This window comes from Terrapene carolina, unplaced genomic scaffold (genome assembly GCF_002925995.2).
Source record: "Terrapene carolina triunguis isolate 2854851 unplaced genomic scaffold, T_m_triunguis-2.0 Scaffold138, whole genome shotgun sequence".
In the NCBI taxonomy this organism is placed as follows: domain Eukaryota; kingdom Metazoa; phylum Chordata; order Testudines; family Emydidae; genus Terrapene; species Terrapene triunguis.
In genome coordinates, this window is record NW_020664489.1 from 3,566,393 (window position 1) to 3,638,481 (window position 72,089).

At 39.6% G+C, this 72,089-nt stretch overlaps 1 protein-coding gene across 1 annotated transcript; it reads left to right on the forward strand.

Annotated features, from left to right (window-relative positions):
• The first annotated feature begins 12,533 nt into the window (after positions 1-12,533).
• CUL5 (cullin 5) lies at positions 12,534-53,384 on the forward strand. The gene is made up of 19 exons (XM_026653402.2): positions 12,534-12,560; positions 13,091-13,200; positions 18,007-18,106; positions 19,804-19,980; positions 22,819-22,960; positions 23,466-23,611; positions 25,327-25,407; positions 27,065-27,158; positions 30,631-30,761; positions 35,374-35,481; positions 36,301-36,365; positions 41,433-41,565; positions 42,080-42,211; positions 44,946-45,069; positions 45,293-45,468; positions 45,614-45,775; positions 46,556-46,674; positions 47,823-47,946; positions 51,878-53,384. The coding sequence occupies exons 1-19, from the start codon at positions 12,534-12,536 to the stop codon at positions 52,070-52,072; spliced, it is 2,346 nt and encodes a 781-aa protein (XP_026509187.1). The 3' UTR covers positions 52,073-53,384.
• Positions 53,385-72,089: the final 18,705 nt, after the last annotated feature.

Here is a 72,089-nt window from a genome sequence, read left to right on the forward strand (position 1 = left end):
GAGGTCACAGAAAGTCACGGAATCCGTGACCTCTGTAACAAACACAGCCTTAAGGATGAGATCTGAGGTCAGATATAGAATGATCACTTCAGTGAAAAGCTTTCACCCATAGCTGATACGGTGTTTTTGTTTATCAGTTTTTTGTATGAGTTCATCCAAGAGCATAGTGATTGTCTCGTTTCACTCGTGTAGTTGTTGTTGGGGCATTTAGTGCACTGGATGAGGTACACCACATTCTGTGATAGGTATGTGTAGGACAGATATGCAGATACGTCATATGGTTCTGCTTTGAGTTGCTGGATCCTGGTTTGTGGGGAGCTTGCTTCTGTTGATGAGGTTGGGGAGTTGTTTGAAGGCCAGAAGAGGAGATTCAGGAATGTGGTCCTCATCGAGTGTGAGTTGTAGTTGTTTGATGATGCCCCATATGGGTTCCATTGTGGGGTTGTAAGTGACAATTAACATATCAAATCCTGGTAGATTTAACACAGGTTTACTTATTAGCCATGTTTCTTGCACACATATTACATTAGGCTTTTTTCCCCAATTCAAAGATGGCTTTCTTAACTGCATTATTAAATTATGCACGTTCCAGCTAAGGATTGTTAAGACCATGTTATTTAAGATGTATTATTGCTTTAATTTAAAATCATGTGAATGCGGTCTATTGAGAGGTTGTCTATCTTTAGATATTTTTCTGCTGATTTTGCTATGATTTTAATCATTTCAGGGTTTTTTTTCCTGTCTGCAAGGTTCAGTTAATTATTTCTATAATGAATGCTATAAACTGCTCTTTACTTACAAGCAGGACATCATCTCCCATTCCTTTCATATTCTCCTCCCTGACCAGAGATGTGTTCTGCTGCCCATCAATTCCTTGAGTATTTTTCTTCCTATTTTCTGCAGTGAATACCTTTTGGTAGCCTCTGCTTATGACACGCACAAAAAATTAAAACAACAAGGAGCCTGGTGGCACCTTAAAGACTAACAGATTTATTTGGGCATAAGCTTTTGTGGGTAAAAACCTCACTTCTTCAGATGCATAGAGTGAAAGTTACAGATGCAGGCATTATATACTGACACATGGAGAGCAGGGAGTTACTTCGCAAGTGGAGAACCAGTGTCGACAGGGCCAATTCAATCAGGGTGGATGTAGTCCACTCCCAATAATAGATGAGGAGGTGGCCCTGTCAACACTGGTTCTCCACTTGCGAAGTAACTCCCTGCTCTCCATGTGTCAGTATATAATGCCTGCATCTGTAACTTTCACTCTATGCATCTGAAGAAGTGAGGTTTTTACCCATGAAAGCTTATGCCCAAATAAATCTGTTAGTCTTTAAGGTGCCACCGGACTCCTTAGTCTATATCTACAAAAACAACAACACGGCTACCCCCGATACAAAAAATTAAAATAATTCTAAATGTATTTCTCTAGCTTGTTCTGCTACTGCACATCCTTTATATTCTGCACTGTGCTTTCCCCCCATGATTGCTGCATTTAGGTTCTGTCCCCTTTACACCGTTCTCATAGGAATGATTTCCTCCACATTTATTACACCTTATTGTTCCCTTACAAATGGCTGCCACATGTCCAAAACTTTGACAATTATAGCAACTTACGGGGGGAGAAGGTGTTAATATATGGTCCCTTTGGGAAGGCAAGGTGAGCATCTCTCACATAAATTATTCTTAGGCCCTTACACAAAAAATAATCTCTCAGTGCTAACAGTCTTGCCCTGTCTCTAATGTTTTTGGGGGGCTGGAAAGTGGGGAAGATTACTGAGGAGATTGTGATACTGCCACTCTGGCACGTGAACTTTTTTTTTACCCTCCTCAGTCTTATGTATGGTATGGAGACTATGCTGGGCTTGTTGGTCTATCATTTCCTTCTGGTGATGAACAGAGATCAAATGTCTCTGCTAACTTAGGTCCATCACTGCTTTTGATCCTGTCATCGACCACAGTTGATTGTGTCAACTGTAGAACCTGGCAGAGATAGCCAGGGTAGCACTTGAGTGGCTTGGTTCTTTTCTTTTTGAGAAGAACCAGAGGATAGTATTGTGTGATGGATCATCTGTCTGGAGATCTCTCTCATAGGTGAACTTGTAGGGTTTTATTTTGTCATCTTTCCTTGTTTTGTGTCAAACTGCTGAGGTGATTTCAGTTTAGGCTGCATTTCCATGAGCATGCTGGATGCTCAGCTCTTTCATCATCTCATTGGACCTGCATAGTAATGTTGTTAGCCATTCCTCATACTATGATCTGAAATCAAATAAAATTTGTCTGCAGATACTTGCATGTTAGATGGAAGTAATGCTATTTAAGTGAGGAAACAACGAGAATTAACTTCTCCAGTCACGTCTATACCTAAAATTTAGGTCAACTTAGGTCAGGGGTGTAAAAAATTCACACCTGTGAGAGACGTTAAGCTGACCAAAGTCCCGGTATAGACACTGATAGGCCAAAGGAAGAATTCTTCCATTGACCAAGCTACTGCCTCATGTGGCAGTGAATTAACTAAGGTTATGGAAAAAACGTTTCCATCTGCACTACAGCGGCACAGCTGTGCCATTGTAGAGTCTGTAGTGTACACACACCCTCCCTCTTTGAAAAGGTGTATTCCTCTGTGAATGACTCCCAAATCCCAGAATTCCAGTTGGTTCTGGTAGGAATCCCACAATGCAGTGCAAGAAAAAACCCAGAATGCATAGGCTAGTGGTGGAACATTGCACCATGGGAAAATCTGCTCAGAATGCTGTGCGGTTATTTTGAAAAAGCACAGAGCTGTTTGGACACTAGTTAACATGGGAAGCAGTCTAAGCGGGCATCAACAAAGTGTCGTAAGTGCATATTTTGGTATAGTTATATTGGAAAAACATATACTGATAAAACTTTCCTGTGTAGACAAGACCAGACTTTTTGGGTTGGTGAACTCTTCTTCTCAGGTAGCCCAGCACTTGTCTTGGCTGCTGGTCAGAGCTTTCCCAAGCAGTATTTAGAATAAAATTGACATGATTATTAGTTTCACAGCTGTATATTCTGGATAGTAACAGTAAAAATAGCTAGCCTTGACATTTTCACTTTGCTAATGCTTGTGAAATCTGGGATCTGCAGCAAAGGCATTGGAACTGTCAGTCTGCTGATTCAGTAGCCCGTACTAGATGGATTCAGATTTGGAAGATTATTTAAGCAACTCTGAAGGCTAGAAACTTTATATAAATATAAGCTTACATCTGTCAGAAATTGTTGGCTTAGTGACCTAATCACCAAGGAACATACTGTGCTCACCACTGGCAAGTGGCTTTTCCAAGGCTTATTCTGAGGGAGGCTGGGAACAGCCTCAAGGTTTCAGTCTTCCATTACAAGGGGCAGGAAAGAGGGAGCAGAGGGGAGTGTCTGCTTCTGTACCCATACGCTCTCCGCAGCAAGGAATTGTGTTATATTGATAGTGTCTTTCCTCAGAGCCAGCAATGAAAATTACAAAGGTCTCATCGGTTTTACTAGTGCTCAGAACCATAGGCCTAATGCTGCATTCCTCAGGCAAAACCCTTAATTCTCTCCAATTGTAGTTCTGTCTGCCTGTGGCGTACAGAATTGGGCTCTTAAATGGCAATGAAACTCAACACATTTTTGTAAACATCATTCTTTTGCTCTGGAAATTCATGACTAGTGAAGATATGGAAGACAAAGGGGAAGAGGATCAAAAATAAGCTGGTGAAGAGGAAGAGTGAGGAGGACTCCCTGGCTTTTTGCAGTAGGCAGGAAACGGTAGTGGGGGAGGGTAAGGTTTTTTCCCCCCTCCTTCTCAGTATCATTGTGGTGTGTGTATGGGAGGACACGAAATGTATCCGATACCTGAAGGTAAAGGGCCATGCCTGCCAGATGTATTCTGCAGCAGAATGAATCTAAGCCTTCAGCAAGGTCCTGGCATTCTGTACCGCTTGGGTGATTGGAAGTTCTGCAGTAGCTTTCTGTAAATTAAAAAAAAGTATTGAAGAATATATATGTGACAACAAATGATACAATCAATGTAATAGCCACCCTTTATATTTAAATAAATTTCTTTATCATTTGCATTGTTCACACTTTCTTTTGCAGACTTCATATTAACACTTAGCTGCATTGTCGAAATAATCTGGCTATTTCTCCTGAACATTAGATACACTTTTTTTTTTAAAAAAGTGGTTGTTACATTATTATTCACCACCTCAGTGAATGAATATGGGGTAGTTCATAACTCTCAGAGCTACTGTTTCAGGCTGTGTGTAGATTCAGGCAGACAATACTGCAGTCTTCAGGTCACACTTCATGATTTTTTTTCACAACACTGAGAACTGGAAATACTTATTTTAAATGAAAGCCTGGAGTGCCATTTTGCCATTTCTGGAGTGCCATTCTGCAGCAAGGAGTAAATTCCATTTCATCACAGAATACGGGGAGCCTTGGTTAAGGTCTATGAGACTCAAGTACTCAAAAGCAGGGTCCAGAGCCATTGCTTTGGTGGGAAGCCCAGTGCTTCTCCTTGTCTCTTGCCCTACTTTCTAGCAGTTGGGAATGGAAGACAATGCTAGGTTTCTCTGTAAGGTGCTGTACTGTGCTTCCAGGTAGAAGGAGTCTCTTTCCTATTGGATTGCAACTACTGCTGTTTCTCTGTAGTGTGGACGCACTTTACGTGGATCTGTGCTTGACAACCACTTGAAAAGTTCAGCCAGTACTTATTTGCTTACTTAGCCTAGGCAATATATTCCTTATGTTTAAAACAACTATGTACACAATACAGCTTACCTCGGTATAAATTGTGTTGCTTGGGTGTGAATATCCCCGCCCCGAGCGATGTAAATTATACCAATCTAAGCGCTGGTGTGGTCAGCACTTCTCCCACTGACATAGCTACTGCCACTCACAGGGGCTGGAGTAATTAAGTCCCTGGGAGAGAGCTCTCCCATAGACTTGGAGCGTCTGCACTAGCAGTGCTACAGCAGCACACCTGCATCGGTGGAGCTGCGCCGCTGTAGCCATGTCTCTAGAAAGTAGGGCTCTCATTTTTGCTATAGGTTTGGTGTTGATTTAATCTCCTTTCCTATGAACCAGCATGGCAGTTAAGATCTATTTTGGCCCTTATGCTAACTTTCCTCAGATGTGACAGCTGAGGATTGGTGATAGGGAGGCTGCGGAGGACCATTGTATCTGGAATTGCCTCACCTTGTTGTGCCAGGCTTTGAGGACATGGTTCGAGGTTGATTTTATTCATTCAGGTTTTTTCTGGAGGGGGAGTGTAGGGAGATGCTTTGGGCAGAGAGCCCTTTTTGTTGATGTGTTAATTCTAATTGTATGTTACATTTAAAACTGCATTTAATTTTATATATGCTTAAAACTTACAAGATAATCATTGTAAATCAGATAAATAAGTGTAACATGTTCAGGTCCTAGCTATATTTCACCACACTTACCAAAAGAGGCTATTCTTATTCATACAGCCAGGTGCAAAGCATGAGATTTTAAAGTTCAGCTGCATTTGTTTCTTATTTTCAAACAAGTCTGAACAGTTGTTTTCTCCTGCTTTAAAAAACAAACAAGTGTATTCCTATTCCTCTCTTAATCCTAATGGCTGAACAGGGTTTTCTCCACTTACGAAAACACCCACCTTTGGACTAATACCATACTTGTGAAGTTTCAGCCCAGAACTAAATCTTTTAGAACATAAGAAAGGCCGTACCAGGTCAGACCAAAGGTCCATCTAGCCCAGTATCCTGTCTACCGACAGTGGCCAATGCCAGGTGCCCCAGAGGGAGTGAACCTAACAGGCAATGATCAAGTGATCTCTCTCCTGCCATCCATCTCCACCCTCTGACAGACAGAGGCTAGGGACACCATTCCTTACCCGTCCTGGCTAATAGCCATTAATGGACTTAACCACCATGAATTTATCCAGTTCTCTTTTAAACTCTGTTATAGTCCTAGCCTTCACAACCTCCTCAGGTAAGGAGTTCCACAAGTTGACTGTGCGCTGCGTGAAGAAGAACTTCCTTTTATTTGTTTTAAACCTGCTGCCTATTTTCAGGAAGTTCTAAGTGCAAACACAAGTTTATGATGGCAAATCCTACTCTATTAAACAATTGGTCTGTCAAGTCTGTTATCTTGCTGCGAGAGCAGTTGATCGGGACCAGAAATGCTAACAGAAGTTGAAATCTTGCCGTAGGAACAAGAAAATATTTAAACAGGCTACCTGTGATTGCCCAACAGACTTAAGAAAACTGAACCGAAGTAGGAAGAACCATGCAGTTCATGATTTTCAAAGATACTATGTGGAATTCAAGAATTGAGTTGTCCCTACTTCAGACTAGGGTGGGGCATTTGATCAGTCCAAAAATAATTGGTCAGTTGATCTGACAATAATTTGACCCATGTTTGACCGATGTCAAAAACTATGAAATATTTTAAAGTTCTAATTTATTAGAACAGTAACAAAAAGGTCTCCAATGGTCTTAGTCTTAGATATACTTATGCCTAATTACAAAAAGAAGTTACCGTATATACTCGTTCATAAGCCAGTTTGTTTATAACCGACACCTCCCCCTCCCCCCCAAGATGGATAAGTAAAAATGGAAAATTTTTATGACCCGTTCATAAGCCGACTCTATAATTCAGGCTCCCGGGCCATTAGGCTAAGCCGCTGGTGGGCTGAGATGGTTTGTTTACCTCGGGTGTCCGCAGGCACGGAGGTAAACCGAAGTAAACAGTGTCCCGGCGCGCCAGCTGCTTACCCTGACGGGCCCGGACAGCAACTGGTGGGGAAATTTTTTTGGGGGGAGAAGCTGGGGGTCAGGGGAGTAACCTCGGTGACCACCCCCCACATGACCCACCCCTAGCCTGGGACCCCCACATTCTCCCCATCCCATCCCTTCCCACCTTATCTGGGGAGGGCCAGGGGAGGATTTATCTGGCCTGGCTGGAGCTGCTCCGGCAGGCCAGGCCGGGCGGCGCGGCCGCAGTGTGCTCTGGCGGGCCGGGCCCAGCGGCTGCAGCCTGCCAGCCCCAGAGCTGCAGCTGCTTCAGAGGCTGGGGGGAGAGCAGTGTGGCCAGAAGCAGAGAGACTCTGCCCCGCCTCTTCCCTTCTGACTGTGCTGCCTCTCCTTGCTCCCTCTGTTGTGGGGAGGGGCTGTGTCCCACCTCTTCCTCTCTATACCCGTTCATAAGCTGACCCCCTTCTCTGGTGCTTCCCTTTTTTACTAAAAAAAATTCGGCTTATGAACGAGTATATATGGTACTTAACTAGTTATTCTAACTCAGAAAAATATGAAACACAATGAATTTCTAAAAAATGAAAGAAAAAACGGAACAGTTACAAAACAAAAGAAATTAAACAGAAATGGAATAATACATAACAATAAAAGAAAAGTAATTTTAAAATGCACTTATGCTAGGTAGGCAACAGACCAACTCGGTATGCATCTTACTTTTCATTATCTTTTTCTTTATCGGTTTCAGCTGCTTCATCTATATCTTTGTTGTCATCAAATTCATCCGTACCTCCTCCTTCCTTTTCATCTGATCAATATTGAGTCAACGCTTCATCTGCCATTTTCTTCTCTAATTTTAAATTGTGATACACAGTCACCAGCTTCTCAGCACTAGAGGTCTTCAGTCGATTTCTGGATTTTGAATGTATGATTTCCCCAAGTTGAAAAACGTTCTTCCATACATGAAGTAGTACATATAGTGTTAAAAGAATTACTGCCACTGTAGCTAGAGTACAAAATGGACCCCACCCTTTCAATCATGATGAAGTAGCAAACTGTCTTGATTGAGCTGCTGGGATTGTACTCCATATTGTTCTACGACTGAACGAGCTGCTTCTTCTTTTATAATTTGCTACTTCCATCAGAATTTTGTTCGCTTGGAGATCTTTTAAAATTTGCAACAGTCACTACAAGATCACAAACTGAATCAAATTCATCATCAGAAAGGTCTTGGTCCTGGGACCGTGGCTCAAGAAGGTAGGCAGCATTACGCGGAGGGATTTTTTTCAATCCTATTACTTTGGGTATTATCTTTTTCTCTTCTGCTTTGTAAGTGGACTGTTCGGTATTCTCACAAATGTTTCTTAACCTTTAGGAGCTTATTCTCGGCATCAGACAATGTAGAACGATCATTTTTCTATATTCTGAATGGATTGAGTTTTGCATCCAAAAGATCTCATCAAGAATGTCAGTGCGGATTACTCAGGAGCAATACCCAGCCACCCCTTTTGGAACAGCAGCTGATTGCTAGAAGACTGTTAGTATCTGAAGATTTTTGAGACATTTAATAGAAGATGCCCCTTAAGTATGACAAGGCTTACTTAGTGTAGATAAATTGAGTGCTGTAGTAAATACACCTCTACCCTGATATAACACTGTCCTCGGGAGCCAAAAAAATCTTACTGTGTTATAGGTGAAACCGCGTTATATTGAACTTGCTTTGATCCGCCGGAGTGCGCAGCCCGCCCCCTGGGAGCACTGTTTTACCGCGTTATATCCAAATTCGTGTTCTATCGGGTCGCGTTATATCAGGGTAGAGGTGTAATGCTAAAAAATGACTGCTGGAATTTTGGCTTTTAAAAAACAAAAAACTTGTCTGTTTTTTCTCTCCTGACATGATGAGAAAGTTGTCAGATATTGAACATCGCTAACAGAAAGCTGCATTACACGGGCTGCATGTCTGTAACATAAAAGATGTGGATACTCATTTATCAATAAAGCCCAAGCAGCTTTCATATTAGTGTCATCATAACCTTCCATGGACCCAATTTGTTGTTTTTAAACTGGTCAGCAATATATTGGGCTGTGTGTTGATGCTTAGGTGTGCATTGGGATGGGTAAAATGCTGATTGTGAAGTTTATTATGAAGTTGAAAACACCCTCATTGCGATTAGTGCTCCAGCCATCATGGATGTGAGGACCTTGACCAGTAAAAATGCCAACTCTTTTTGGTCCACTTTGGCATTCAGAAGACATTCTGCAAACCATACTTTGTAAATTGGATACTGCTTGTGGAAAAAATTCTAGCATATAAGGATTTTAAACTATATGAAATGGCGGGTGTGTTGCTGGCATAAATACCTCTAGCATACATATGGTCAAGTTTGTGTTTCTGGCCATGGGACATTCCATGCAAAAAAAATCTCTTGATCCCAATTTGATGGACATCTGAAGGCTTTCCAGGAGTAAGGAGTTTTCAATGCTGAAGCAGATGGAGTAGTAAAATTCTTATTAGAAGAAATGGAATTAGCTTCACTTCCGTTGTCATTCATATCACTATCTTCAGCAAAAGACTCCGTGCTTCATGATGCTGCTGCCAAAGATGAAGTTAGAGGAGGATGCAAAGAAGAAAGCAAATTTTGTTCCAGACTGGTTTTCCCTTTCTTTCTGTTTGAGTGCAATAATCTAGTTTTGACAATAGGTCGACAAACATCACAAGAATTCAACAAGTGTTTCTCCATTCTATCTACGTGTCACGCTTTCAGAAGAACAGAACTTGCACTTAGCTTGAACAGTTTTTCCATACAAATGATTTTGGCTTTCCTTGACTGTATAATTTATTATGTCACTGTTAATGTCTCACTACTTCTGGAATACTCTCTAGATTATGAAGTATCTCTCATATTTCAATCATCAGTAGCCACTCAGTTTGTTTTCTAACTTCTGGTATTGCAGAAAATTCCAGCCCATCAAAATGTTTTTGGGCATGCTGCCCCCCTCCCCAGGACCTTTGCAGACTCCCAGATCACATGGAGGGTGAGGTGGAGAGGCGGCGACTCCTTTCTGCAGCAAATACAATGGATTCTTAAGCAGGCTCAGGAGGAGGAACAGAGCAGAAAAGGAGGAGCCTTTATACTCAGTGCAAAGCACAGAAGAAAAATAAGGCATACACAGAATCACAAAAATATTGCTAAAATTCTCGCAGTTGTCACAGCATTGATGGCCTAGTACAAATATTGTATGTATATCTTTGTTTGTATGCTAGAAGATTGCAGCCAATCAAGATGCTCAACTTTCAATTGATTCTCCTTTTTCTCCAAAAGGTGACATTAGTATATGAGAGAGACAAGGTGGGTGAGGTAATATCTTTTATTGGACCACCCACTTTGTCTCGCTAACGTCCTGGGACCAGCACGGCTACAACAACACTGCATACATTCATATATAGTAAAGTGAATGATCAAGATATTTAAGTAGACTTGCTAACAGATGGCACGACCATGCTGTCAAAAAGTAGGCTGCTGCCTATATCAGGCCATTCTTGCTGGAATACTTGACAATATTTGACCATGATCAAATAGGCAGTCAGTTGATATTATTTGACTGGTCAATTGGGCCAGCTTACAAAGCCTACATCAGACTTTCCAAAGAGTTAAAATGTTATTAGTGGAATTTTGTAGGTTATATTTAAATAAGTTGTAAATTATTGTATCTAATTGTTATGATTATAGACTAAGAAATAGGTTGATAGCACAGGTCATTGTTTAAGTGGGTATATTAGGACATCAGAGAGTTCAACCAAGACCCCATGTCTTCAGCAATTCCCAGGCCACAGAATTTGCTACAGAATCCAAGTTTGTATTCTTAAAAGAATGTTTTCTATCCCATAGAATTTTTTTTTCTGGAAAAAGTGGGGGGGGGGTGCTCAGGCAAGATTACAACATGTACAGTAAATATCCTTTATTGTTTTTATATCCTTATCATTTATCTTTCCCTTCCCCCTCCCCCCCCCGGGTCTGTATTTTTTGCTAGGGTTCAGTGCATCTAGGACCTGAGTGTGGTGTAAGAGGTCAGGGTTTAAATTACTTAGATGCTTTTGAAAATCCAGATCCTCCAGCATAATGTGGCCATTTGGACTGCACTGCTTGCAGATTCTGGCTGCCATGCTGATGTGCCTGCCCCTGGAGAATCACCCTGATGGAAAGAGGCTCCTTTGGTATAGAGATTCCTCCACTTCCTTGTTCTCTCCCCCTTTCTCTGCTGCCAGTGCAGTGTGTGTAGTCTTAAAGTATTAACCAAACAAATACCATAAGAAGCTTGCTGCCTGGACACCTTAGTTTAAGAGTGAGCTTGTAGAAGCCTAAAGGACAATAGTTGGTTAAATATGAGGGTAGGAAACCATCCTATGGGAACAAAATGGTCCTTTTTTCAAATGACATTGGGTGTCCTTGCTGCACCGCAATCTGAGGAGGAACATTCATTACAATATCTGCAAAGATTAAATGTTTTATGAAAGGATGAATGTGCTTGGACATGCAGTATGGTAAATAGTCAATCTTAATGTTTGCTAAAGAATTTTTGAGCTGGAAGCTCAAAAGAACTGTCATTTCCACTAAATGTTTTAATCTTGGGAATAGTCTGATTCTGAGGTTCTCAAACTTCATTGCACCGCAGCCCCCTTCTGACCAGAAAAAATTACTATGTGACCCCAGGAAGGGGGACTGAAGCCTGAGCCTTGCCCCGGGTGGGGGGGCAAAGCCCAGGCCCAAGGACTTTAGCACTGGGCGGGGGGACTGTAACCTGAGCTCTGCCACTCAGGGCTAGGGCTGAAGCCGAAGCCTGAGCCCCACCGCCCAGGGCTGAAGCCCTTGGGCTTCGGCACCGGATGGTGGGGCTTGGGCTTTGCCCTGGGCGGTGAGGCTCGGGCTTCAACCCCGGGCCCCAGCAAGTCTAACACCAGCCCTGGTGACCCCATTAAAACACGGTCGTGACCCACTTTGGTGTCCCAACCCACAGTTTGAGAACCGCTGGTCTGGCTCTTAGAGAAAACGCCATTCTGCATTTTAGCCTTGGCATATGTACTTCATGATAAACAAAGAGATGGCTTTGCAAATAGTGTCATGTGCAGCTTATCAGGAAATCTAGATTTCTCTGGCTACTTGAGTCTACAAGGAACATAGGGGTGACTGCCAATCTATGAAAATACAATGTATACGAATTTTTGACAGTGAAAGTGATGTAAGCTCTTTAGGGCTGGGGCTGTCTCTGTGTTTATATAGGGCCCAGCACAATGGAGTTCCAATTCTGACGGGGCTTCTGAACACTACTACAATAACATTAGATTTAACTAAATTTTGTCTAGAGTTAACTACAACTACTTTACATGGGCTCCCTAAAATGTGCCTTACAAGAACTTTAGACTTTTTAAAAAAGTTAGAAAATTGGGGAATTTCAGAGTTAAAGTTGCATTTCATGAAGAAGTGCTTCCCTGTATTAATTCACTGGGGAAGCAAGGGTTCGTATGCACATGGATGGACTGAGTGCATATTTCCTCTAAAGAGTGTTGGAATTAAAAATGAACATTAGGAAACATTATGGGCGTTTAGAGTTCAGGTTGTACTTCTTAAATAAGACAATCGATGTATAGCTTTTTCTAAAAATCACTTATTAAATTTTATAAAACAAACAGCCATATCTCAAGTGACATATAGAACAAAGTTTATAGTTTAGAATCATTAACATAAATATGAAACATTCACAACTGGCCATTCTAATATACTAGAATGCATGACCATCATGTACTCCAAATACAATACAGAATTTGTAGGTGTACATGGCATTTTACAAAAAAAGTCAGTCGCTGTCTTGAAAAATTTAGTTGAACTTGAATATTGTAGATATAACAATTCAAATGGAAGGAAATGTGAGACATCTGTGACGAGATCATATTTATTGAACTATAATCCATTGAGGCCTGTACTTCTTAGAAGTAATTTTAAATCACAAAATTAAGATTCTTTTAGGTATTAAACATACATATTAAGTGTAAATTATTATTTGTAAAAATCTTAAATAGGAAGCCTACAGATCTGGAAAACTTTATAACTGTTCTTTTATATCTATTCTGTGAAGTAGGTCATACCTCACAACTCTTAGAATTAACTAACTGTTTGTTAATTTTACTCAAAATTGAGTGTTAATTTGACTATTTAGCTTCTGTTTATAGTAATCCTTAACTTGAAGTAAAAGGAAGTATTAGAAAATGTGGAAGCTCTCAAACTGTCCTAATTGACTTAGAGGTTCATTTTTACTTGATCTGCATTTAAATTATGCTTTTTGTTTCTTCTTTAAAGAATAAAGGTTCACTTCAGTTTGAAGACAAATGGGATTTCATGCGCCCCATTGTTCTGAAGCTGTTACGCCAGGAATCTGTCACAAAACAGCAGTGGTTTGATCTGTTTTCGTAAGTGATTTTTTTTTTTTAACTTCTAGTTCTTTGGTAACAGGATGGAAATAAAATTATAATATTGCTTATAACGTAGAAGTCAGATGTAGGAGGGCCATGTAGAAATGGATGCATTTACAAGATAAAAGAGAACAAAAAATACTGGTTAATTCCGTTTCATTAAATAGTAACACTGCTTCTCTTGAGTACAGTTTTGTAGAGTTGGTGTTTTACTGAGACACAGGCCTCCACAAATAGAACACAAAAAACAGCACAGCTTTCTTATTGTTTTTACAATTTTGTTCTACTTCAGCTGAAGACGATAGGCTTCTTTTGTACCCTCCCGCAAACCTTTCACTCTAATTGGAAATGGGGACTAGATATTTTGTAGTGCTTTGACAGTAAAGTCTGCATATGTGACCAATCACTTCATACAGTATTACTCTGACAATAAATGCATATGACTTACAAGTGGTTTAGCTTTAAGCTGATTGTGGCGTGTCCTTCAAAAATGAAATAATAATGCAATTTTACTGATATAATTGGAGTAATTGTATACTTTTAAACATAACCCTTAAACGATTTTTTTCCTGACACTGATTGCAGCATTATACTTCTAGCTTTTTTTATTATTATTATTTCAGTTTCACTATGATACAAGGAGTAGATAATAAACCTTCCATTATATAAATCAGGCCATCTCTGCTCTGTCAGCTGAAATTATAAATGACTTATGATAGATCAAAAATTAAGATTGAGCTTGGGGAGGCCCTGTTTTAATTGCAAAGTTCTAAAATTATTGGTTCCAGCAGGGATATCTTGCACCAGCTCCTGCAATGGAACATAGGCATCTTCTGACATTCCAGCTACTGGTTCCTTTCTGACCCTGATCATGGAACAGTGTGGTCTCAAATGGGTGAAGAGTATTCAAAGATCTAGCCCTTGTCTGCATGGGAAATTTGCACTGGTTTAACTTTAATTGGCTTTTAAACTGATATAGTTAAACCCTGCTTAGACACTCTTAAGCTGAAAAAAAACCCACTTCTTTAAAGAAATAAGTGTGTTTACACAGGGGTTTGCATCAGTGTAACTATATTGGTGTAAACCCACTCCTTAGAGTATACAATACAACTTTCCCATGTAGACATGGCTGTAGTATCCCAAAAGGTGGTAATGAAGCAAAGTGATGCTTGACATAGCATGTTTTACGTGACCCATGATGATGTAACTGAGGGCATAATTTACCTGCAGAATCTCTATTATTAGTGGTGAGAAGGAAAGAGCCCAGATTGACTCTTAAAGGCCAGGTTGAGTTTGCTGGACTAGCAATTAGGAAAAAAAGAATGTTTATGTTCCTATGGATCAAATTTGTTATGGAATTAGTGATGCAATAGTGCCATTTTTGGTTCCTTTCCAGAGGAGAACCACACTTTTAAAAGCCACCCATGCCATGGAACATTTCTTGACTAAACTGACAAAAGTGCCTCTTGAGGTCCCTGATTATCTGTAAGCTCAAATTTCTTACAAGGAAGGTCAATTTCCGGGCAATAGTGATTCAGCTTGCTGAACAAGTGAGCTTCAAGCTGTAGTGCAGCGATTCAGAAATTTTTCACAGTTGGGACCACATCTTCATAGAGTGTTTCATGAAAAGCTCTCATCTTGCTTAGGATTGGTCAGTGTCAATGTGGCAATGACGGCAATTGCTTCTAGGTAAAAGTAAAGTTAGGAAAGTATTTAGATGTTTTTAATTTAGTAAGTGTTCCTGTCCCTTTTGAAAGAAAATAAGCCTCCATTTGTTCTTCATTTTACGCTCCCTTTCCTCCCATCTGTTCTTTTTTCCCCCTACCTCCTACCAGGTACCTGGACATGCTTCTGTAACCTGGTCCCCTTCTCTCTTATTGTCTGGTTCTTTTCTCCCATTATGTGTTTCCCTACCCCCAGTTTTGTTCTCCCATAATCCTTGCATGTGTTAATGATCTCCCTGCTACCCCAGCTCCATCCAACTCACAACTGTCCTTTCCCTGATTCCTTGAATGTATTGCCTGGCTACTTGTTTACCTCTCCTTTGCTTTCCTGGATGTTTTGTTTCTAATGGGGGAGCCACTAGTCCCATTGGCAGCTCTTGGGTTCAAATGGTGGCTGGCGGCTGTAATCCCTAAGCATATTCTCCTCATATAGGAATGCTCCTTTTCTGTTTCCAACTGCTTCTATAGATGTCAAGACTCTTTGCAATAACTGGAAATGAGGCCTCAGCACCATGATTGGTCAACAATAACATGTGAGCCACAGTTTTGAGAACTGTTGATTTAGAGAGAGATCCATTTTGTACCATCTCTAGACTCCTTCAGAAGATGGTGATAATCCCACCTTAATCAGTCAATCCCTCTGCTGATGTTTTCCCATGTCTGCATGCCACTCCTGTTAGTCCTCCTTCAGACGTTTCATGTTAAAAAAACAACTAAAACTTTCTTAAAAGCGATCCAGCTGTTTATTTTGGTACTAAATGAGTATGTTTTGCTGTTTCCAAAAGAATCATATTTAAAATATCTGAGTGAATCTGTTAGACTGCAGCATATTGGTGCTTTAAAGCTTGCAACGACTATTTCTTGTCAAGTCTGCTACATTAGAAAGCTTCTAATCTGTGGCCATTCAGGAGATTTGCAAGATAGTCATATATATGGAGTTCTTTGAACGCATTCACTAAATGGTATGGTATTGCTTAGATTTGGCCTCTAGATATGAATTAAGACTTGATCTGTCAGTGTTATAAAAGCCCCTTTACAAGAGAGGTTTGACCAACCATTTCTTAAAATATTCCCCAAATAAAGTAAAATTACATCCTCTTCCTGTTTTGAGAGGTATCATATTTCTCGCTACATAAAATCTCTTCATTAGAGCCCCAAAATTGCCTACTTTCTGATTCAGTGACTAGATTGCTTTTTACTCTCTGCAGTGCCCAGCACAATGGGTCATGAATCCTGATTGGGGCCTCTATGACTAAAGTGATACAAATAATTAGTACTAGGTTATGATTCTGCTTGTTGTAGTAGCTTTAGAACAAATCAGTAGTTTTAGAAGTTGGAGTTCCCACCTTGGTTTGCAAAGGAACAGACTCAAGAGTGTTAATACTTATGTGGTAAATATCTTCAGAAAGTAATAATATGTGAGTGAGTAAGTCTCTTTCTTGTCTGAGTACAGTAGAACCTGTGAGTTATGAACACCTCGGGAATGGAGGTTATTCGTAATTCTGAAATGTTCGTAACTCTGAACACAACGTTATGGTCGTTCTTTCACAAGTTTTCAGCTGAACGTTGATTTAATACAGCTTTGAAACTTTACTATGCAGAAGAAAAATGCTGCTTTTAACCATCTGAATTTAAATGAAACAAACACAGAAACAGTTTTTTTTACCCTGTCAATTTTTTTAAAACTTCCCTTTATTCAGTAGTTTAACACATTTTGTACGGTAGAATATTTGCTTTATTTGTCTCTGCTGCCTGATTGCGTACTTCCAGGTCCAAATGAGGTGTGTGGTTGTATAGCATGGATTAGATCTCATTAAGATGTGCTGCCTTTAAATGTTTAGTTTTGATAACTTAAGTAGGAACATTTTGGAGAAGGCACTGTAGGAAAATATATCAAGTTCAGAATGCATATTTAAGTCCCAGTCTTGCAACCAGCTCCACACAGGTGGACAATGGATTCCCATTAAAGACATTGGGTTTCCATGTAGGCATAAGTGTCTGCCCGTGTTGATCCAATTGCAGGACTAGGACCTTAGTGTTCATACTGGTACAGCTGTTTATCTGTGCATACCAAATGATAGTTTTTCACTCTATCGAGAAGCTGTGGAGATCGTCTTACTTGTTGGGAGTGGCAGACAACCTTTTAGTTGAGGACAGAGAGTCAGGAGATGTAGGCTCATTTCCTGGATCTGCCACAGAGTTACAGCATGATCTTGTCCAAGTCATTTAAACCTGCTAGGTCTCCACTTTCATATCAGTATAATGGGGCTATTTCCCTACCTCAGAGTGATGCTTTATGAACATTAATGACGCCCCGTGGTATACTCAAATGGAAGGTGAAGGACAAAGTATTACTGCAGTTCCTGACTTTATACTGCTTGACTATCAAATTTCAGTGTTACATCTAATATTAAGGCATCATTTTGGGTTTATGAATTTCATTTTTCAGGGTTTATTTTTAGCAATTTTTGCATTTTATGTAGATGTCAATAATTGGGGAGGTTGGGTGCTTTCTCTTTTTATAGACTAATGAATAATGTATATTATATACATTACTCATCGTATACAGTAATGAGTAATCAATCTGTATTGTTTCCTAGTGCACTTTAGCATACTACTGTTTCAAAAGCACTATGTTAAAGCGCACAAGGGAATCTTTAGTGCTTACCAGAAAGCCTACACTGACCAATAAGTATGCAACACTCTTAGTGCTTCAGAAGTCACGCCTCCATAGACTGCATTACTGCTCCATGTAGACAAGCCCTCAAATACAAGTACCCATTTCTGGTGTGATTTGAAGCAACACCTATTTATTTATTTATTTATTTTCAGGGGTGTTTATCAGATAAAACCTAAAATTACATGTCAAAATAGTTCATGAAGAGCTTTTTAGAAAAGAGGGCATGTGCCCTCATTCACAAACAGTCACTGTATTGGTGGGATTTCATTTTTAGTGTGTGGAATGTACACCCACTTCTTTTGAGGAACTACTTCAATATAACTGTTTTTAGACTTTGTACATTTCTGCATTAAATTCTAAGTGTCGTTCTTACTGAAAGATGTATAAACTGTTTTCTAGGGATGTTCATGCAGTTTGCTTGTGGGATGACAAAGGTCCAGCAAAAATTCATCAAGCTTTGAAAGAAGACATCCTTGATTTTATTAAACAAGCACAGGCAGTAAGTTCTCAACCTTCAATAATTTACACTGTCCTTTTAAAAAAATAAAAGTATAACCGTAAACCTCTTTGGATCCCAAACATGACTTGTTCCAGTAATTTCTAACACAACGGAAAATTGCCTTTTAGGCATTGGTGGACCTTGTTTTGAATATCACAATTGTACTGAAAACTTTTTATTAACCGATTCATTTTATCCTGAGTGTTTACCTTGACCAGAAAGATTAAGTACTTCTCAGTCTGTTCTTGAGAATAAAGAGGTAATAATTGTTATATATTGTGGAGGAGATTTGGCCATTATTGGATGAACAAAAATATTTATCAGGGAGTCTCCTTAGAAGTATTCCTTCACTCGCTTGCCTCTTTGACTTATAAATTAAAGGACTTACTGCTGAATCTTTGACTTGAGGCAAAGTTAAGCATCAAAGTGATCTCTTTTGTATGGTTAGAGAGAGAGCTGTAAAAGGAACAATAAACCCCCTTTTCTAGTTCCGGTTTTTATTGCCTAGAAAATTCATTTCTGGGGATGTGATCTGCAAGCTGTCTAACTTGCTATAGAAGTAGCTAGAATATTCTAAATTTAGCTATCAGTGAAGAGACCTTTAATGCCTATCAAAAAAGATGAAGAGATCAGATCAAAGATATTTTAAATATTTTTCAAAAATTACCAATATTTGTTTGACTATCAGATTGATAAAGCCAGAATTTGTGTTCTATAAGAAAATGTCTGGAAATAAAGATTAAGTCTTAAATGCAAGGAAGTTCTTTAATTGTTTTAGCTGGCTTCAATACTACACTAGCATATTCATGGTTTTGCTTAAGAAATGGTCAAATGTATAGTCTTCTGACAGAATACTAGTGAGTTAACAGCTTGACAAGCTCCATAGGCCATTTGTATTTCAGTAGCTTTGGTCTACTGTTGACTTGACACCTGGTTTTGAGTTTATTCTAAATTAAAATACATATGAAATAGTGTTGTTGTGTGCTCATAAGAGTTTTTGTAGAGAGTGAAAGATGTGCAAAGACAAAAATTTGGAAAAGAAAAATAAATCTAAAATGTGTTCCTACAAACTCAGAAAGGGCCTTTTACTCAAACAAAGCCTTTTCTTTTCTAGGCCCAGATACAGCAGACTATCCCTATCCGGCAAAGCTCTTACACGTGCTGATGTTCCTTTGACTTTATTGGTACTTAAGAATGTGCTTAAGTGCTTTGTCGAATTGGGACCTTAGGCATGATCTGTACTGGTAGCTGTTTTTGTAAGCTTATGTTTATGCAATGTCTAGCCCATCATGCCTAAATTGGCTGTAACCTGTAGGAGCTAGTGCAGCATAAATGTTAAAAGTTCAGGTGTCTAAAGCCAGATCAGTAGATCACATTGAATTCAACTTTCTACTGCATATAAGGTAGAAAATAGTCCTTGTGAAACTTTCCTGTGTAGACTGGCTATACTGATATAACCCGCATGTGGACATTTATTCTGGTGTAAGAATAAATAAAACCAAGAAAAGCCATACCTCTTCACAGGCAACATAACCTAACCCAAAAAAGCCATTCTTATACCAGAGTGGTTACATGGGGGATTATATCATTTTAAATTCAAATCTTAGGTTATACCAAAAATACTTGTACCATGTAGACAAAGCCATCTGTTGTTTATGTAAAAACTTATTTACAACTGAGCTGTTCTTTTCTTCCAGAGAGTACTGAGTCATCAAGATGATACAGCTTTACTAAAAGCATACATAGTAGAATGGCGCAAATTCTTTACACAGTGTGATATCTTGCCCAAACCATTTTGTCAACTAGAAATTACTTTAATGGGTAAGCAGGGCAGCAACAAGAAATCCAATGTAGAAGACAGTATTGTTCGAAAGGTAAGTGACACTTTCTGATCAGAGTTTTGTAACAGAACATAAAAGATTTAGTGTTGATGCATTCCACAGCTGAAGGATGAAATTGCACTAACCTCACAGTATTGGAGTATCACTTTGCTTAAATCAACTTGCAACTTTTACTCCTCTTCCCATAGTTTTCCTCTGCCACTTACCGAATATTGCCCTAACCCTGACCATTTCCTTCATCTGTTCAGAGCAGCTCCCTGTGTTTTAAAATAGTTGTAGATCTCTGTAAAATGATTTATTTAACAAAAATACTTCTGATCTTGCTCCCTTTGCAGCCTGAGATACAGGAGGTCAATGAGCTTACATTTACTGGACCATTAAGGAGTAGTAATGACGTGTTACAGATGAAGCTCTAGTCAGTACTTAGCAAGGAGCCGGACAGCTGTAACTGAGGGCACTTAATGGGGCTATTCAAGGGCAATCCCTCCTGCTCCATGGAGGACACTTCCCTACCCTTTGGGAAGGAAGAGAATTTATACTTTTAAATAGCATGGAATTTGCTGTGACCATCAAATACAAAAACTGCACAGAATTACAAAAGGGAGCTGATCTGGCAACTGAGTGGAGGAGATCATTAGTGTAAAGTAACAGGCTGGGAGCATGCACTGATTATATCTGCTTTTTTTTTTTTTTGGTTGTTGCTCAAGATAATGCTGATCATGTTTTCTAAGCATCTATTAACTTGCTTCCCTGGAATTCCTATTGATTTTTTTTTAATGCAATTTAAAAAGTGTACTGAGGTGGATAGCTAAAAATATTGAAAAACAGTCTTTGCTGAAAAGAAACACCTCTTCCTCATCTCCATTATCGATAAATCTCAGAGCCAGTATTATTGTTACTTTGAAAATTGTAAGTTGGAAGACTGCTTGTTGGAATGCTTGAACTATGATCATGCATTTTAGAGCTCTAAAAAATGAACCACTTTGTTTTGAGTAGCAGCCCAAAAACTTCACTATCCTGTGGCTTTTAAATTAAATTTTGTTTGGACATGTTTCGCTAAAATCTCAGATAAGTGGCATACCTACTGTACATCTTACCATTACTATAAATCCTTTAGAGTTGGGTGTTAGGACAATGTGATGAGCTCACATTGAGAATCCCTAGCTTTTTTGGCTTCCAGGTGTTAAAAAATGAGCATTTATTCATTTTGAGTGCGAGATTCCTCTCCAGTTCCAAGAGGTGACCGTCACAGTATCATGTTAAAGCTCACAAGTTGTTCTTGAATAAATCCTTGTACATCAAAATACAAAGTTAAGTATTTCACCTACCTTCTCTGAAGTGAAATTTTAACAGAAAAGCAACTGTAATGTATACATTTACTCTATTTTGACATCTTCATTTTAAATTTCCTTTTAAATATGAAAGGAGAGCTAAACAAAAGAAACACAACTTAAGAAAATTCTTTATTTTAATGACACTCAAAAATTACTTTCTGTCTTCTGAGCATTAATTCAGTTCCAACATGTCTGAATCTAGCATGTTTAAGAACAAAACACTGAAGTTAAGTCAGGGCAGATTTTGGTTTTATGGAGCAGCTCAGGCTAAAGGTTTCAGAGTAGCAGCCGTGTTACTCTGTATTCGCAAAAAGAACAGGAGTACTTGTGGCACCTTAGAGACTAACAAATTTATTTGAGCATAAGCTAAAGGGTGTCTCTATGCTCCTTAACTTTTTCAAACACTCATCTGCATTTCATTAAATACCCACTATAGTAAATTATATGATGCACAGAAATGGACATTTTTATCTTTACCAAACTTGCCAAAAAATTAGGCTCCTAGAAATCACTATTGGAATCACTTAAAGATAAGACTGTTCACAATCATCCTTTAAAAACAAAGTTGATTCAATATCTTTTACAGTGATGACAGTGAAAAACAAAACTGGAATCTCAAGTAAGCAGTTGGTGCACTTAAAAACTTGAGACCATAGCAATTAATATAAAGCACGGAGATACTATACATTAACAAAGCCAGAGTTTAAAATATGAAATTGTAGGTATTCTGTGTGGCAGAAAGAAGAGAACCAGGATTTATAAGAAAAGGTCATTACAGACAGTTTAACTTTAAAATGACCAATATGCCATTTACATAGATGCTGCTTAGTTGTAGAATTATTGTGCTTGACTCTGTACAAATATGACTTCCACCAGGGAGCTTTCAGTGTTGTTCAGATGCAACACATTGGTCTGATCTCGAGGTTTAGCACCAAAATCTTAGAGGTCTTGCTGCTTACCAGAACCAGCTGAAGAGACAGTCATCCAGTAAAAGTAGTGAGACCCTTATCTAACGGGAACTCTTTTTAAATGGGGACTACAGCATTGACTGAGCTGTTCATTGCAATATCTATGTAACTCATTGATTATTTTTACATTGTACTCACAGAAACAAGTGATCGCATGGCATTGGATGCTAATAGCTTAATCTAACTGTCATGAAAATCTAAGGCAATCCAACAGTTAATTACTTTTTTTGTATACCCTTTGCTCTCTTACTAATTGCTATTTTATCTTAATTTTTCTACGTAAGCCTTTGGGTCTGCCAACTGCTGGACCACTATTTGACATTTAGCTCCAAGGTTAACTCCTTTGTATTGAGAGACCTGTTACATCCTTTAGTATGTCAGTGTGCACTTAGGGAACTTCTAGTGCACGTCAGCAGGGTTCACATAGACAATTAGTGCAGGGCATGATTGAGTTCTTCAGATTTACACCCCAGCTTGCTGTGCAGTAAGTGCTCATATAGACATGCCCTTAATTTGAAGTTCTGCCCATCCTTTTCTAACTGACTTTTTTTTTCTTCCTTGTTATTTAGCTCATGCTAGATACTTGGAACGAGTCCATATTTTCAAATATAAAGAATCGACTTCAGGACAGTGCAATGAAGCTGGTCCATGCCGAAAGACTAGGAGAAGCTTTTGACTCTCAACTTGTTATTGGAGTTAGAGAATCATATGGTATGTCTTATACAGTGTGATCTCAGCTGCATCTTCCTTTCTAGTTCACAGACTTTCATAACATGCCTTCAACTAGATGTTGACAAAAGGGGTATGGTTGGAATGATCATTATAATGTTTTTGTATTGATTATCAGTGGGGTAAATGCACTTGCCAATGGCAAGTAATAAACATTTCACTGGCAGGTGAGGAGCCTGCTCACCAATTTCTGCAAAATTGAAATGTACATTTTAAATAATAGTTTTAGCCCTTAATGTTGCAAAGAGACCCCTCTGAATGTGACACCTGGCAGTGCAGTCCCAGTCCTAGAGCTTGGGCTCCAGCCTGAGCCTGGAAGTCTACCTGAGCCAGAATTGGCTGGCATGGGTCAGCTGCAGGTTTTTCTTTGCTGGGTAGACATACCTCATTATCGTCAAAAGAAAATTTTAGCAAGAGAAATAATTGTTTTTTAGTCAAATGCAAAGCACTAAAAACTAGAGTAAGATCTAACTTTTTCTCTTTATAGTTAACCTTTGTTCTAATCCTGAAGATAAACTTCAGATTTATCGGGATAACTTTGAGAAGGCATATTTGGATTCAACAGAGAGATTTTATAGAACACAAGCCCCTTCTTATTTACAACAAAATGGAGTACAGAATTATATGAAATATGTAAGTATAAAGTAGGGCTGTCAAGCGATTAAAAAAAAATTAATCACGTGATTAAACAATAATAAAATACCATTTATTTAAATATTTTTGGGTGTTTTCTACATTTTCAAATATATTGTTTTCAATTACAAAACAGAATACAAAGTATACAGTGCTTGCTTTATATTTATTTTTTATTACAAATATTTGCATGTAAAAAAACAAAAGAAATAGTATTTTTCAGTTCACCTAATAAAGGTACTGTAGTGCAATCTCTTTATCATGAAAGTTGAACTTACAAATGTAGAATTATGTACAAAAAGATAATTGCATTAAAAAACAAAACCATGTAAAATTTTAGAGCCCACAAGTCCACTCAGTCCTATTTCTTGTTCAGCCAATCGCACAGACAAACAAGTTTTGTTTAAATTTGCAGGAGATGATGCTGCCCGCTTCTTGTTCACAGTGTCACCTGAAAGTGAGAACAGGCATTCGCTTGGCACTGTTGTCGCCAGCGTCGCAAGATATTTATGTGCCAGATGTGCTAAAGGTTCATATGCCCGTTCATGCTTCAACCACCATTCCAGAGGACATGCTTCCATGCTGATGATGGGTTCTGCTTGATAACGATCCAAAGCAGTGCGGACCGACGCATGTTCATTTTCATCATCTGAGTCAGATGCCAACAGCAGAAGGTTGATTTTCTTTTTTGGTGGTTTGGGTTCTGTAGTTTCCACATCTGAGTGTTGCTCTTTTAAGACTTCTGAAAGCATGCTCCACACCTCGTCCCTCAGATTTTGGACAGCACTTCAGATTCTTAAACCTTGGGTCGAGTGCTGTAGCTATTTTTAGAAATCTCACATTGGTACCTTCTTTGCGTTTTGTCAATCTGCTGTTAAATGTTATTAAAATGAACATTTGCTGGGTCATCATCCAAGACTGCTATAACATGAAATATATGGCAGAATGCGGGTAAAACAGAACAGGAAACATACAGTTCTTCCCCAAGGAGTTCAGTCACAAATTTAATTAACGCATTATTTTTTTTAATGAGCATCATCAACATGGAAGCATGTCCTCTGGAATGGTGGCTGAAGCATGAAGGGGCATACGAATGTTTAGCATATCTGGCACGTAAATACCTTGCAATGCTGGCTACAAAAGTGCCAAGCGAACGCCTGTTCTCACTTTCATGTGACATTGTAAGAAGCAGGCAGCAGTATCTCCCGGAAATGTAAACAAACTTGTTTGTCTTAACGATTGGCTGAACAAGAAGTAGGACTGAGTGGACTTGTAGGCTCTAAAGTTTTGCATTGTTTTGTTTTTGAGTTCTGTAACAAAATAAACCTACATTTGTAAGTTGCACTTTCAAGATAAAGAGATTGCACTACAGTACTTGTAGGAGGTGAATTGAAAAATACTATTTCTTTTGTTTATCATTTTTACCATGCAAATATTTGTAATAAAAAAATAATATAAAGTGAGCACTGTACACTTCGTATTCTGCATTGTAGTAGAAATCAATATATTTGAAAATGTAGAAAAACATCCAAAATATTTAATAAATTTCAATTGGTATTCTATTGTTTAACAGTGCGATTAATCACAATTAATTTTTTGAGTTAATCATGTGAGTTAACTGCGATTAATCGACAGCCCTAGTATAAAGATAGTCATATGATAACTGTTCTGTTGTTGTTGGTACTTAAAATGATTGCTGTTCTGCTTCTGCACAGGCAGACGCTAAATTAAAGGAAGAAGAGAAAAGAGCATTAAGGTATCTAGAGACAAGGCGCGAATGTAACTCTGTAGAAGCGGTAAGTTTAAAAACTTAGTTGTATATGTAGTAAAATCATGTGCAGTATTTCAATAGTAGTAAAGGGTTCTGATGTCAGTTTTGATCATAATTTGTCTTGCATTTTTATTTTAACACGTAATTGCAGTCAGAAGATCTGACGTACTAGAAGCCTTATTTTTATTTTTATTTTAAATCCACTATTAGTTTTACTTATTTTAAAAATAAAAATCAGTAGGCCCTATTTCAAAGGTCCCCAAAATGTGGGGTGTGCCCCCCTTGGGGGCTGGGGAGAAACATTCTGGGGGGGCATGGTGGGCCCGGGCCAGCCCCATGGGGGGCGGGAGAGAGCGCCACCCAGCTCTGCTTCTGGCCCTCATCCCATCTGCCAGGCCCTGCCTGCAGGCCCCAGCCAAGGCTCAACTCCCAGCCGCGTCCTCAGCTGTGGCCCCAGTCTCAGTCCCCGTACACGTCTGTGGGCCCCCTCCCAGAGCCACGGCCTCACTCCCGGCCCTGGCTCTTGGGGGGGGGGGCGTGGACAAAAGGTAAGGGGGGAGCGTGAAGTAAAAAGTTTGAGGACCACTGCTCTACTTTGTAGTTTGGAGTCTTACTAAACGTTCTGTAGAAAATACAGTAAAAGTACATAATTTTTAATTTACAACTCTCCTGTTTTAGATTCAGTATTTGATTGTTGGATTGGGAATGGGTTTGCCATTTTTTTAAATGTAAGTTAGTACAATTTATGTTGCACTTAGTGGGTTATAGTGACTTGGCAAGTAGGTAGGCAGTCCTAGGAGGTAAAAGGTTATTCAGTGCCAGTTTACAATATCTGGAAAAGTTCACTGTTTATCACATGAAACTCCCCAAACACTTCATAACTGGTAAATGACTAAATTTGCTCCCTCCATAACTGAAATGTAACCATCTCTGGTGTGAAGTACATCAACGGTTTACCAATGCTCACCAAACAGCTTAAGAAGGAAAGTGAAAAATACTTTATCAGGGTGAAACTCCAGGGAGAGATTTAAGTGCAGCAAGAAGCAATTTGTAGTTGCCTGTGCTGAAATTTGTTCAGGACACAAGACTATTTTAAACAAACACCCTAAGATCTGTAGTGGTCAGGATTTGCTTGGTCGCATTCTGCATTACATCATAAGTGGGGCATCCCTAGCTAAGATGAATGGTAAGCAGTATATAAAATTGTCTCATCTGCCAATCTCTTGAGTGTAGAAGTAATTTCTGTGCTAGAATTGTCATTAGGCTCTTGTTCAAAGCAAACTAAGTCAGGTCAGGTAGGGTACACTGGAATGAACTATTCTTGGCTGTTGGAAGTGCATTTGGAAACTAAGTAGGGTAGTTACTGTTCCAGAACTGATACTCCCTTGTGAGGAAGAGGCCACAGAAATATTAAACTGTTCACTCTTTCATGAGAGAAGCTACTTCATTTCCCATGCTACATGCTTTAAAGGAAAAACACCTATGAACTGAAGTATTACTTTGTTTCGTGGTGTCATAATTTCTGTATTAAGTACAGCCTATGAGCATGAAACATTTTTCTGAGCTGTAGTGCTTGAGTAGAGGCTAGTATTTATATTGAACATGAACTTGAGAGAGAGAACAAACTGGCACTCAAAGGATTGTACAGTAATAAGCTAACTATATTTCTTAATACATTTCAGCTTATGGAGTGCTGTGTGAATGCTCTGGTGACCTCATTTAAAGAAACTATTTTAGCTGAATGCCAAGGCATGATCAAACGAAATGAAACAGAAAGTAAGTGAAGCTTAAAAAATATTGCAGCATGATCTCAGTCAGCTAGGTTTAAAAAAAAAAATTCTTGATAAATGTATCTGATTACCATTTTGTAACTGAGGCGGCTACATGTTTCTTTTTATTGCATATGGAGCCCTTTCATTCCACAAAAAGCATATGCTTCCATGTGCCATTGTAGGGTAATATGTTTTTAAATGTGTTTATACTCTGTACCTTCAATACCCCAGTTTGACTGACTGGATAACTCTTCTTTTCGTGAAAGGCTAATTGTGACGAAGGATTTTTTTTACACACATTTATTGTTCTTTCTTTTGCAACAACCTTTCTCCAATTTTAATCAACTTTGGGGCTCTTCTTCAGAGCATTGCATCCTCTTGAACTTGAGTAATTTTAAAAATAAAATACCTCTCTCTGGGAGTCTCCCTCCTTTACCAAGATATTGCTTTTGAAGGCAGGGAAAGAGTTGGGTGTTTTAATTACTATTTCTGGTCCAGGACCAACATTTGGAAGAATGAACTGGTCAGCGAATAAAGTACCTCTGCATGTCTTTCACCTGTTTCACAGCCAATATCTCAAGACCTGAGAGAGCTGAAGATTAATGCTGTATGCCATTTAAAAGATGGCTTGAAGCGTTTGCTTCTAGGGATTTTGAGAGAGTGGGGTGATTCAAGTAGGAAAGATTTGTGAAGGTGCTGATCTGCTGGCCATTCAAGATGATAGCTACTAAAATGTCAGAAATGAAGTAGGGGAATTGACAAAGAAAACCGGAAATCAGTGTGGTTATTTTTAAAAGCACAGAATCCTGCAACCAAATTGTTGAATTTTTGTAACACTATGAATCATAGAATATCAAGGTTGGAAGGGACCTCAGGAGGTCATCTAGTCCAACCCCCTGCTCAAAGCAGGACCAATCCCCAGACAAATTTTTGCCCCAGATCCCTAAGTGGTCCCCTCAAGGATTGAACTCACAACCCTGGGTTTAGCAGGCCAATGCTCAAACCACTGAGCTATCCCATTTTCATTTCTATGCACACATGAGAACTGGGATTCTCAGTTTTCAGATAGTCTTAAGATCAAATATGTTCTGAAATGCCAGGTCTAGAAGTGAATGTTTTATACTACATCAGACTGATCCCTCCGTCTAGCAATACTTTCTTGGCACTAGACCAGGACTGAATATAGCAAAGTCCCCGTTTGCTGCTTGGCTTGTACTGAGCATGCTTGCAGGATTGAACATGCTCAGTAACACTGGTGAAACTGGCTGACCTCACTCCCCCCTCCCCGCAAATCGGCAGGCACGGGTCATGTCTGCTTGTTACAGTATAACTTTCAGTCCCCAAAGGAGTACAGTAGGTTTTATTTGAACCCAAAGCTATAGAGGTACTTCAAATAAGATACTTTCCTTAGAAACTTTGCTAGTTACTTATATGCCTCTCTGTTCCTTTTTCCATGCTAGAGAGACAAGTTGGGTGAGGTCCAGTAAAAGATGTTACCTCACCCACTTTCTCTCTAATATTCTGGGACCAACACGGCTACAACAACATCTTTCCATTATGTTCTTTATGCCTTCTTTTGAATTGATCTGTAAGGCTACTACCATTTCTTTCAGATCTCTTCAAAACTCACCTCTACCCTATTGACTATAAGAAATCAGCCACTTGATGGCTGGGTTAAGGAGGTAGATGGAAATAGCTGAATCTTAAATTAAAAGATGCAACCATGCCTATAACATATTCTCCCCCCTTTCATATTTCATTTGTCATTTTATATTGTAAGCTGGGGTAGCCAATAGGCAGACTGAGGACCAAATCTGGACCTCCAGAAACTTTTGAGTGGACTTTAAAGGTCAAACGGGCTGGAGCCATGCAGAGCAGTGCCCGCTCCTCAGCGCAGCGTCTCCCAGCAAGGGGTGGGCAGCTGGGCTAGGCTATGGGGCGCAGTGTGTCCCAGGCAGCTGCTTGTTCAGCCACAGCTCCTTCCTCCACCGGCCGGCAGCAGCTCAGGGATGGGGCAAGTGGGCCACGTGAGCGAATGAGCAGGTGCTGGCATTCAGGCTCAGTGAGTGGGACAAGCAGGGAGCTGGGCTGCCCAGCCCACCAGGTAAGCAGAGCTGTCAAGTGCCTCTCGGCCGGGCCGCCTGCTCCACTGCGGGGCCTCAGAGCCTGGCCAGGAGGGGTGACCGAGCTAGGCCCCGATTCCCCGCTTTGGGGTGGGGGGAAACCCGCAGGGAGGTGCTGACTGACGGGCTGGCACTGTGTCCCTCACTCAAGAGTGAGGCTGCAGGTACCCCCTCCCAAACCCCCCAAATAGCCCCTCCCAGTACACACACACATGCACGGGCAGTATCCTCTTTTTGGGAACTTGAAATATGGTAACCCTAAGCTGGGTAGGGGGCATGGGGAGGGGAGCTGGGTGGGGGGCAATTGAGGAATTTTATACCTACAATCATTTTATTTGTCAAACCTAAGTTGTTAATCTTTGTAAACTCAAAACTTGAAATAGTTGTCTGAAAGTGTTTTAATGCTAATATTTGCATCTCTTTGACATTTTATCTATGTACTTTCTCAAAGGCGCAGATGTAATTTATTACATCTTTCTTGAAGGTTATTGTTAGGGGAAAAAACTAGAGAAAGGTTGGAGATGCCTTTGTTACTCTCCTTGTGGATGCAGTGGGGAGGAAGAACTAGAGAGGATATTGATTCAGAAAAAAGGGACCAAAGAATTCTTGGCCACAGATGTTTTTTGGGACAAGCAGCAGGACCAAAACAATACAACCCTGCTTGTATAGCAGTTCCCAATCTTGCATCCCTGGTCAGTTTCACACCTATATGAATGTAGGCTTCTAATTCTGAGATCCATTGTTACTAGGAAAGTTGAGGCAACTGGAGAGGATGAGTGTGATTGAAGGTGGGAGAAGGGGTTCTAGTTGTACCCCAACCTACTTCTTCATGAACAAGATGACACAAAAATGGGATGTGGGACGAGAACTGCTTATGATATGAGATGCATTTACTTTGAACTTGGGTGTGTGTGTGTGTGTGTGTGTGTGTGTACAAGTAATCTAGCAAAAAGGAAAATAAATTAAACACTGAGAGAAGGGGAGGATAATACATATATGTTGACCTATTCCTGGTTGCCAGTGATTTTTTTATTATAGTTTTTTTTTTTTATTGGTGAATACAGAAAAGTTTTTATTCTCTAACATTCTACTAAGCATTTTTACTAACTTCTCAAAGAGAAGAATCCTTTCCTTGTGGAGTTCACATTTTGAAGAAGTTTCAGTAATATTAATATAAAACTATTTGAGGGGATGTATTGTTATTGAGATCGCTTACTCTACTATTTTTGTGACTTTTATGTCCCATTTGAGATATTCGTGTGAATAGAACATATACAAATTTTACTTAAAGCATTGTCTGGTTGTTACATGTGGAGTGACTAGTGGTTTCATCAGTATTTTGTGTTTTTCCAGAGTTGCATCTAATGTTTTCACTGATGGATAAAGTTCCTAATGGAATAGAGCCCATGTTAAAAGACTTGGAAGAGCATATTGTTAGTGCTGGACTAGCAGATATGGTAGCAGCTGCTGAAACTATTACTACTGTAAGTGTATGGTCTTGGGGGGGTGGGGAATTTCAATAGTCAGCAAGAACCTCTTGCAAAGGAAAACAAAAAATGCCCCCTTCTCTCTGTCTCCCCCCCCCCCCCCATAGTGGGATTACTGGGTATATTACATGTAAGTGTAAACATATATTTTTTAAATTTAATAGATATGTCAACAAACACTTTGACTTTCTCTTTGTTTAAGAGATCAGAATTTAAAACATCCTAAAAGGAATTTTGTACAATTATACCTGAATCCTTTTGCATGTTTGAACTTACAAATACTGGATCCATATATTAAAACATGAAATTTAAAGAAAATGTGCAGATGATAAATTGGAGGGAGCGCATATCAATCCCTATAGTTAGATGTATTAGCAATTTAGTTATAAAGGACTTTTTCAATTACTTATAACTTTTTGAACCTGTTACCTTTTGAGATTAAAATTTGGCATGCTTGTTCTGAACTAAGGAATGGTATTTTTTTGTGTGGAAGTTTCTCAGAAATGTTTGTTTTTCAAGCAAGAGGACAAAATATATTTTTTGGTTATTTTTTTAAAAATCCTAGATGGTGGGGGTTGTTTTTAATAGTTGTAGCCACACAGGAGAGACATAGACACATGATACTAGGTACCACCTCCCTGCCTCTGGAGCATAGATATCCCTCCAGTGAAAACTGATTTGATTTGTCATTTATAAGGTTTTTAAATACTCAATGTATACATACACATTTTTAAGTAGGAAATTTCATACCAAAAACTACATTAAAAGAATGTAAAAATTGCAAAGCCAAAACACTTAAGTTAGGGAAATACAGTTAACGTTGCCTACTCGTGCCTTACCTATGCATGTGTATTATGATAGTCTCTAATTTCTAATGGTCATTAATTACGTGATCACATATTATTCTTTGAGGAGTGTCCTTGTGGGTGCTCCACTTTAGTTGTCTTGACGCCCTGCACTTGTCATCGGAAATTTGTGGTAGCAGTGCTCGATTGGGTCACGCACGTGCCATCTCGTGCCACTGCGGGTGGTTACATAGTGGTGCGCGGCTAACGGTCCCTCAGTTCCTTCTCTACCGCCTTCGGCTTGAGTTGAAGTGATCATCAGCAGCCCTCTCTTACCTTCGATAAGATTAGCGTTTAGGTAGTTCATAGTTGTTAGTATAAGCAGTAGTTAGTCTACCCTTTATACTTATTTTATTTTACTTTAAAAAAAAAAAATTTCTTCCTTATCTACCCTTATATACCCCTCAGTAGAAAGATAAGTTTATCCTCCCGTAGGATTACTACCATCCCTTTTTGTTGGGGGATAGACTTTCGCAGGCATGCCCGGACCACCAGGCTTCAAACGCTGCCTGACTTCCAGACTGTCAGTCCAGGTTTCTGACAGTCATGCACAGTGCGTCAGCTGCCTGTCCCAGCGCCAGCCTGTCAGTCAGTAACACTTATTACTCAGAAGTGCCCACACTGCTGGAATCTCAGGGCCAGGGATCTCCAACTTAAATTCCTTATGATAGAGAAATCACTCAGGCCGGCCGTGGACCCTGAGTCCAGGACACCTCCGGGCCAACGGTCGCCAGCTCCAGCAACATCTATGAAGGAGCCTTTACCCAAGAAGGCTACCAAAAAGTGGTCCCAGAATTCTCCGCACTGGGAATCAGCCAAGGAAAAGCAATCCCCGCCCGAAAAATCTACCCCAGTACCGATGGCACTTAGTGCATTGGACCATGAGACACTAGGACCCTCCGGTACTGAGAGTCCTCAGAAAGCGAAAGACCCTATGAGGGCAAGCTCGAATGGAGGTTCACAGAGCAAAGTGAAACCTTCCACCTCGGCACCCACAGAGGCGAAAAGAAGCTTGGCACCGACTGGCATAGTGGCGCCACTTGTGGTGCCTATGCTGCATTACTCGAGATCTTTGGCACCGGTGGCTACAGTTTACACTCCCAGGCTGTCAGCAACACCATCCCCAGTACCAAAGCTCACGGTTCTGCAACAGTTCATGAGACATGTGGATCTATTAGTCCCCTCTACTCGGTACTGAGGGTACTCCATCCAGATCGGTACCGAGCCATTCGAATACTCCACCTAGATCAGCTCCACCTCTGTCTGGTGACGAGGATGACCCAGTCACATATACTCCTCGTCACTCCTCACCCAAACGTGGACCGTCTCATCTATCAGAACACCACTCATCTGCAGAGGCATGTGCCTGGTATGGGCCCTGCCCCCCGGGCCATTGCCACCAAACTTGCCATGCTGGAATCCGTGGGCTATATACAGGGCCCAACACTGCAGGTCTACTAGCCCGCCAAGATTGAGAGCCACACAATCCCTATTGCCAACTATCCCAGCACCCTCATAAATACAAGAGGAAGTGACTGAGGAGACTGAGGATGTAGCCTATCCTATCTCCTAGAACTGGAAGGGACCTTGAAAGGTCATCGAGTCCAGCCCCCTGCCTTCACTAGCAGGACCAAGTACAGATTTTGCCCCAGATCCCTAAGTGGCCCCCTCAAGGATTGAACTCATAACCCTGGGTTTAGTAGGCCAATGCTCAAACCACTGAGCTATCCCTCCCCCCGACCAGGAAACCTCACCACATGCACACCTCTCATCTTTGTCATCGGATGAAACCATAAGGCCACCGTCCATTGGGATGATTTCAAGGCCTTTCAGGACCTCTTCAAAAGGTGGCAGAATCCTTAGCTATTTCATTAGAACACGTACCTGAATCTCAACATAAGTCACTGGACATACTCCAGTCATCCCCGTCAGTAAAGATAGTATTACCGATCAACGATGCTATTATGGAGCCTGCCAAAAACATCTGGCAGACACCAGCAACAGCATCATGCAAGAGATTGGACAAAAGATATTATTTGCCATCTAAAGAAGCTGAGTTTTTATTTACACACCACACCAAACTCACTAGTGGTGGAGGCAGTAAATGAGAGGGGAAAACAACACCACTCCAGAACAAGCCCATATGATAGACTGGAAAAGATTAGACATCTTCGGCCGCAAGGCCTTTTCCTCTGCGACACTTCAGTTCCGCATAGTAATTATGCTGCCCTACTGGCAAAATACACACACAATATCTTTTCAGAAATGTCAGAATTTATTGATAGTGTGCCTGACAATAAAAAAAGAACAATTTAAAGTTAATATCGCTGAAGGACATCTCATCGCCAGAACAGCTTTATAGGCCTCTCTTGACTCCGTAGACATGGCTGCATGGTCCATTGCGGCTGGCTCCCTCACTCAAGGTTCCCTATGGAGGTCCAGGCTACAGTCGAAGACTTTCCCTTTGAAGACCCAAAATTATTTGTGGCCAAAACAGATAGGTCTCTCCACACCCTGAAAGACACATGGGCAACTTTGAAATCCATGGGTATCTACACGCCTGCAAATAAAAAGAAACAGGGCAGGTATTATAACCAGAGAGTCTGATCGCCTCCATACACACAACATAGAAAGTATGACCAGCACTGCAAACAACAGCAAACCAGACGTTGACCTACCCAAAACCAACCTTCGACGTCCCAACAATCCAACACTAGAGAGCAGTTTTGAAGGTGTGCTCGAGGGCACAAGACAACTGCACGTTCTAATGCTAGAAACAGACACTATCTCCCAACCATTCGGAGATGGATTGTCACATCGATGGCCTTCCTCATTGCCATCACATCCGCCAGATGAGTGGGAGAATTAGGTGCCTTAATGGAACATCCCCCATACACAGCATTCTTTAAAGATAAAGACTGGACATCCAAAGAGCATTAGCTTTCTACACTGAAAGAAACAACAGTATTCAGAAAATCACCAAGACTATCTGTCTCCATAACAGAACGCTCGATGGGTCAAAACATCTCAAAACTGAGACTATCCAAATGGATATCAGCATGCATCCACTTCTGCTACCAAAACACCAACCTACAAGGCCCAGTGGGAGTCCGCACGCACTCTACCAGAGCACAGGCAGCATCTGTTTCCTTTCTTAGTAATGTCCCCATCACTGACATTTGCAGAGCAGCAACCTGGGCATCAGCCATACATTCCCAAATCACTATGCTAAAGAGCAACAAGTCAGCATCAGACGCTCACTTTGGACTCTCAGTGTTATCCAGCGTCAATAACGAAACTCCGAAGCCCCTCCCTTCCACTGAGGGTCACTGCTCAACAGTCACCTAAAGTGGAGCACCCAAAGGGACACTTCTTGAAGAAGAGAAGTGCAGTACCTGAGGTTCTTCATGATGGTTGTCCCTGTGGGTGCTCCACTACCCTCCCTACTCCCCTCTACTTCGGAGTTTCACGTAGATTCTCTGGGGTAGAGAAGGAACCAAGGGACAGTTAGCTGTGCACTGCTATGTAACCGCCCATAGTGGCACAAGATGGCGCCGGCGCGGTGCAGTCAGGCACTGCTACGACAAATCTCCAATTACAAGCGCAGGGCATCAAGATACCTAAAGTGGAGAACCCGCAGTGAGAACCATCTCAAAGAACCTCAGTTACTGCACAAGGTGAGTAACCTCTCTTTTTTTTTTTTTTTTTCCGCCTGGAGATTGGTTTTTGTTTTCATTTGTTTTGTTTTGCTGCTTTAATTTTAGGATTCTGAGAAATATGTAGAGCAGTTGCTTACATTATTTAATCGATTTAGTAAGCTGGTTAAAGAAGCTTTTCAAGATGACCCAAGGTTTCTTACCGCAAGAGATAAGGTATATGTTTTAATATAACTGATCTTTGTCTTCATTTATTTTAAATTGTTGAAATCCATAATAAATTATTGCCCGTTTATTGATGAGTCCTGAAGTCTGTTCTTATGCTAATAAACTTGTTGAATAAAAGGCTGGTTAGAATCTTTTTAAGGTAATTGGTAACCTGATTTTTATTATTTGTATTGTGGTAGTGCCCAAAGGACCCAGTCAGGCCTGGAGCTGGTAGTGTTGTTTAATTGTACAGCACGTATGAAGATGCTGACTGTGCTGAGGAGCTTATAGTCTAAGTGTCTGATTCAGCAAGGTAGTTATGCTCCAGGTTGTACGTATAATTCTGAATAGTCCTCTGACTTCAGTGGAACCCCTCACATGCTTAAAGTTAGGCATTTGCTGAAGTATCTTGCTGAATCGGGGCTTCAGAAAAAGCTGCTTTTCAGTACGGTAGCATTAGTCTGCGTCTAAGACATTCTTAGTGTTGAATCAATTGATTTTTAATTCATCAGTGCTATACATTTCTAGGGCCTGTCAGTGACATACAAGAATTGGGGAAATCACTGACAAGCCCTGGAAACGTATAGCACTGAAGAATTTAAAATCGATTGATTTAATACTAAAAAAGCCTTAGCCTGCTTCTAAGACAAACATATTGAAAAGCAGTCTACAAACATATTGGACTAGTAAAGGACATGGATTAGAGGGTACAGACACTTGCTATAGTAAATTTAAAAAATGGGAGATGTGAATTGTTTCATATTTGAATACATTATTAAAAAAATTGAATAAAGTGTTTTATACTCTTATTTTAACTATTCATTTTAGGCATATAAGGCAGTTGTGAATGATGCTACAATATTTAAACTTGAATTGCCATTGAAGCAGAAAGGGTAAGCCATTTAAATACTAATGTGAATCAAGTATTTCAAATTTAAATTTGAACAGGCAAGTTCAATAATGTTTTAAAATGTTTTAAGAACACTATGTAATGTCATACTACAGTTTACTTTAGTTTGCTTTTCTGTTGACCCCAAAAGCACTCAAAGGCCTGTTGGGGCTTTGTACCTTTTTTCATACTCTGAGGAACTTTTTCACATGACAGCAGATCTGTTATCTAAATAAAAAATGTAGCCTATCAAGCTGGCTTTTACTTGTAGTATTTTGTTGCTTAAATATTTTTACATTGTTTATAATGACTTAGAGTTGGGGTCTACATAAGTTTAGGACTGTTTAGGGATAGTGATTCTTTTTTTTTTTTATTGTCTTTATTTAAATGGTGTTTTTATTAATTATGTAAAGTTGCTGTTGAGCTGTGTATGTATCAATACACAAATCCTTGTCTCTCCACATACTGTTATTGGAATGCCACTATCCAGACTGATGGATAGTCCTCTTTCATACTGAGAGCTGGCAGTGAATGCCAAGCATTTTCATTCCCCTCAGCTAGGGTAACTACAACTTTTACTTCCCTCTACTGTTTTAATTTCTGTCATTGAATCAGGCAGGAAGGAAGAGGCCATTGTCATCACTTTCTGTCCTATTGCACTTTTATTTTATACACATTTGTTACTTCCTTTTTCACTGAGATAATGATGACAATAGCAGAGGAAGTGGGATGAAAGAAGAAAAAAAACATAGGTGCACTGTGTGTGGGGAGCCTCGAGCAGTAGTTATTCACCAGGATTTTTGTGACCTGTGAGCAGACTGTGAATTTCCACAGCAAGGCAGCAGTTTCAAGCTGTAATTTGAAGGAGAGAACTTCAGTCAAAGAGACCACGAGATGGTCACTAGGTCCAGAAGGACCTGGTATCAATCAGGGCATGGTCTATTCTTGAGGTAGAAATGTCAAAGGCAGAAAAAAAATCCTTGTGTCCAGACAATAGGAACCCTCGGGAAGTAAGCATTCAAACTGAGAATGCAAAACTTGGTATGCTATAGAGACACTTTTTTGGCCAGGAGCCTCATTTGGAAAGATGAAATTGCCCATTCTCTGTCCTATGGAACATCAACATAGGATTATATACAAACCCTGAGTATGCGGTGACAACCTGCATCTAAATTCTGTAGCAGTCTCATATATAGGGCCTTACCAAATTCACAGTCCATTTTGGTCAATTTCACAGTCATAGGATTTTAAAAATTGTAAATTTAATGATTTCAGATATTTAAATCTGAAATTTTATGGTGTTGTAATTGTTAGGGGTCCTGACCCAAAAAGGAGTTGTGTGGAGGTCGCAAGGTTATTGTAGGGGGGGTTGTGGTATTGCTATCGTTACTTCTGCTCTGTTGCTGGCAGCAGCACTGCTGTCAGAGCTGGGCAGCTGGAGAGCGGCAGCTGCTGGCCGAGAGCCCAGCTCTGAAGGCAGAACCACCACCAGCAGCAGCGCAGAAGTAAGGATGGCATGGTATGGTATTGCCGCCCTTACTTCTATGCTGCTGCCTTCAGAGCTGGGCCCTTGGTCAGTAGCCACCACTCTCTGGCTGCCCAGCTCTGAAGACAGCAATGTAGAAGTAAGGTTGATATGGTATGGTATTGCCATGCTTACTTCTGCATTGCTGCTGGCTGAGCGCTCAGCCAACAGCCATTGCTCTCCAGCTGCCCAGCTCTGAAGGCAGCGCAGAAGTAAGGTTGGCAATACTGTGGCCCCCCCTTAAAATAATCTTGCAACTCCCTTTTGGGTCAGACCCCCAATTTGAGAAACGCTGGTCTCCTCCGTGAAATCTGTATAGTACAAAGCAGCATTTCTCAAACTGGGGTCCGCAAGGGTACTCCAGGGGGTCCGCCGGTCCCTCTGATCAACTCCTCCCCCTCTCTTCCAGTGCCTCTTGCACGCCTGGGAACAGCTGTTCAGTGGCATGCAGGAGGTGCTGGGAGGGAGGGGGAGGAGCAGGGACGGGGCGTGCTGGGAGGAGGGGTGGCAGGGATGGAGCGGGGGCAGAAAAAGGTAGGGCCTTGGGGGAAAAGGTGGAGTGGGGGCGGGGCCTGGGGCTGAGCAGGGGGGTTGGGGGTCTGTGAAAATTTTTAAATCAAAATGGGGGTCCTCGGGTTGCTAAAGTTTGAGAACTGCTGGTATAGGGTAAAAACACACAAAAGACCAGATTTCACAGTCCATGGCACTTTTTTCATGGCCGTGTATTTGGTAGGACCCTACTCATATAAAATGAATCTGCTTATAATAACCGTATGATAGCTGTATCCAGTAAAAATGCTTCCTTCTTATAGTTTACTATTATGGGTAGAGGCTGTATTTTTCTTTTAATTCTGGTTTTAAAATTGTGAAGTAATTCATTATCTATTTTAATTTGAAAAACTGAAAACTTTGTATTCAAAGAAGTCAGGGTTTTTATGTAATGATTAAGTTTATGTAGAAGTCAATATGATTCCTCTAAAACTTAAACATACAACTGACTATGAATGTCAACATGGTATGAATCTTCAGTACCCGATATAGCTCGTTGCTTTTTTCAGGGAGTCTCTTAATTGTGAACAGTGTTTACACACAGCACTGATGGGTGGGGTCTCTGACAGCTACTCATTGACCAACTTGTCAGCTCACGTGGTCTGAAAACCACTTATTTGCAACAGTCAGAATTGAAAATTAAGAGCCCTGATCACTTGGGCAAAAACACTTTAGTTCTAATGTTTAAAAAGTTGCATTTTTAAGGGCAGAGGATAGTTACTGTTACTTTAAGCAAATAGAATCCTAAGACATAGTTCCTGACAACGGCGTATAGTGTGTTGTGTCAGATCTGGTTGAGCTCCCCTTGTTGGACAGTTACTAGACTGCTGTGCGGGAGGATCCAAGTGCTGAATCCCACAGCTTGTTGGGACTGGGTAGAGTTCATGGATCACCCATAGCCCTTGGCACTCCCAATACTTCTGGTTGGCTGGGGCAACCATGAGAGGCTTGGCCCCCTGGAGAGGGGATATTAGTATTGTAGTGCCTCTGTCAAGTGAGCAGTTTCTCTTGCTGGATGAGGTGGAATCTCTGTTCTTCACACCTGCTGAAGAGAGGTGAGCTGTGCTTCCTCATCCGTCCCTGCTCTAGTTCAATGATTCATCTTGACTGACAACCCTGAAGCCATAGATTAAGGGGAAATTTCCCACCTTCGTTTTCTCTGCATTTCCCTAAGCAGTTGCTTTATACCCAACTGGGGCTTTTCCCACATGTGCTGGATATCATGAGTTTGAGGGGGTGCTCTTTACCATTTCTCCCAGCAGGGTTTTGAATCCATAAGACCTTGAACTGTATCTTTCCCCCTGCTTCTGGCATGATTTTTGACCACCGAAATGGTCGACACTGATTTTCTTCCCTGGTAAAGGTAAACTGTGAGCTCAGTTTCTGGGCCACTGTGTCTGGCCTTGTTGGGTTTGCATCTGTGCACTCTGGGGTTATCTGGTTACACCATTTCCTACTAACAACTCAAAAGGGAATATTTTCTCCGGTATTCCCACAGTCAGCATCTCAGAACATTCCTGGGTGTCCATATAGACTTGGGCTACAGGTAGGGCAATCGTTCATCATAGAAACTTTTACCCACATCTGTTTGCCTGTCAGCGCCTTATATGGAAAATTTCACATGGGATTTCACCAGAGTTGTGCAGCACCAGTGTCATGTTTTTGCTAACCTAGACTGGGGTAAACTGTAGTCAGTAAGAGAGATTGCTATGCCCCCTAAATTATTAAAGGAACCCACTTGGCAGAAGCTTGGAGCCCAGTTTTCTCCAGGTAAGGTAATATAGAAAGAATTCCACTAGATTTTTCACTCACCAAAGTCCAATTTCTTAACACAGTTTCCAAACAAAGATTCCTGATTAAGTCTGTGATTCCTCCCTAGAACCTACATCTATTTCTTTCACAGCTTAGCCTTTCTACCACGCCCTCTTCCATCATTTGAACCACTAATGACATTCCTGGCCTATAGTTTTCCTAGAGGTCATAATATTAATGTGAATGGTAGAAAAACTGACTGTTTTGTCCTCTTCCTATGCAGAATTCTTCTGCATGTCATTCATTCCATGAATTTGTTCAAGTTTTCTACCTTTTTGGTCTGTTTTACTTTAACCAGAACATTTTCCTGCCTAGTTTGTACCCTAAACCTTGAGCAGACAAAATAAAGCTTTGATACCTGTTGAATGCTTCTATGGCCCGAAAATCAGCATGATCCCATCATTCAGAAAATCCTGAGAACTATTCCAAAGCCAAGGCTTCAAGACTTACAATAACCTAAAGGTGCTATACTTTCATTTCTGAGACCTTTAAAAGGCCATCAGATAACCCTGTACTACAAGATGCTTTTTGTCCTAAAACCACTGAGTAGTCTGAAGTGTTCCATAAGAATACTATCTTGTGGCCCTTGCATACTTTGAGGCACTATAGTCTTAATATTGTAGTTCTGCTGATTCCGCTTGTAGCGGCGGGATTTCAGGTCTGCTGTCTCTGAACCACCTTCCAGTGGTTTGCATCCAATACTTCTTTGGTGTGTCTGTGACAATAATGGCTTGCTCTCTTACTTCTATGAACTGCATTTCTCCGCATTGTTACTTGGGACCCATCAAATTGCACTAGTAACAGGAAGACACAGAAAATGCATTCCTTATTTGATCATTCTTTTCTGGAACTCTAACCAGTATGTGGACACCCACCTTTCAGATGTTTATGCAAATTACTGTTTGAAATTATTCCTAGCTAATTGCAGTTCTGAAATTTCCAAACAACATTAGTTGAGAGACAAATGGAAACACTTGGTCATCTTTTGGTTACTGTTTGACTGAATGGGATGGGGTTAGGGGGAATGGAAGAGAGAATTACCTTTCATTTTGCAACAGTTTAATTGAGGTAGGATCTCTTACCTGGTCATTTATTCCCTTCCCTTTAATCCTGGTTTCTAGTTAACCTGGTATAGCAGGTTTCTCTTCACAGTTTTATGGAGTTTTCGTTTCATGTTGCTTTTAGGGTTGGATTGAAAACACAGCCTGAGTCCAAATGCCCTGAACTGCTTGCTAATTACTGTGACATGCTGTTAAGAAAAACACCACTAAGCAAAAAATTAACCTCTGAAGAAATTGAAGCAAAGCTTAAGGAAGTGGTATGTGCATGCTCTCAACTTTTTAAATTAAGCTAAGAAATCATTTTTGCTGTTTTTCAGGATTTCATCTTCAAAAATGTTGCTACACTAGAATATTAATAGTTGAAACTGAAACCTCCACAGCAAATATTTATATGTCCATATGCTGTCACAGGACAGCAATGTCAATGTGCTAGTTTACAATTTACATATTGTGTATTACATATATAATGGACAAGAATCTGAAAATATAGACAGGAAATTAAAGTTTAAATACAAAGCAGAGCTGATGCACCATTGAAGGGCTTGCTCCTCAGTGATTCAGATGAAGAAATTGGTGATTATGATACTGTAGCAATTTTACATCTGGTGACTAGCTTGATTCTTTTGTAAGGAAATCTAAAGTAGCTTTGCGCTAGTTTTATTTTATGGTGATATGTGGGACCAGTTTTGGGGAAAAAAAAAAAAAAAACTGTAAATGAAGTGGTTTGATTTGGCATGGAAATAAATAGGCATTGAAATCTATTTTTAACAGCTTTTGGTACTTAAATATGTACAGAATAAGGATGTTTTCATGCGATACCACAAAGCTCACTTAACAAGACGTCTGATACTAGATATATCAGCTGATAGTGAAATTGAAGAGAATATGGTGGAATGGCTGAGAGTAAGTATCCTGAAACCTTGTTTGATTTCTTAGTTCCTGTTGATGATGATCAGTTCTTATTTTTCAATGTAAATGTTTCTCCTGTCATGTGACACTTTTTTCTATTTTAAATTATACCCAGTTTTGATATTTTATGCCTCTGTATTAGGGCTGTCGATTAATCACAGTTAACTCCCGTGAATAACTCAAAAAAATTAATCACGATTAATCGCATTTTTAATCGCACTGTTAAACAATCGAATACCACTTGAAATTTATTAAATATTTTGTATGTTTTTTATATTTTCAAATATATTGATTTCAGTTGCAACACAGAGTACAAAGTATACAGTGCTCACTTTATATTTTGATTATTACAAATATTTGCATTGTACAAGTGACAAAGAAATAGTATTTTTCAATTCAGCTCATACAAGTACTGTAGTTCACTCTCTATCATGAAAGTAGGGTTTACAAATGTAGATATTTTATTTGTTACATAACTGCACTCAAAAACAAAACAATGTAAAACTTTAGAGCCTACCAGTCCTCTCAATCCTACTTCTTGTTCAGCCAATCGCTAAGACAAACAAGTTTGTTTACATTTACGGGAGATAATGCTGCCCGCTTCTTATTTACAATGTCACCTGAAAGTTAGAACAGGCGTTTGCTTGGCACTTTTGTAGCCAGCTTTGCAAGGTATTTACTTGCCAGATATGCTAAAACATTCATATGCCCCTTCATGCATCAACCACCATTCCAGAGGACATGCTTCCACGCTGATGACGCTCGTTAAAAAAATCATGCGTTAATTAAATTTGTGAATGAACTCCTTGTGGGAGAATTGTATGTCTCCTGCTCTGTGTTACCTGCATTCTGCCATATATTTCATTTATGGCAGTCTCATATGATGACCCAGCACATGCTCGTTTCAAGAACACTTTAATTGCCAATTTGACAAAACACAAAGAAGGTACCAATGTGAGATTTCTAAAGATAGCTACAGCACTCGACCCCAGGTTTAAGAATCTGAAGTGCCGTCCAAAATCTGAGAGGGACGAGGTATGGAGCATGCTTTCAGAAGTCTTAAGAGCAACACTCCGATGCGGAAACAACAGAAGACGAACCACCAAAAAAAGAAAAATCCACCTTCTGCAGTTGGCATCTGACTCAGATGATGAAAGTGAACACGCACTGCTTTGGATCATTGCAGAGCAGAACCAGTCATCAGCATGGAAGCTTTTCCTCTGGAATGGTGGTTGAAGCATGAAGGGACATATGAATATTTGGCACCTATCTTGCGACACCGGCTACAACAGTGCTATTGTTCTCACTTTCAGGTGACATCGTGAACAAGAAGTGGGCAGCACTATGTCCCATAAATGTAAATGAAGTTGTTTGTCTGAGCAATTGGCTGAACAAGAAGTAGGACCGAGTGGACTTGTAGGCTCTAAAGTTTTACATTGTTTTGGAGTGCAGTTACTTTTGTACATAATTCTACATTTGTAAGTTCAACTTTCATGATAAAGAGATTGCACTACAGTACTTGTATGAGGTGAATTGTTTTGTTACAGTGCGAATATTTGTAATCAAAAATAAATATAAAGTGAGCACTGTACACTTTGTATTCTGTGTTGTAATTGAAATCAGTATATTTGAAAATGTAGAAAACATCCAAAAATATTTAAATAAATGGTATTCTATTGTTTAACAGCGCAATTAATTGTGCGGTTAAGTTTTTTAATCATTTGACAGCCCTACTCTGTATAAATTCCAACATTTTGCAGATGTGGAACAGGACCTATGAATTATTTAAAAAAACATTTTCTCTCTCCAATAATGAAACTCTTAAAAAAACAAAACAAACAAACAAAACCTTAGCTACTGGTTAAATTTTAATTTATTATGAAAATGAGACCAATGTCTTATGAATTGTCATTTTAGTATAACGGATATAAAGGGTTATGTGGAGCAAAATGAGTTGTGGCTTAACATGGAAAAAAAGCCCAGACAGAACTGTTTTACTTTATGAAAGGATACAGTTTTCGTGTTCATGAAGACTTTTTTACCTTGGAATCATATGCATTCTAAGGGATAATCCTGCATCCCGATGCATAATGGGAATTGTTTTACGAAGAGGTCTGTTCAATAGGCCATACGTGGGATTTGGCTTTCTCAAAATGATTCTGTAAAATCCTGTGCATATGTTCTTGTAACATTGGGTGATACAGTTAGGCAAACCATGTGACTTGAAACTGTCAGCAGATTAGTTCCTGCCCTATCAAAAGAACAGCCCTAGGGCTAGATGTGCAAAAGTTGTGAAGCCATCCGGTATTTACACATCCAGATGACCAGATACACTGCTAACTGGTTGTTGAGGCATCAAAATAACAGATTTGTGAGCACGTTCATGGAAATTGCATGCAAGTTAACTATACATTTTGCATGTTTATTTGCACACTTTAAACTTTTTTTGTTTTAAGCCCCTTCAGTTTATAGGATCCGTCAGTCTTTTCATGTTTTTACCTTTTTTTAATGTTGATTCTTGAAAGTAATTGCATTTTCTTTCGGCCCTGATGTGATATATATCTACAGAAAGATTGCGACTTGTTATCACAAAATGCCACAATCTGTTTTTTTTACTGAAGTCCATTTATTTTTAAATTAGTTATTGTAAACCTCAAGACTGATGTATGTAAGCTTTTTATCTTAAAGATTGTGGCGTCTTGGTATAATTTGTCATCTGTTTATACAGGAAGTAGGTATGCCAGCAGACTATGTAAACAAGTTGGCCAGGATGTTCCAGGATATCAAAGTATCTGAAGACTTGAACCAGGCCTTCAAAGAAATGCACAAAAATAATAAATTGGCCCTACCAGGTATTGTTTCTCAAATGTGTTTTGATATTTGTTTTACTCATGTTAAAGAATAGTTCTTTTAAAACTTGGAATTTCTATTATGTTTAGACTTCAGTTTGAACATAGGTTGTCAGTTAGAACACATCTTACTTTGAGGTCAAAAACAGTTAACATGCTCCTTTGCTATCTAGTTTGGTGGTATATTTTCAGATTAATATATTTTAATACTGTCTGGTTTTTATAGCTGATTCTGTGAATATTAAAATTTTAAATGCTGGTGCCTGGTCTCGAAGTTCTGAAAAAGTGTTTGTATCGCTGCCCACGGAATTAGAAGACCTCATCCCAGAGGTAGAAGAGTTCTACAAAAAGAATCACAGTGGCAGAAAACTGCACTGGCATCATCTCATGTCCAATGGAATTGTAAGTATATTGAGTTTACTATTCATTTTTAATGTATAAAATCTGTATCTGTCTACAGCAATAAGCAATATATGTTTGGACTTAGAAAAACAACCGATGAACCAAAAAACCTAATGAACAAAAATATATTTTTTTCTGTTTTCAGATAACATTTAAGAATGAGGTTGGCCAGTATGACTTAGAGGTAACAACGTTTCAGCTGGCTGTGCTGTTTGCATGGAACCAAAGACCCAGAGAGAAAATCAGCTTTGAAAATCTTAAACTGGCAACTGAGCTCCCTGATGCAGAACTTAGGAGGACTTTATGGGTATTTTTACCTTTCTGTTGAAACAGATTTCTTCTTTACCTTTATTTAATACTTAAATATCCACCTTAAAAAATATTCAAGTACTAACTCTGGCAGTGCTTTTGAAATTGAAGAGTGAAAACCTTTCCTAACTAGCCTTTTAGTTGCAATGGTGCTTCTTTGTGCTTTACATTAATATGTATAGCCTTTACCTGTAGGCATTCTTTCCTATCAAGATTGCCCAACTTAAACTTTTAGAGGCAGCTAAGTCTTTCTGGCCAGATGTTGCTTAGAGGATGCAATTGTAATAGTTTGTTTTTGTTGTAGGACTCATCAAGTTTTAGGAGTTCAGCCGTTACTACTTAAATGTACTTTATTTAAAAGTGACTTAATTTTTTGGGGAACACTCCTGTAATCCACTCAGATCAGCAGAAACTCTAGAAGAAGAAACCTTGAATGGATCAGATTTACCACTGGCCATTTCTGTGGCTGAGAGTTCATGCACTTCAGCTCTTCTGAATGATACTGTTTATAGTAAAACATTTCAAAAAGAGAGGTGTGTTAAATAATGCATCACAACAGTGTTTAATAAATCATTGACTTGATGCTGATTAGATTATTATGAGTGCTAACAACATGCATGAGCTTTTTACAATCAAATAAGACTACACCGTCCCTGTACCAATGAGCGTATAGTACAGCTCTCTGTTATACAGTTAAATCCTAAAGATTGGTTGGTTCTGTTTTAAGAGTCTAATGTTTCATTTTCATGGTCTCTTCCCCTCTCCCCTTTCTCTGTAGTCTCTTGTAGCATTTCCAAAGCTGAAACGTCAGGTTTTATTGTATGAACCTCAAGTCAATTCGCCCAAAGACTTTACAGAAGGAACTCTCTTCTCAGTGAACCAGGAGTTCAGTTTAATGTAAGATATTTTTTGAAAATGAAAATACAGAATGTTTTAGTATTAAAGGATTTTTCTTGAAATGAGCTGATTTCTTAATCGCTTAACAATGAGATGCAAAATTAAGGTTTTGATGACTTGTTACTAATGAGTCCACAGCACTTCAAGCAGGAATAAGTGTGTTAGAAGAGAATCTGAGTAGAAGATTGATGCTATCTACATTTACCCTATGGTGTCAGAAACAATAGGAATGATATTTTCACTTCTTGTTCTAAATTGTTTAATGTTTCTGTGCACTGTTAAAAAGTGGCTCAGCTAATGTATCTTACAATAGAGGTGACCATATTGCAGTGAGGAGTGTAGATATCTCATAGTCGTGCTTTGGGATCCTTCAGAATGAAAGATGCTGTAGAAATAAAACATTAACAACATCTGATATACATTTGCTTCAGGGCACTTTATGTAGAAGATATTAGGTCTTTTTATCATGAATAACTATCAGTAGGGCTTGCGGCTTGTGGTGGGGATCAGATTCTGAGACTCTCTCCTATTTGCTGCTTGGCCTTGTTAGAGGGGGGATATAGTGACAACTGCTGCTTAGTCCCCAGTAGCTGCTGAGTCCCCTGCAAAGGGCTGAAGATGTCCCTGCTTCCTTCTTGGAACAGACCCTGGGAGAACGGATGACAGGACACCATGATACAGAGGAAGCAGTCCGGAAAAATGTTGGGGGTGAAAATTGAATAACACCATGATTATCATATTTACCATAATTTATCTGATTTTTTTCATATGTTTCTGTGATAGACAGACAGCCGGCCTCTATGATGAACAAGAAAGTAGCCCAACTTCCTAATTTTACTTTTGTATAACTCCTTGTCCAGAACCCTGAACTTAATATTGTACGTGAAGTATTTTTGTCTGTAAAACTACGTAATACCACAGTCCAGCCTGTCAGTTTGACATCTGTTGTGTATGTTTTTCATCTGTTGATGCATTAAACTAACCTACACATGTTTTGGGGGATGGGGTTTTGAATTGTGTATTGACTGCCAACCAGCCATTTCCAACCATTGCTGCAGTACTGCTTTGCTGTCAGTCTAATGTGAATTCCTTCTTAACGTAAAATGGGTATGTTTTAGCTTATTTTCATATATAATTGACTCTTTCAGAAAAAATGCTAAAGTTCAGAAAAGGGGTAAGATAAACTTGATTGGCCGGTTGCAACTCACTACAGAAAGAATGCGAGAAGAGGAGAATGAAGGAATTGTCCAACTAAGAATATTACGAACCCAGGTAAGTAAAGTTTAACAGAGCAATGTAAAACAGTCCCATTTCCATATGCCACCTCCGTTTCTGAGATGTTCTTCCATGAAAAGCTTATTAAACTGGATTCAACCTCACGAAGTCTGCACTGCACAAGGAGTCGGGGTCGTTATGCTGCTTTACCACTCTTGTTTAAAAGTACTTCTTTCTGCACCACTTGAAAAAGGCTGTTTTCAAACTGTATTTCCTTTCAGATTTATTTATTTAGACCAGCGGTTCTCAAACTGGGGGTTGGGACCCCAAAGTGGTCGTGACTCCATTTTAATAGGGTCACCAGGGCTGGAGTTAGACTTGCTGGGGTTGGGCTGAATCCCGGGGCCGAAGCCTGAGCCCAAGGGGTTCAGCCCTGGGTGGCAAGGCTCAAGTTTCATCCCCAGGCAGGGGAGGCCTGTAGTCCTTGGGCTTTGCTGCCTCTCCTACCCCACCCCCCCACACCCTGGGACGGCGGGGCTCCGGCGGGCTCAGGCTTCGGTCCCCCCTCCTGAGATCCTGTAGTAATTTTTGTTGTCAGAAGGGGGTTGCGGCGTAGTGAAGTTAGAGAATCCCAGATTTAGACGCTCATCAGTGTAAGTGTGGGGGGAGGGGGGGATTCAAAATGAGGTGGTTTTTGAAAAGGGTTTACAATGCATGAATTTTTTTTTGGAGGGAAAGTTTCATAAATGTGTTCAATATGGGAACTATGTACTCCACAGCATTGCTCCCAAATGTAAGTTTTCATTAAAAAATATCCAGTCTCTAGCCCTTATGGTTGTGAAGAAAACCTTCAGAATTTGAAACAAATGTGAACTTGTCCACTGAAGTCAGCCTGAAACAATAGCTCTGAAAGGTGTTTGCTGCCCAACTCCAATTTATCTCAGTTAGGTATTAACTCAGAAACAAAAGACTGTGTTATAAATGACAATGTAGTACAACGTATAAATGACTGCTGGTCATTATAGCAGAAACCTCAAGCTAATGTACTTCATTGTTGGATGTAGTGACAAATATTGGGATGGCGTGCAGTGGGGAGCTAGCTGCTATCAAGGGTCAGTGGGGGGTACAAAGTGGGAAATTCAACCTACCCTCCACTCCCCTTCAAATCTAGTGTCTCGTCTCTTCCCCAAAAGAGGGAGACTCATACCCTCCCATTATCAAATGCCTTGGGTGCTTTCTGGGTGTCAAAAAGCAACATTCCCAGTTATTGTTAGGTGCCAATAGCCCATCTGTCCCCTGCTTACCTGCTGAAATCACCTGCTTACCCCGAGGGCATCTATACTGTAGTTATGTATTTTCAATGTAAAAATCTGCAGATTTTTGAAAATAACTAAGTTCTGAACTGTTACCAACTTCTGTATTAAGCCTTTGAAGACTGTACTAGATGATGACTAGATGAGTCAGAAAATCAGCATTAGATATCTAACTTTTCACCTAAGCAATTTGTTTGTATGCAGAACCAATCCGTAGTTAATGAAAGCTGTTACCCATCAGATGGGTATCTGGTAACCTGGGTGAAAGGTGTCGATGGTCTTAATTTATTGTCCAGTTCCCAGAAAGCAGGTGTCCAAATCATAGAAAACATAGCTGTAGTTGATTTTTCTTGTGAGGGCTCTGGGCAGGGATGTCAAAAACTGACTGACTTCTGGAAGCAAAATAAATTTCTTGCTTGTAAAGGGGTTCACTCAGATCAAATTTGAGATTCCGTGATGGGATAGAATGGGGGTGGGATGCTTAGTTTTGACTTACAGGCTCCATTTGAGCCCTGGTGAGTGTCTATTTGTATTTGTTTACAGATAATATCGACCTTCTGTTCTGATGTAACAACAAACTGTCATCTGTAAATGGCAGAGAGCAATGCAATGGGAGTGGACACTTTGTAGTGGGGACAGTGGGATATTGAGTCTCACTCCAGCCAGGGCAGAAGTTCCTGACAAAGATGAAGAAACAATGAATCATGGTTTTAATTTTTCTTTGACTGTTCTATACACAGAATGGGTGAGAGCAGCGTTCTTGTGAAACCAGACTTTAAGTACAAAAAAGAGACATGCTTTCTTCGAGAAGCGTTAAATTATTTCATTTAATTTCTAGAGAAGGTTTAAAAGTACTTCACAAATGTAATAAAAAATGCAGTTCTATAAAAATACATACCCATATGGAAAGTCTCCGAGCTGATAACCCTCACTGGAGTCAGTAGAACTATCATACACTACCCCTTGCAGTGGACTCTCAACATTTTATATTAATTTCAACTTGCAGATTCTTTCTGATCATGATCCGGGATTAGAGCCCCAGGTCACTGCAGCCAGCTGTCTAGCAAACTGTGCCATCTGGGTCCACTTGACATTTTGGCTCTTCTTTCAACAGAAAGCTTGATTTTATGCATGGTCATGGCTAAGCTGATGAAAACTCCTTTTGAGGCTCATGATGCCTGAGAGCTTGTTTTTCAAAGGAAAGATAGTTTTTCTAATGACAATTACTTTTAGCACACGGAGTGAGCGAATGCCTTAGTGGCTGACCCATGTGGTTGTATACCAACCTCAAAGCAGGGTAGCACGATGAATGCCTTCTAAATTCCTTCAAAAGTTGGTGACTGAATTCCATCATAACTCTTAATCATCCTCTCAGCAGTTAACTGTATACTCTCCATCCACCAACCTCTTCATGAAATGTATTCAATATCTGGTTAGGTGAATTAAGAAGGATGGTTGTAGGATGTGACTTTCAGTTCTTACCAAGCTAGCTGACAAATGATTATTCAAAGTATAGATCTGTGTAGCATACTAACTTCAAAGATCTCTACAGTGCAGATCATTCCAAAGTAGTCTGTTTAGAAGCATTCTGTTGTAAGCCCAGAAAAAAACAGCCCTTTTTAATGTTTTCCTCTTAGAGGTTATTAAAAACATGGAGTGTGCCCTTTTTCTTCAGTGAGCGACTGACGGTACTTGGTCCATAACTGATATGGACAATAAAATCATCACTATTCCCATCTTAGATATTTGCTGAACAAAACATGTAGTTTTAAACCAGACTTCATAGGAACATAGAGATTGCCATACTGGATCAAACTTGTAGTCTGTCTAGTTCACTGTCCTGTTTCTGACAGTGGCCAGTGCCAGATGCTTCAAAGGAATGTTAAGAACCCTGCAGTAGGTGAATGTGGAGTATTCTGCTCTCCACATTAGATCTTACCTTGGTCTTTAATAATTTAGAGATGGGTTTAAACCCTGGAGCATGAGGTTTAATATTCCTTCCAAAATCTTTGTTGGCATTACCTATTATAATCTTTGATATTGTTATCCATATAAATTTCCAATCTCTCTTTGAATTTTGCTAAGTTCTTGGCTTCTGCAACTTCGAATGGTACTGAATTCTACAGTCTAATTATTCATTGTGTGGAACAAGTATTTTCTTTGATCAGTTTTTAATTTTTTCCACCTTTTCATTTCCTTGAGTATCACCATGTTCTTGTGTTCCCAAACAACCTTCTGATTACCATTCATTATTTTTTCCAGATGTTAAAGGCTAGTCATCTCACCATTTAATCCACATAGTTATTGCATATCACACTGCTTAAATATGCATATATGTGGAGGGATTTTCTCGTGGTAAGATCCTGCCCTCATTTACACCTGTGCACATCCACTGAAGTCAGTAGGATTGATTGGACATGAACAAAAGCAGAAGTTGGCTCTAGGTTGCTTTTACTAAGGTCTACTATATATACTTTCTTTAGGATCTAATGTTATAACCTGACAGGCTAAATTTCCTATTAGCAACATATTGAGAAAAAAACATTAATTGGTGTTCATCAAACTGAATTGCTCTCTTTCCTTTCCCACAGCCTCCCAATTAACCCTGTGTATTCATTTTGCCACTTGTACCGGATATTTCCAAAAACATTTTCTTTTTTATCCCCCCCTACTAGGAGGCTATTATCCAAATAATGAAAATGCGGAAGAAAATTACTAATGCTCAGCTTCAGACTGAACTGGTAGAAATATTGAAAAACATGTTCTTGCCACAAAAGAAAATGATAAAAGAGCAAATTGAATGGCTTATAGAGCACAAATATATCAGAAGAGATGAATCGGATATCAACACCTTCATATACATGGCATAATTTGAAGACTCTGTAAGATGCCAAGAACACAAATTGAAGGGTGCTTGGGCAGACAGCTGCAACAGTTTTTTGTGCTGGAGAAGGACTCATTTTGACTTTCATTACATATTAAAATCCCTGCCTTATCTTACAAGAGGACTATATTTTGCCAATCTCATTCAGCTAGCATGATGGCATTCCCTTCATGTTGCACACTTTAACAGCATGTTGTTTTGTGGGAAACTTGCATTTATGAAGAGCCCATTGTGAGCTTTTTAAAGTAGATTTGATTTACACCCACCAAGAAGAATACAGGTTTGGGTTTTTAGATGAACAGTACTTGCACACAAAAAAAGACCTTCAAATACTCATGCACTGAGAAACTGCTATTAAGTTTGTTTTTGTTTTTAAATGCAATTAGGACTAGAAGTAGCACTTTCACTTTGTGTTTTGGATCAACAGAGTAAATGTACTGTCCACCTTTGGTGATCCTTTTTATGTATAACATTTGAGAGAGACACAGATGCATCACAACAGATATGTATTTGTTACAGTAACAACCTGTTGGCTCAAGCAGTGCTTCAATATAGTAACTGGATTTTAATATTGACATACAAGTGACATAAAAATATTTCCAACTTGTGGATGTTGTTTTTCCTTAAGCAGGAGATCATTGTTTTATATTGTTTGCTGTAAACATATGGATAGACATTGCTTATCTTATCTGAGCAAATGGTTTATTACAATCCTTTTGAAAGGTGAAGCTTTCTTCCCCATATCTGTTTCATGGCTGCGTCTGTTATAGTGAACAGAAATATTAAGTGTATTCCCTTGTACATTTAATATTTGTATTCCATATGTTTGAATATAACTAACTACATAAATCTGAAGGCATTAAAAAGTAACTGATCCACAAGTCCCTTATGAGAAGAAAACCCTTTGCAATTTCTGTACACATACAGTAGCATCATATCCGGGTATTCCAATGGCTTTATGTTTTAGGGTTTAGACTCTTAGTTGCCTAAAAGTCAATCTCCTTTAAAATAAATAAATATATAAAGCAGCAACTGCCTATTGATTTGAAGTGAGCAGGAGATAAAGGGTGTAGCTAAAGGAGACCTGCAAAGGTTTAAGGAAGAAAAAACTCCCAGTTTTTGTGTGTGAAGAGAGATTGTCAAAATTCCTGATGTGTATTTGGCAAATTTTAAATGTTACATCTTTCTTCAGCCATGTTAAGTAGCCTCTTGGTAATATCTAACTCCTTCTCAAATGTTCCAGTGTTTATTGGACTGATGACATCAGTACTGCTGGAGCAGAGAATCTGCCTTGGGGGGGTGGGAAGGTAAGTCAGCTTTTATTCAGTGTCATGTGAGTACTCTTAGTTAAATGCTATCAGGCAGCCTTGCAAAAACTGCTCTGAAAATTTACCAACCCAGGCACAAAATCTACTTGTTTTCTTTTGATGATCGATAATGGGGGGGGACCCCTTAATTTTACACACTCTTCCAAAAAGAACCAACCTTTCCCTAGGTGAGTGGGGAACTGAATTTTGCATGGTTGCTGTAATGCATAAAATAAGAGCACCTTACAAAAAAAGAAGTTGTGGGGATGGTCTTTTACTGCCTTAAGCCGACTGTGGGCTTGTTGACACTTAAAATGCTGCTGCTGCATGCCTGCGCTGCTGCAGCACTTCAGTATAGACACTACCCACACCATCGAGAGGGATTCTACTGTTTGTGTAGGTAATCCACCTCCCCGAGAGGCAGTAACTAGGTAGACAGAAGAATTTTTCTGTCAACCTAGCTCTGTTTCCAGTGGGGGTTAGGTTGGTATAATGGTCTCTGAAGTGTGGATTTTTCACATGCCTGAGAGATGTAGCTGTACTGATGTGAACTCCTAGTGTAGACCAGGGCTGTGTCCTACCACTGAAGTATGTGCCAGTGCTAGTTCCTTAGAACAGTGCATATTTGACATCTTGCTGAATAAGACATCTTCAGCTCCAGGAAGGCTTCATGGACATGCAAGAGAGCGAGAAAAACTGATATGTGGCAATATAAAACTCTGATTGAAATCTCACTGCATATATTTATATGCCTTTATTGATGCTTATAAATGAGAGCGGATACTGTGAAAACGTATTTCACCTTTAAGGTAGCATGGAAACATCAGATTCTTAGCCCTAAAATGTTGCTATTCAGAATTAAAAGTAAATGGTGCTCTCTGTATTTTGCCAGTAACACACATGCCAACATTTTAAATTTAGAAAACTAAAATTAGTTTGTTCTAAGAATAGAAATCTTTTTGTATGGTGCCACAAGATTTTCAGCATTTGTAATTTGATATTAAGAAGAAGAAATGCTCATTTGGGAATAATTGGGAAATGGCGAACAAGCCAGAATTTTAAAATAATTCTATTATGATGATCTGAGCACTTATTTTGAATATGTAACAGTTTACAGCATTAAATCAGCGAATAATAGCCATGAAGTATTGTCACACACAAGCAAGTTAAATTTAAAAATGGGCAATACTAATTTCTAAGCCCTAACCAAAATCTAGGAGACAACTTTGAGATTGACTTTCATAAACAATTATGTCCCAGTTCATTTTGCATCCAGACAGCAACAAACTTTTAAATGCTAGTTATTTATATTTCTCCCTTCCCCTCCCACTAGCATATACTAAAATTATAGCCTGTGTCATTATTTGGATGAGGGGAATTTGTAATTAACAGCATATCTATAACATTGTTACATTTTCCTTAGGTTTATATTTAAAAATAGATGTTTTTTAAAAAAAAAAAAACTTGAATCTGAGAATCACACCAGCAACTTCCTAAAGATGCAGAATCACATTTAGCATCCTTCATCAGGTTACTTTCACAAACATGCATTTAAAGCTAATATTATCTGAGGCATAGGTAGATACTTGCAGTAACGTGTTTTGGGAATGGGAGGAATTCCGATCTAAATAAAAATGAGATTCTTCACTTGCAATATGGCAACAATGCACTTTTAAAGCTGAAGTTTAGCAATGACTATACATCTCCAAAGACCTAGCTTAAAGAGGTGCTGCATCTGAAACACATGGTGCCACTCACGGTGTCACAGTGAATAGGTATGGAGTAAACTGACTACAGAAGCAAAAATACAGTTTATCACATTCTTAATGTCTCCTTGAATTAAGAAACATTGTTAAATCCTCCTCTGTCCCAGTAACTTAATGAAGATCTCAGTTTTAATTCTGAAGTCTTCCATTTTTATCTTTCCACTGTTAGTGTCCATAGCTTCTGTTTAGTCATCTAATTCTCTTGCACTTGTTTTGAGCATAATACACTTACATTTAAAAAACAAAACAAATGGTTTTCTTGTTTTCACCTTTTCTTAAATGTGTAATATGTTCTGAATAGTCAACATTTTACATTTATTTGCATTGGGATGTCATCCTGTAAGATGCAAATTTTAAAAACACAATGGGGTGAAAGATATAGTTTTACAGAAAGATTTGCTGTCTTAGACTCAAACAGTTTTCTATTTTCATCTAAATGACTGGGATGCTCTCTTTGTAAATTCAAGGTCATGAAATATTCTTTGTGAAATAAACAATACATGAAAGCTTTCCTGTCATATACACTATATGTAGTCTGGTGTGTTGAGCAAGCTTGAGTTCCTAGGTTGTAATATCTATCTACATATGGTATTTACAATTTTGAATGTGTGCCACTACATACTGAGATGATAATGCTGTACAATTTTGAATGGTAGCAGTTTCTTTATGGCAGTCCGGCTAAACTATTTTGATGTACTGCTTAATTTTTGAATTTTATTTTTTAAGTTGTATAATTTATTTTCTTGCAAAATAAAAATGTAATATAAAAGACTATTCATTTTAGCAAGATATGTTGGTGTCCTCCCCTGCAAATTTTTTAATGAGCATAGTACTCTTTCCTAGTTATTATAGTAGAAATACCACCGTGTGTGAAATCCACCTATTCTAAATTCCAGTGTATATTACAAGGTGAGCAGAGGATCAAAAGATACAATGAAACGGTTTTCAGTCCTCCTTTCTCACCTGTGTAATTTGATTTAAGTGTGTGGGTGTATGTACATAGAGACGGATCTTTTGCTGTCCTTTTTTATGCTATATGTTAAATTCCTTTTTAAAGGTGAAATGTAAATCTAAAATGAAAGGTAATTTAAACCAAGAAATGCCGGCTGAATACCCTCGGTAACAGTGTTGCTCAGGAGTATACAGCACACAAATGTTGTGATTCTTTTAAAAAAATTTGTATATATCCATGAAATTCTCTGGCACATCTTTGTTAAATACCTCCCAGAATAAATCACTTTGTGAAATCACTGATACCATTAGTTCACTGATTGCATCATACTAGAACTATCTATCAGTGATGTCACCAAATTATGCAAGGTGATGGAACTTTCTGGAAGCTAATACTGTATAAACAAACTAAGGTGAAGGAAAACTTTCAACCAAGGTATTGATTCTGCTGTGACTTTCCTCTTTGACTTTCCTTGCCTTCTTTTTATTATGTTACAATTCTTATATTTCAGCTTTTTTGTATTTAAGGTGCACAGAGTAAATTTAGAATGTTTTGTGCCTTCTGATATATGCAAAGATTATTCTTTCTATGGAATAAATACTATTTTTGAATGACTATTCAGTGCTCATGGCAGTTTTCAGACTGGCAACCCTTGCAGACAGACAGCTTCCTCATACCATACTGCCAATGTTTCTCAATCCTGGTCACAAGAACTCAATGCAAAGGGTAAGTACAATCAGTTGCCATGTCCCACAAATCCTTGGGAGGGCGCTTCCGCTCCCACTTGCAGTAAGGAAAGTAGTTGTGATGATGGTCTTTGTGAAATGTGTCCACAAGAAATAAATAAGACAAACAACTCTTACAGAAATTAATTGTGTATCATTGGGTGGTAACTTCTTCAGCTTCTGCCAGCTTGAACCAATGACTTAAAGGTGAAAGGCTTTTTATCTATTTCAGTCTTCTGATCTATTTAGTTCCCTATTATGTTCAATTATGATTTTATCCATTAACATGTCTCCTGTTTATATTCATGTGGGGGGGAGGGGGAGGTAAAATAACTTCCTATGGTGAGGCTGAAAGAGAATCTTCTGTTGTTCTGTAGCTATCTTTTGTCATGTGACCTTTCCATTTCTCCTGGTTTCCTGCCTTAATTTCATACTTGGTCATTCTAGCTTCTGAAATCTCCCATGTAACGTCAATTGGATAATGTGAGCCAGATCCTGGGACATAATCTGGAAAGTACATATCACAAGCTGAGGGGGCAGGGTACTGCCCTCCGCTGATTCTGGGCCTGCTCTGTGCAAGGCCAGGCTCCAGAGACAAGTGTAGAGTCTACTCCAACTTATGCCAGCTTTTAACAGCCCCGAGGGAGCCACAACCCTGGAAGTGGATAGTGTAGGAGACACTATGCCACCAAATGATGCATAAGGGTTGTATTCCCTTGCCTAGTTTTGCTGGCTTGATTGGCCAGAATCTGTCATTAGTGCTGTGCAGCCCAGGATCTGACCCTTTATGACTTCCATTCCCTTTACTTTCATTGGATCGATGCTGCATTCAGAAATAGTGTTGCCAGTGATGATGGATATCTTAATATGGGAAATATTTAAAATATCCCATATTAAATGTTGCATAAAGTTTTTATGCAGAAAGTAATCATATACAGGTAAAATAATTATTCTCTTACTTGAAATGCTATTTTGATGTCTTGTCTTCTCTGCTTTCATTTTTAGAAGGTTTGGGGAATACTCTGTGATGCATATCATACTCACTGAATAGTCATCAAGTGGAGAATTTCACCCTTTTTGCCTTCTAATTTATTCCTCTGTTACTCACTGTACTAGTAGTAATCCTAGTAAAATGACATGCACAGCTCAGATCCCAGTGTAAACTAGTCTTTTATTTGAGAAGTCTGTCTTGTTGCTTAAGTCTTTGGTTTACAACCAGTGGAGTGCTCAGATAACTTTATTTATTTTTTTAAATATAATGATGTCTTGTGTCTTATCTTCTGGGCCACGGAACTGCTATCCATTCGGCAGAAAACACTGATACATTATTGATACCCTTGCTCGCCTTTTGGCCAGGTACGGCATGTTTACTCAATGTATCCTGACTCATGTTTTTTTCAGACTAGGAGGGCAAAAATCATTCTAGTGTGGGCAAGAGACACAGTTATCCATAATGTTTGTGACTTTGATTAAAATACATTCATGTGAGAGAAACATTTTATAAGTTTATCATGTTTTTCATGAGTGCAGTCAACATTGCTAAAGGAACCTGTGCTGCAGGAATAAATGTGAAATCAAGGAGACCTGGAAACTTGACTTTGTTCTTAATTATTCAACCTAAGCTTGGTTTCAGAATTTAGCATTAGAAAAGACACCCGTGTCCAACCAAGAACCTTCTTTATTTTTATTATATTACACTTAATTTTTAAATCTATTTTCATGCTGAAGATTTTTTAGCTGTTTTGAGCCAAGTTTTGAGCTTTGTTCCCTGTGTTATTTGTTCATATATAGTTAGTTGCTGAGCTATATGGCTCTGGATCAGAGAAATGGGATTTTTTTAAGAGAGTAAGAGAGAGCTGCTTGGCAGTAATTGTCATGCCTGACTGCTTGTAAGAGGTTGGAGGCCAAAAAGCAAGGAGGCCAATGAATTGTGATCCTGCCCCTGTCTCTGTAAACTTCCCTCTTTAGAGAGCTGCTAGAGCTACTCAGAGAAAAAGAGGTTGTGGCCAATGTAAACAAAAACAAACCAAAAAAAAAAAAAAGGAAAAGGAAAATGGCACTCTACATCAGAGGGAGCACTCAGGATGTATGTAGAGTGGGAGAAGAGAAAAAAATGTTGCCTTTATTTTTCCCCGTAGTCATATGACAATCTCCTCACCCATCCTATAACCAGCATTCTAGATTGTGACCAGGGGGTTGGGGGGTGGGGCTGAGATTGTTCAATTAGGGCAAACTGCAAAGAATGGGGTTGATAATCCCCCAAATTGGTGGTTTATTCCAATACTTGGATTTACCAAGCCAGAAACAAAACAGCTTTCACGATGCTTTACTGGTTACCCAGAAGCCAAAAATACAGTTCCCTTAAACCATCCCAGCCTTGGGCTTCCACCCAGTCAGCCGAGTCAAATATGACGATGAATGAAAATCTTGTTGTTCATATAAAAATTTCTACCAGTCCCAAAAGATCGGACACCTCCCAGGTTAATGAATATTTCAGATCTTACCCAAATACATGCGTACAGCCAATTCTTATTAACTAAGCTAAAATTTATTTTTAAAAAAAAATGTGTATTGGTTAAAAGATCAGTATTCATACAGACTTGAATATAATGCTTAGGTCAGTTTCATAGTAGAGCTGGTGATCTTCAGAGTTGCATAGAGTTCTTTCAGAATTAGTCCAAAGGTTATAGTCCAATGTCCAAATATTCAATATCAGGGCAGTCCAGATGGGACTGGAGATCTCAGTCTTACGACTCAAACGTCCCCCGAATAAAGCTTAAGCAGATCTGAGATTAAAGGATTAGGTGCCAAGAGTTTTTACAGAGATTTTTGCAGCCTCTTGACCATGCAGTCCTGGGATGAACAATAGTGTTTTTGAAATAACCTATTTCCTAAACATCACCAGTAATTAACTGCATGGATTAATATAAGGTAATTATCAATTGAGCAGTTCGTAGACAGTTTACCACAAACTTCATCTAAATGTTAATATTCCCTTTTGATCTCCTAACCAATAGCTATAGTAATAGACAGGAACGGTCTGTTTACATGGCTAACATCTAACAAGATATAAGTAAACACATACAATTAGTATTACCTCTAATTCTCTAACAATACAGGTTTGCTTTTTAAAGCTCTAGTCCATTTACCATGGCTATGTTAACTATTTCTAAGGAATAGCCCTAATTATCATTTTATATACTTCTCTAGTATGTCTTTAAAAGTTGAATTAGGGTCAATTAGCCTGCAAGTTGCTTAACCTTTTTTGGCCTTGTGTCACATGGATAGTTAGTGGATGTAATGACCAGTACCTGTGGAGGGAAGGTCTTACCATATGGTGCCATTTGAAGGACCCTCTATTCAAAGGAGGTATTCTGGGATTTGCAGAGGTCCAGCTGGTAGTATTGTATGAAGGTGTGAGGAGATCAGCAGGTTGTTGCCTTAAATCCCTCATAGGTTTTATTTAGGTGTGGCAGGTGAGAGGATGGGGGGGGGGGGTGTCCTGATAGATTGAGAATATATGATGAGAGATAAATAGTGACCCTGTCCTGGGAATGCAGAAGCCAAGGGTTGGGAATGCTCTAGTAAGGTGGTTGTTGTCATTGTATCACCTCCCAGTGAGGAAAAAGGTTCTTACAAAATTCCTGATTGTTCATAGCTGGGGCTGAAGAAAGCCTGAAGGGCAAGGTCGTAAATTAAAAGTGGCTGTCCCCAAGAACACATTATAGGAAATGGCAGGGATGTGGTGGTTGCATGCTGAGCAGGAAGGGGTGACTGATCTCAGCAGGGCTTGTTACCCCAAGGATTTCTCTCAGGTAGGGTGGTCTCAGGAATACCAAGGGGACATGGCACATTTGTCCGATAAGTGATTGACACAAGCAGTATCTCTTAAAAAAAAACAACCACTTTATTAACACAACACAGCAGTCCCTGTCACAATAGACTAAGAGCACCCTGAATCGAAGTTACATACAATTGGGAGTGATGCTGAGTGGTGGCGCCCTGCTTCTGATGACCAGTCTTCCATGGGTCACTGACAGCAGGTCCTTAGTAGTTCTTAAGTCTCTCGAATCAAGTCTTCCTTGGGTCTCTTCTCTTTTCTTTCTGCTCTTCCACACACACACACATACTGACTGACTGACTGACTGACTCTGATTCTTACACCACTCTTGTTTTTCTCACTTTTGCTTATATCTTTCTGTCAGAACCCTTGGTGCGCACACCAGCGTTGCAACATATCTAAATGCACCCAACCTTATGATTAACTGCCTCACCAGTACTTTTTATTTTCCCACCAGTTTTTGCTGCTACATGTTCTCTTACCTTCAGCTAATGGTGGAATGGTACCTCAGTGATGTGCTTACTTAACACACAACGGTGGCAAGATTTATAATAGGAGTAACTCGTTCTCTGGTATAAGTAACCTCCTTGATGGTTGACATATTTTATATACACTAAATCATCACCAATTAGTAGGTTCAGTGGTCCAACATTAGCTCCAGGCTCCCTTAGAAACCGAGCAGGTGTGGCTTCTTGTGGGCACAATACCTTATTACCCCTGACTTTGCGTCACTAGGACGATGTAACCATTTCAATTCTTTTAAAGCGCATATGCTGCAATTGCTTAATCCAGCATGCCACAATAACAGTCAGGATCACTACCAATATCTGAAACACTAAAAACATCGCAATGGGATGCAGAATTGCATTAAAGCACTGTGGGAGACTATTTACCATTTATGTTTTGTAATCCCTTTTACTTTCTTTACAATTTGTTTAATTTTATTAACTGTGTGGTGTACAGTTGTCATAACCCTGCGTGCATTAGCTTGAGCTTTTTGTAAACAATTTTACAAATTTGTATAATTTAACCCTTTTTATCTTTAGATACTCTAAAATTTACATTTAATTACAGCAACTATATTACATAATTATAGATGTATTAGTAACACCACTTATAAGGCATGTATAAAAGGAGAGAAATTTTAATTATGGATGATCAAGCCCTTGACAAATAGGCTATCCTAGCATGCACATTAAAATGACTTGGAGAACTATATGCATATACATTTTTCATAAAATCTGGAGGCACTGTTAAATGAAAATGTAATTTTCAGCCTTCATACTGAAAGAGCATTTGTATGCCATTACTTTACAACAGGCATATATTAATGTGTATGTGCTCAGTTCAGTTCTTTTTCCTTTTTAATTTCAACCTTTAACATTCAGTGTTCTGCCTGCTTGTTTATGGAACTTTGCCAATGCATTTCCTTTTTTCTAGCATTATTACAAAGTTCAATAACCTTTTGTTGAATAGTCCAAATACACAAACTTCTTCTTACTTTCAAATGCCTTCCTGCATAAAATGCAGTTATAACCAGTTTTCCTATATACACAACTACAGATCCATTATGTGAGAGAGGATTTAATTGATAGCGGCATTTTCCTTTAAATAAAAAAAAAAACGTAGAAGGCTGTACAGCATTACTGTTGCAAATATTTGCTGGATTACACAATGAATTACCACACTGCTTTGCCCTACTTGATGGTCAATAATGTTTAACAAAACAGAGCTCTGGTTGGCAATGTTGTGGGCCCATTCCAGCAATATGGTGTCATTTTCTCCCTTTACCCGTTTAGAAGTGTAACACACTACAAATGCATGTGAGGGATTTTCTGAGTGTTCGATGGCAGGTTTAGAAGGTATTACTGTAAGATTATGGAAGCTTGCAAATATCCCTGAGCCATTTATTAATCCACCATTGTCCTGGTTGATTTACCTACCCCCATATGATTCTCTGCTCACTCTTTTGGGACCACCTGGTTGAGAAAAATCATGAGGGACGATAGTACCTGGGTTTGCAAGAGGGGCAAAGGAGATAAAAACACTTGTAAGTAGTGCCCACAACTATATTTGGGTCACCTGTGGGTCCCAGGGTAACTTCAGTGTACCAATTCTCTACAGCCTTTCCAATAGCACTGAGAAATGAATATACACAGCTGACATTAGTATGCGTAGGGACCATCAGGTTAGACCTCTACCCTAGACATGGGGAAAGAGAAGGAAAAGTGTAATGCAGGAAAGAATGAAGAACTGGTTTGGATGTACTGAGACTGGTCTGAAACCAGTTGGACAGCAACCTTATTCTAAAGGCAATAGCCCAACTACTTTTAGTTCGGAGGAGGGGGATGTTAGCTTTGACTGGCCATCTTTGAATATTTGTGTGCAGGGCTGGGGAGGGATGGATAGAAAAAACTTTAAGGTCTGTGAAGTTAAACTTAAGGATCTTTGTAGAAGGTTAAAAGAGCAGGAATTACTCAGTAAAGGCGCTGTCCATATGCTCACAAATTAAGTGCACATTAGCATGTTCCCTAAAGTCAGTTTGGTGGTGTGATTTTCATGGATGGGCCACATTCAGAAGTCATTTTGGTGCTTTAGAGCCCTCTTCTGGAATGTACATTGCCTAGGGCAGTAGAACACCTGGCCTTCAATGGTCTTATGTGGAAGACAGTGGGGCTTAGTCATTTTAGCAGCCGAGGTTGTACATGAATGTAAATTTTGCTTGTTTCATTTTCTCAGAACTGACAATGAAGTAGCAGCTTGCTGGAAACATGCAGGAGTAACACAAAGGACCAGGATAGCAGTCTCAGTAGTTGTCCATTACTTTCTCCAAGGGGTTAGGGAAAGGAAGGAATTGCATTAAACTTACAAAGGAAGCCCTGATGTTAATTCCTATGTTCAATGCCATTTTCATGCCATCTATTACTGTTCTGTTTTGTATTTAAAATGAGAAAATAAAGGTTATTTTGTGTACAAAACCTATAGTTATTGCTTTATTTTACGTTTTTCATTCCTTTTCCATTTTTGCCATAACAAGTATAACAAATAATTGATCCACCCATTACCTACTTTTTTAGACACACCTCTAACATACTTCAGACATGTTACATAAATACTGTTCAACCTCAATGAGTGTCAGAGGGAGGAGGAGACCAGGACAGTGAATTTGTGGCCAAATTGAGCAAAATATAAACACAATGCTTTTAGAAAGATTGGGGTTTACTGCCTGTACTAGTACATATTAAATGCTGAAAATCTGGTCCATGCTGTAAAATATTTAAGTAGACCTATTCCTAGGCCTGAAAATCTTAGCCAAAAAGACAAGGATCATATACAGAATGTTTTCTCAGCAACAAGAGCTGCAGCAAGCAAATACCATCTGTCCATTGCTCTGTACCCTGGCTTCCCATAGAATATCAAGTCAAGTACAAGGTGCTCTGGGCCCAGCATATCTAAAAGATAAACTCAAGCTCTAGGATAAAGACTGATAATTCCATTCTGTCAGAGGAGTAGAGTTGTTTGTTTGAGACCAAATTACCAATGTCAGTCAGGTGTATTAATACGGTATAGACAAAAGGTTCTATATGATACCAGTCTCCAAAGAGCAGGCCCATGCAGCCATGTTATCTTCCCCTTAGGAAGATGGTGTTCCCAAAGCTATGCCCCTAAAGCCATCCTGTTATACCCTACTTGTTTACCAGAAAAAGGTACTATACATGTCATTTAATTAGTCAGTTTTTTGCCTTGTTTGTTCTGGTACCATGCTGTGCCCCATGCATTCCACGTTACGATGCACCCTTCTCTTTGTTTTGAGCACACACATTCCAGCTCCTAGGGGGGGATAAAGGCACCTCCTAGGTTTGTGTGAGCAACTCCTTTTGTGTTAGTTATGAAGAAATAAGCATCTATCCCAATTCTAACAATTTTCCTCTCTATTCAATCCAAGGTTTACTTCAATTGATACAAGGTGTTATGAGATACTTAGCATAAGTGTTCAGGATTATAATAAAAGTGCAGGCCACTCTAAATTGTATAGCTACTAATGCTTAATATGTATACTTAAATGTATACGTAATATATATGTATACTAGCCAGTGTATGTTAGTCAACAAGCCCCCATGTGTTGCCTTGATTGTTATAGTCAGGGCGGCACCTTTGCCAAATTAATACATGAAGCAATGGTGAGGCCTTTGTGTGTGATTTAAAGCATTTTAACAGACTACATAAGTGACAATATGAAATTAATACAGCCAATACAAATACACCTTGTAACACAAGCAAAGCTTTAAATGCAACCCCTATCCAGGTGTGGGAAATAAGTATTTTGAGATCCCGATCATGGATAAAGTCATTCAAGACTAGTTCTGCCTTGTGCATGTCATTGCTAATCTGGACAAAGTGTGCGTCTTTTCTGTTTAGCAATGTTTTTAAATTTGAAATGAGTGGGTATGATGCTCTGTACCTTGGGGGAACACCCAGCACGCCCATGTTCATCTTTATAAAATGATTGTGTGGTATCCAATGCAAAGTTTGTCATGTTGGGTGTCTTCAGAAGGCTCATAATGCACTGAGCATGGTTGTTATAGTGATGTTATAGTAATTGTTGCAGTAATGTTATAGTAAGGTTATAGGTTATAATTTCAGTATATAGTTATGAGGCTGAAAATGTATCCTCATGGCTTAAAGCAAGCCCATGCAAAAACTCTCCAAGAACAGAGAGGCAGTTCACACCTCGTCAGGGCATGGATGGGACAAACACAGCCCAGTCTCACAGGAACAATGGACACTGGTTTAGGCAGCAACAAAAGAATCTGTTCGACCCTTGAGGGAGTCACCCCCTTCCTTTGGGCAGTTTGGAACTGCGATGAGGCAATCCTCACCTGACTCTGAAGGGGTGGGGGGCAAAGCCAGGAGGAAAGAAAGGACATGATAAAAGGGAGAGACATTTTGCCATGCTCTCTCTCTCTCTTCCACCTACATCTACAGACGACACCACCACCACCAAGCGACTGAAATGCTGATCAAAGGGGAGAGCCTGGCTGAAAAGTAACCAGCCAGCCAGTGGTGAGAAGCATCTAAGTTTTTAAGGACATTGAAAGTGTTAGGATCAGCTGAGAATGCGTTTTGCTTTTATTTCATTTGACCAAAGCTGACTTGTTATGCTTTGACTTACAATCACTTAAAATTGATCTTTATAGTTTGTTTATTCTACCTGAAGCAGTGCATTTGGTTTGCAGTGTGTCAGAGGCTCCCCTGGGGATAACAAGCCTGGTACATATCAATTTCTTTGTTAAATTGATGAACTTGTATAAGCTTGCAGTGTCCAGTGGGCATAACTGGATACTGCAAGATGGAGGTTCTTAGGGTTGTGTCTGGGACCGGAGATATTGGCTAGTGCCATTCGGTTGCAAGTAGCTGGGAGCAGCTTACATGCCAGAGGCTGTGTGTGAACAGCCTAGGAGTGGGGGTTCTCAGAGCAGGGTAAGGCTGGCTCCCAGTCAAGGATTGGGGTGACCTAGCAGATCATTGGTTTTGAAAAACTGGGATAGGCAGTGTGTTCCACAGTACTACATACATGAGGAGTTAAACAAAAATTTGGAGTAGTGACACCACAAGTGAGGTTTCCATATATAATTTTTTTGTGATTAGTTACTATGAAATACTGTCCATTCATATTATAGGTTATCCATACAGCTGGTTGTCTCCACTTGGTAAGCTTTCCTGGACAAGAGACAGGAGTGGCTAGCTTCTTTGTCTCTTTTGTGCTGAGGTGAGCTATTGTGACCACACAGTGGAGTGGCAATGTCAAAAACATCACACCGGCACACATATTGATATCCCCTAATGAAACAACAAGCCATGTGTGGTTTTCTCCATGTTTGTGTCGCTGTGTGGAACACTAACAGTTGCAATAGATCCAGTGTTCCTTGTAGATGTCGTCTTTCAGGTAACCTACTGAATGGAACATAATCAATTTGTCAGGATCCAGTATTGGTAGTGATACAGTATCACTATACATTTCTTTTACAGTAAAAGGACTGTTTTGAATAGCACATACCTTGGTTGGGATGCGGTGTCACTGATCCCAAATTATTAATTGTGCTAAAAGGAATTTGCCTACATAATTTAACATGTTGATTTACTGTAGATTTTGTTATGTACTAAGGAGAATACCATTCAGTTAACTGCTCATCTCTGATAAGGTCAGGCAGTTTTCCTTTTTCAGTATTCCCTAATGAATTGATTATGGTGGTTACATGTACTGCTTATAGAAATTACATGCTAATCTCCCTACCAGCATGATTTTTGCTTGCCCTTAGGTTGTTTACTTCAATGAATTCATTAATTTTTACTTGTATTTGATTAAACAGTTGAGCAATGTCATGAATATTATAGCCCATATACTGTTCCTCAGTAGCCAGGCCTTCAGTTCCATAAATTATGGGGTTTGAGACTGTTTCTGCCACCTGATGCACAAATTAGCTAATGTGCCTTTTTATATTTTCCATATCCGCCCTGTTCCAAATGGACATTCCAGATCCAAATAGTCTTCAAGTTTTCTAATTTGGAAGATTCCAGATGGCAAGACAGTCTCTTGCCTGGCTGCTGGGTTGCATGCATGTTCCTGATAAGCTATTATATTGATTAACAAAGAATTATACAGAAGTGATGCATTTGCTTTTACACAGTAGCCAATTTCAGCCATATTTCAATGAGAGATTTAAAACTACAGATATATGCATAACCTGTATGTTATTTATCAAAGTTCCAGGTACCAATGTGGCAGTTAAGTCACTAAGTGGCTCTGGATCTATTTGGGGACACTGTGCTGCTATTTCTGTTGGTGCCCTGGAACTATGTGGTTTATTTATGGTAGGACGAACAGAAGCTTGGATCACTACCATTAAAATAACTTTTGTTTTCCAATTCCAGGTCCCTATTTTACACACACTGATTTATACCAGTATCGCTTTCAGCCAGACTGATAATTTTGATAGATGCATCTCCAGAATTTAAATTTGGATTATTAAAATTTATTCTTTCTTTCCAATTCCCATCCGTATAGACTTTATTTCCCGCTAACACAATCCCTTTGGTTTCAGCATGGATTAGGTTGGTCATTAATTTGCTGGTGACTCCACTCAGTGTTCACGAGCCCTTTATCTTGGGATGTATCTTGGTAAATTGGCTATTACCACTCAAGAAAGAAATCTGAGTCCATTGTGGATAGTTCTCTGAAAACATCCACTCAATGTGCAGCGGCAGTCAAAAAAGCGAACAGAATGTTGGGAATCATTAAGAAAGGGATAGATAAGAAGACAGAAAATATCATACTGCCTCTATATAAATCCATGGTACGCCCATATCTTGAATACTGCGTGCATATGTGGTCGCCCCATCTCAAAAAAGACATATTAGAATTGGAAAAGGTTCAGAAAAGGGCAACAAAAATGATTAGGGGTATGGAACAGTAGCCATCTGGGGAGAGATTAATAAGACTGGGATTTTTCATCTTGGAAAAGAGACAACTAAGGAGGGATATGGTAGAGGTCTTTAAAATCATAACTGGTGTGGAGAAAGTAAATAAGGAAGTGCTATTTACTCTTTCTCATAACAGAAGAACTAGGGGTCACCAAATGAAATTAATAGGCAGCGGGTTTAAAACAAAGTATTTTTTCACATACTGTGAACTCCTTTGGAACTCCTTGCCAGAGGATGTTGTGAAGGCCAAGACTATAACAGGGTTCAAAAAAGAACTAGATAAGTTCATGGAGAATAGGTCCATCAATGGCTATTAGCCAAGATGGACAGGGATGGTGTTTGCCAGAAGATGTAAATGAGCAACAGGGGATGGATCACTTGATGATTGCCTGTTCTGTTCATTCCCTCTGGGGCACCTGGTATTGGACACTGTCGAAAGACAGGATACTGGGCTAGATGGACCTTTGGTCTGACCCAGTATGGCCGTTCTTACACGTTGCTTGGCATTGCAGAGTTACTTCATCCCCTTCATTCTTGTGGATTACCTGAACTGGCATCTTCACTGTCAGGTGCTATTGCAAGCTTATGTCCATTTTCACCATGAATTGCAGTGGAGCATGTTCATGATAATGTGATTAACACAAAGTAGCTTCTGTGGGGGAAAAGAATTTACCCTTGAACAAGTTAAGATGGTTAGCATGGTACATTTTATTCACTTTTATTTCCAGTAATTTGAATTTTATATATGGATTTTTTTAATATAGTAGGGGTCAAGGCATCAGTATCAGTGCTCTGGTACTGCATAAGCCAGACGCATAACTTGGACCCCAACTTTCCAGTCATTTTCTGCTACCTCTGTCAAAATAGGCTTTTGCCTTTCCCAATTTTTTCCCCACACAAAGATGCACATATTTGATATGTTCCTGTACCTTTTACATTTGATGCTGTGGCGGGAGTTGCCCAAGTTGCCATGAGGACTGATATGAGGCTTTCTTTTGCCTCCCCCCCACCCCATTTACTTTCACAAACTTTTTTAACATTATTTGATGGTTCTGTTTGTTCTTTCCACTTGGCATGAGGATTGAGGGAGATAAATAATGGAATTTTTGTTTAATACCTAAGGACAATAGATAATGTGTAGAACCTAGCCTGTAAAGTGAGTTCCTTGACCTGATTTTCAGTTTCTCTGGTAAGCCACAACGTGAGAATACCTGTTCTACCAGTACACAAGCTGTTGCTCCAGCTCTGTTGTTGTTCATTGGAAAAGCCTCTGTCCATTTGAAGGATGGATCCACAAGTACCAACATATATTTATTTCCTTTTGGTGTTGTGGGTAATGGCCCTACAATATCTATTTGTAACATTGACCATGCTCCTGATGTTCGTTGTGGTCTGAGAGGAGCATTTATTTTTACCACTGATTATGTTAATTGTGCACAGGCTAGACAATTGTTTTTTCATTCATAGATTCTAGGACTGGAAGGGACCTCGAGAGGTCATCGAGTCCAGTCCCCTGCCCGCATGGCAGGACCAAATACTGTCTAGACCATCCCTTTCATCATTTTTTATACCTGACCACCAACCCAAGTTTTCCAATCTTTGCAAGTTTTTATCAGCTTCTTGATGTCCTCCTGAGGGAATATCATGCGCATAGTAAATAAATCTTTCCAAATTTGCTCCAGCACCACCCAGATGGATGACTTGGTTGTATGGTACACGAGCAAATGACCTTCTGCTGTGGGTGTTAACCTTGATTCATAAGGTTTTAAAGGTGAATCTTGTGGCAATTCCACCCCCACACCCCACCCAGCCTCTTCCTGCACCAGCCTTAATGCTTTAGATGCCCAATTTGTGCGTGCTGCAGTGTTATGGGGTTCATGGCACAGTTTGCAGAGACAGTAGTGTTCACAGGGTTATGAGAAAAGGTCCATTTGTCCCCCCCACTTGAGCACCTTGCTCTGCAAGCTGATCTGTCATGGAGCTTTCCTTATGAAAAGGAGCTTTTTGCTTTGACCTTTACACTTGAGAACATAAGGAGGGAAGGACGCGGCAGAGGGCAGGTGACACTATCTAATCAAGTAGAGAAACGTGAGTCAAAGGGGACCTATCAGAAGAGACAAAATTATGAGAATACTAGAATGGAAAAAATTCAGTAAGCACATTTCAAACCCATGCAGAGTCAGAAGTGAATAGTAAAGGTATTGTAGAAAATGCAAAGTGTTCCAATGCACATGCCACAACAGCAAGTTTGATATATTGAGTTGAATGGGAGGGGGTGCAAGAAAAAGAGAGGGAATGAGGAGGGCTGGATGGGGGAGAGGACATACAAACCAAAACTTGCATGTGGGTTGCCATCATTAAAAACTAGAACTGTCTGTAAAAATACCCACTAAAGAAGACATGTCAACTGATGGAGGAAAGGGTTGGAAAAACAGGTAGTTGAGGTGAGGTGGCCGGCAAAGAACAATTATGAGGAGGGCCATTGCACAGACGCGCCTGTGGGAGAAGGAATGGGGTAGGTGAGTGTCAGACATTGATGTTCTTATCTTGGAGAAACAAAGATCAATGTGCTAATAGTGAGTTGGAGACCTGTCTGTCTTTTACCTTACCAGAAAGAAGAAAGTTGGTAGATTTATGTGGAGAATGGAGAATAATTCAGGAAAGGCCAATTAGAAATGTGAAATGCTTAATAGCCCAAATGTGTTCACACAGGGAATATTTGAGCACAACCAGAGACAGCATTTTAGAGGCATATGCAATTGATCTTCATTTATTCTGGATTCCTTAGGAGAGCACAGCAGATGTAGCCACTTTGCAAGTCGTCACTTCCAAGTGGAACATTTTAGCAGGAGTGGCTAAAGTGGAAGCACTAATCACAGTTTGCTTAAGAGCCATAACCGCCTATGTGTGGTCCAGTGTCCATTGCCAAGTGACATCTTTTTTTTAAAAGGTGATACAAAGTGGCTGTAATGGAGGCATATTCTGGGATGAAATCTCTGTGATAGCCAACAAGCCCTAAAAAGGAGTAGAGAGTAGGTAAAAAGTAAGCAGGTTTGGTTCTATCTTTTGCTGAGCCGCTGTATACCCCCATCTTTTGACAAAGTAATGCTTAAAATGAAACCATTTGAACAGCTGCACCTTTGTTGAGTTACATTTGAGACCAGCTTGATGGACGAGCTTTCAAGCTGTTGCATCAAGGTTAGATGTTCCTCCAATGTAGCTATAGCAAGACAAAGGTCATCAACATACTGGAAAAGAGCAGAGGGTTTAGAAAATGACAACACACTTCATTTGCCTGTGAAAAATGGAGGGGGAATTGTGGAAACCCTGGAGTAAATAGGTCCAAATGACCTGTTGACCATCAAATGTAAAAGCAAATTTGTACTGAGGTTTGGGTTCCATTGGTACACCTCTACCTCGATATAACGCTGTCCTCGGGAGCCAAAAAATCTTACTGCGTTATAGGTGAAACCGCATTATATCGAACTTGCTTTGATCCGCCAGAGTGCGCAGCCCCGCCCCCTGGGAGCGCTGCTTTACCACGTTATATCCGAATTCGTGTTATATCAGGTAGCGTTATATCGGGGTAGAGGTGTATTAATAAAAAACCATTTGAAATATTGAGGGTAGAAATACATTGAAGGTCTGGGGTAAAAGATTTAATTAGACAAAGGGTGATGGCCACCATGGGCAAGCAAGCTGATGATACTTGATTAAGCTTGTGGTAATATATAGTGAGTTGCCACAACTGGTTTGATGACTGGTCATATTGGTGAATTGTTAGTAGAGATGCAATAGCGTAGTACTCCTGGCTGTAACAGGGAAGAATGGTTTCTGCAATATAAGGCTTGGTCCCATCAGAGCATGGGTACTGGTGTTGAGGGGATGGATCAGGTCGTTATAGTTACAACTGTTAGCACAGTCATGTTT

Excerpts from the sequence above, each read along its gene's own strand:
- CUL5 (XM_026653402.2), top strand. The coding sequence starts at position 12,534 with ATGTACTCCAAATACAATACAGAATTT. Across the intron at positions 25,408-27,064 it reads AATGTAACTCTGTAGAAGCG|CTTATGGAGTGCTGTGTGAA; the intron begins GTAAGTTTAAAA and ends AATACATTTCAG. Across the intron at positions 45,070-45,292 it reads TAATAAATTGGCCCTACCAG|CTGATTCTGTGAATATTAAA; the intron begins GTATTGTTTCTC and ends TGGTTTTTATAG.